The 72,089-nt window shown below is 39.5% G+C and overlaps 1 protein-coding gene, 1 non-coding gene and 1 pseudogene across 3 annotated transcripts; 2 read left to right on the forward strand and 1 right to left on the reverse strand.

The window, feature by feature from the left end:
• Positions 1 to 4,902: 4,902 nt before the first annotated feature.
• LOC132365095 (large ribosomal subunit protein eL19-like) lies at positions 4,903 to 10,520 on the reverse strand (annotated as a pseudogene).
• A 10,985-nt stretch (positions 10,521 to 21,505) lies between these two features.
• Positions 21,506 to 21,637, forward strand: LOC132365613 (small nucleolar RNA SNORA68). Its single transcript, XR_009503141.1, has one exon. It is a non-coding gene; the product is annotated as a small nucleolar RNA SNORA68 (small nucleolar RNA).
• Positions 21,638 to 34,236: 12,599 nt separating this feature from the next.
• CPOX (coproporphyrinogen oxidase) lies at positions 34,237 to 49,491 on the forward strand. Of its 2 annotated transcripts, XM_059921316.1 has the most exons (7): positions 34,237 to 34,849; positions 37,368 to 37,511; positions 38,099 to 38,209; positions 38,845 to 38,986; positions 41,032 to 41,250; positions 44,772 to 44,876; positions 47,047 to 49,491. In XM_059921316.1, the coding sequence occupies exons 1-7, from the start codon at positions 34,327 to 34,329 to the stop codon at positions 47,132 to 47,134; spliced, it is 1,332 nt and encodes a 443-aa protein (XP_059777299.1). In that variant the 5' UTR covers positions 34,237 to 34,326; the 3' UTR covers positions 47,135 to 49,491. The 2 variants fall into 2 exon arrangements, with proteins under 2 accessions (XP_059777299.1, XP_059777300.1); XM_059921317.1 differs by lacking the exon at positions 41,032 to 41,250.
• Positions 49,492 to 72,089: the final 22,598 nt, after the last annotated feature.

Genomic DNA, 72,089 nt, shown 5'->3' on the forward strand with positions numbered 1-72,089 from the left:
AAATTTTATTTATTTATTTATTTATGGCAGCGTTGGGTCTTAGTTGCATCAGGTGGGATCTTCGTTGAGGCATGTGGGATATTTCCTTGTGGCGCAGGGGCTCTTTGTTGTGGCACGTGGTTTTTTTTTTTTTCTCTCTCTCTCTAGTTGAGGTGCGCGAGTTCAGTAGTTGTGGTGCGCGGTCTTAGTTGCCCCGTGGCCTGTGGGGTCTTTGTTCCATGACCAGGGATGGAACCCGTGTCCCCTGCATTGGAAGGCGGATTATTTATCACTGGACCACCAGGGAAGTCCCAACAATACTGTATTGTGCACTTAAAAATTTAAGTGGGTAGATTTCAAATTAAGTATTCTTACCACAATTTAAAAAAATAAAATAAAAGAAGCTTGGTTCAAAAATAAGTAGTTTTAGCAAAACATAAACATAAAAGTTGAAATCAAGCTTTTTAAGCAATTCAACATCACATTTCATGAACACCATAATAGAGAATATTTATCAGACAGTTAATTAATCCTTCCTCAGCTCCACCACTAAGTAGCAGTATGACTTTGGGTAAGTTACTGCTTTGTCTTAGTGTCATCTGTAAAATGGAGATAAAAAAGAACCTATCTCATAGGCTTGTGGTGATGATTAAATATGTAGAACAAGAAACTTCTAATATTAAATGTTTTAAGATTCTGTCTCAATTTCAGTGACATGTTTTCTTATGCTAAGTGCTTCCACTGGGCTTCCCTGGTGGCGCAGTGGTTGAGAATCTGCCTGCCAATGCAGGGGACACGGGTTCGAGCTCTGGTCTGGGAAGATCCCACATGCCGCAGAGCAACTAGGCCCATGAGCCACAACTACTGAGCCTGCGCGTCTAGAGCCTGTGCTCCGCAACAAGAGAGGCCGCAATAGTGAGAGGCCCGCGCACCGCGATGGAGAGTGGCCCCCACTTGCCGCAACTAGAGAAAGCCCTCGCATAGAAACGAAGACCCAACACAGCCAAAAATAAATAAATAAATAAATTTATAAGTGCTTCCATTATATACTGGCTTTCCAAGTTTAAGAAATGGCACTGTTTATTATACAAATAATATAATGGTGAAAAACTCAATGGTGAAAAACTGAAAGCATTTCCTCTAAGATCAGGAACAAGACAAGGATGTCCACTCTCACCACTATTATTCAACATAGTTCTGGAAGTCCTAGCCACGGCAATCAGAGAAGAAAAAGAAATAAAAGGAATACAAATTGGAAAAGAAGAAGTAAAACTGTCACTGTTTGCGGATGACATGATACTATACATAGAGAATCCTAAAACTGCCACCAGAAAACTGCTAGAGCTAATCAATGAATATGGTAAAGTTGCAGGATACAAAATTAATGCACAGAAATCTCTTGCATTCCTATACACTAATGATGAAAAATCTGAAAGAGAAATTAAGGAAACACTCCCATTTACCAATGCAACAAAAAGAATAAAATACCTAGGAATAAACCTACCTAGGGAGACAAAGGACCTGTATGCAGAAAACTATAAGACACTGATGAAAGAAATTAAAGATGATACCAACAGATGGAGAGATATACCATGTTCTTGGATTGGAAGAATCAACATTGTGAAAATGAGTATAATACCCAAAGCAGTCTACAGATTCAATGCAATCCCTATCAAATTACCAATGGCATTTTTTACGGAGCTAGAACAAATCATCTTAAAATTTGTATGGAGACACAAAAGACCCCGAGTAGCCAAAGCAGTCTTGAGGCAAAAAAATGGAGCTGGAGGAATCAGACTCCCTGACTTCAGACTATACTACAAAGCTACAGTAATCAAGACAATATGGTACTGGCACAAAAACAGAAACATAGATCAATGGAACAAGATAGAAAGCCCAGAGATTAACCCACGCACCTATGGTCAACTAATCTATGACAAAGGAGGCAAAGATATACAATGGAGAAAAGACAGTCTCTTCAATAAGTGGTGCTGGGAGAACTGGACAGCTACATGTAAAAGAATGAAATTAGAATACTCCCTAACACCATACACAAAAATAAACTCAAAATGGATTAGAGACCTAAATATAAGACTGGACACTATAAAACTCTTAGAGGAAAACATAGGAAGAACACTCTTTGACATAAATCACAGCAAGATCTTTTTTGATCCACCTCCTAGAGTAATGGAAATAAAAACAAAAATAAACAAGTGGGACCTAATGAAACTTCAAAGCTTTTGCACAGCAAAGGAAACCATAAACAAGACGAAAAGACAACCTTCAGAATGGGAGAAAATATTTGCAAATGAATCAACGGACAAAGGATTAATCTCCAAAATATATAAACAGCTCATTCAGCTCAATATTAAAGAAACAAACACCCCAATCCAAAAATGGGCAGAAGACCTAAATAGACATTTCTCCAAAGAAGACATACAGACGGCCACGAAGCACATGAAAAGATGCTCAACATCACTAATTATTAGAGAAATGCAAATCAAAACTACAATGAGGTATCACCTCACTCCTGTTAGAATGGGCATCATCAGAAAATCTACAAACAACAAATGCTGGAGAGGGTGTGGAGAAAAGGGAACCCTCTTGCACTGTTGGTGGGAATGTAAATTGATACAGCCACTATGGAGAACAATATGGAGGTTCCTTAAAAAACTAAAAATAGAATTACCATATGACCCAGCAATCCCACTACTGGGCATATACCCAGAGAAAACCGTAATTCAAAAAGACACATGCACCCGAATGTTCATTGCAGCACTATTTACAATAGCCAGGTCATGGAAGCAACCTAAATGCCCATCAACAGACGAATGTATAAAGAAGATGTGGTACATATATACAATGGAATATTACTCAGCCATAAAAAGGAACGAAACTGAGTCATTTGTTGAGACGTGGATGGATCTAGAGACTGTCATACAGAGTGAAGTAAGTCAGAAAGAGAAAAACAAATATCGTATATTAATGCATGTATGTGGAACCTAGAAAAATGGTACAGATGAGCCAGTTTGCAGGGCAGAAGTTGAGACACAGATGTAGAGAATGGACATATGGACACCAAGGGGGGAAAACTGCGGTGAGATGGGGATGGTGGTGTGCTGAATTGGGCGATTGGGATTGACATGTATACACTGATGTGTATAAAATTGATGCCTAATAAGAACCTGCAGTATAAAAAAACAAACAAAACAACTAATACTCAACTTTCATTGGGTTATTTGTATGGAAATATGTTAATATAAATGTTTCAGACATTACATGAAATTTCTAAAAATCTTATATTTGTATGTGTATGGAAATATGTATGGAAATATGTTAATATAAATGTTTCAGACATTACATGAAATTTCTAAAAATCCTATATGTTCTGGTATAATGTTATATGTAATAATCCTAGTTATTACTTTAAAATGTATATCTCAGAAATAACTAATTTTCTTGTCAACTGCATTATTATGAACTTTCATCAAATCTTTAACCGTGGTCATTTTCAAGTCTTTTGTCATTTACAGACAGTTCTGGGTGTACTCTGATGATTTTGCAAATATGTTCCTATAAAAGGGTTTCATCTTCAAGAAATTCATGGAAAAGACTCTGACAAGTACAGGTTTCTGGTAACTGACTGTACTGCTGAACTGAATGAATAAGCATTTTCAGAACTCTAATGAAAAACTGATGAACTCATAAAAGTGCTAACAAAAGATCAAGATGAAAAAAAAAATTAATTACATGGGACTGAGTGAACTGATGAGGATGAGTATAATTTTTGTGACTTTCTGTCTGAATTAAAAAAAAAAAATCCCACAAGGACTCAGAGGCAAAGAATATACAACTCAATTTTCACTGCAAAGTAAAGGAGCTGTTACAGTGGAGGATTACTGGACTGAATGTCAATATTATGACATAGTATGAGTGTGTTTCATGTTTGGTAATTGCAATCATTGTTGCTTTTGTTGTGGTCATCCATGTACAATGCTTGGTGTCAGTCTATTTATCTCTTGTAAAAATAAAAAATTAAAAAAAATTAAAAAAAAAAAGAAATGGCATTGTTTATTATACAAATAACAGAATACATAATCTGAGCAGGTGCTGTTTTTAGATACTTTACATACTTAATCCTCTTATTAACTTTATGAACTAAGTAATATTAATCCTACTTTACAGATGACTAAACTGTGTCAATGAGTGAGGTAAATAAAAACTTATTCAAGGCCATGGAGCCGGTCAGTTTTAAAGACAGGACACAATCCTATAGCGCCCCCTTTCTTCCCAGGTGGTACTAGCCACCTGAGGTCCCTGGGTCTGATCCAAGCTTGCATGCTCATTGTTTGCTCCTGAAAGCAATTACCCCAGTAGCTGCTAGGTAGCCCACAGTGGAGGGGGTAGGGCCATCCCAACACTTGTCTGTAGTGTCTTAATTGCCTAAGTACCCTCCTGTTCCCTATGCCTACCTCCAGTTGTGGAAATGCACCTGGGTTGCAGCTGCCTATTCACTGTATATCTTTCAAGTGAGAGTCACCTTTTCTAGACCAAGGGTTCTTGTTTAAGTTTTAGCTTTGCATTTACTTAGAAAACCCTACTATTTTGTAAACTTAAGATTTGTATACAAGCTAGGGGAGGAGAACATTAGGGAGACCTAAGGTTTCACTACTTAATTTCTGCTATATCCACTTGGACTAGCTGAATTTACCAAATCCTGACTCTGTATCTGGGTGTTGAGGAAAGCCTTTTTTTTTTTAATGCACCCACTGTACCTCAGCTTTCACCAAACTCACATTAATGAACCTAACCCTTCTTGTGCTCCAATATCAATCTCTTTACACATAATTATAATGCAAAACAGATTTATTTGTGAGGTGAAAACGAAAGCACACTTCTGTCAAATGGAGAAGATCAAGATTCTTAAGTAGCTGACTTTGGGACCTGCTGGGTGGGAAGATTTGCTGTGTTGCCTTCAGATGTTGTCTCTTTACCTGATGTTTCAGATGCTTCAGCAGCTTTTTCAGGCTGTCCTTCGCTCTGGGCCACCTTTTCTAAGTCCTTCTGATAGTTAAGCTGGTATTCCAGATAGCTTATGTTCCTGGTCTGTTCATCCAGGAACTTTTTCATGAAGCGTGAGAGCTACAGAAATAAAACAAGGAAGAACTCATCAAGGCCCTTGTCTGCCATGGGAGGCAATCTACTATCTTGCTACCCAAATTATAGCTCAGTCCTAGTCCAGCAGTCCTAGGAGCTTGTCAGAAATGCAGAATCCTGAATCCCTTCCAGGCCTACTAGATCAGAATCTATATTTTAAGAAGCGACTAGGCAATTCATATGCATATTGAAGTTCAAAGAGCACTGATCTATGACCTTCAAGACCTCCAGATGAATACAAACATCCACTTTCAATGAGTATGAGTGTTAAGGCAACTCATCAAAAGTACAGATTAATTTAAGTAATAAGCTACTACTGCAATGTTTTTCCACCCTATCTCAATGACATGTAAGTTTCTAGTAGGCTCCCAGACCCCATTCAAGGATTTAAATTTTAGTGTTCTGGCATAAGTCTCAGGCATTTGATCATTTTCAGGGCTCCTCAACGAGTCCAATATGCATCTAGGTTGAAAACTTTTCTACTAGGTCATTTTCTTCACTTCAACTTCCAGAGAAGTTAAAGGGTTGGTGAGAAATAAGTTACCACTGCGATCTAGAGTGCTCACTGTTAACCGAGAATACTTCAGAGAAGTCTGTAGAATAGGTCACCCCTGACATTCACTTTTGTAGGGGCAGTCTAGGACAGTGGTTCTCAAGATGTGTTTATTTATATCCAGAGTGCATTATTCCTGAAAAGCCTTCTTCCCATCTTGTATTGAGTTGCATTTCTCCTTACCAGGACACCTACTCCTCCCACTTCCCAACTACTCCAAGAAATAAGTTCATATATTTCCTTGGGGGGAAATTGACACATTAGATAATCCATTGCCTTGGGCTCTTTCCCAAAAGCAAGCCATAATCCAGAAGTGAAAGATGACACTGCTTTCAGAACCAGTTTACTACTTACATTGGTTTCTTTATTCTTAGAAGCCAAGGTCTTCAGTTCTTGCAGCAGCGTGTTTAACGCTTTCTCCAACTGCAGAGCAGACTCTATAGCTTGTTTGCCAGTTCCCCAGTTATCTATATCGGGCCTCTGTTGGAGAGAAACAGGGGCGTCACTATCCTACCTGAGGCACAGCTTGGTTACATCCTACTTCCTGGGTAGAATTATGACTAGGTTCGCAGAGGTCAATGATTTCCACACTTCCTGGCACAATGGAATCAGTGGAGCACCTTAAATACTGATGTCTGGCTTTCAACTGCAGACATTCTGACTTAATTGGTACAGAGGAGCAGGGTTTTTTAAAGCTCTCCAGGTGACTTTAATGTTCTACAAAGCATGGGTACCACTAGCACAGTTATATGCACTATTCCATTAGCTTTGGGATTTCATTAGCTTTGGATGGTGGTTCAGTTCAGTCACCAGACATTTAGTTTTCTTTATAGACCTGGAGTTAAAAGACACCCCCTCAGATAAGTAGGAATGTTTCTAAATGTAATACCTTCGACTAAGGCTCAGATTGTTTCTTTAGTGTCTGTTCCAGTGAAAAAAAGTTTGTTTTACTACATCGAAGAGACGGCTGTATTAAATACCTGAGCGTACATCTGAATTAAAGATCTAATATAGGATACTAACAGCTCTAGGAAGAGACCAGTAGTTCTTCTCAAACTATACAGAGGATTAGAATCATCTGGAGAGCTTGGTAAGACACAGCTCCTTGGGCCCCACCCTTAGAGAGTCTGATTCAGTTTATCAGAGTGGGGTCAATGAGTCTGCATTTCCAGTGAGCTCCCAGGTGATGCTGGTGCTGCTGGCCCAGAGGTGACACTTTGTAAGTCTCCTTGAGAAAAGCCAAACATACATTTAGAGGCTAAAGTTCACTCAAAATGATATGAAGAGGCTACAAAGAAGACACATGCTTGCCCTCAAATCCCATGTAGGAACATGAGTAAGCTAGCAAGTCAGGTAGCAACTAATAATTTAGTTCTCTAGACCCAGCGAAGGCCCCATGGAGATCATCATAACAAAGTTACATAGTCACCTTAATCACCGGAAGGCAGACTTTACACTTATATTTTCTTAGATATTTTATGAATTGCTTTGCATGCTCCCTCTTCACCTCAGCTTGGTCTTGGAAGAATGTGTGAAAAGAAGGCACTTCTGTATCTTCAATGTAATAACAGGCCTGAGACAGGGATAAGAATAGGGAGAGACTGGAGGTGAGAGAAGTCTATGTTTAAGACTGTAATCTCACACAAACTCACTTTGTTGTCTCTGTGGCTATCCAAAAGAGGCCTTCTTTGTTCAGTGCAGGGTCCTCAGTTTGTCCTTTGACTTCCAGAAGGCCCCAGCTGCCTTCCTGAACCCAGGCTACTTCAAAGAGAAGCCACCCAGATTCTAATATGCTGGTGCCTAGCATTTTGCTATTAGGCCTCTTTAAGGGTCAGATTTATGAACCCTATATGCTAGCACTATAACCAGTAATTATGTCGACAAGTGGCAGAAGTCCAGCATAAATTAAATTAAGTGATGTTGTAAAGTCAATCTATTTCATTAACCCTACCACATCTACATTAGCTCTAAAATAGCAGATGGGTGAAAAATTATTTATAACAGTGTCTGATGCCCATACAAGTTTTGGGAATCCTCTGGAAAAGAACTGTGATTCTCCCAATAATAGCCCACAATTTGCAATCACAGCTCTAAATCATTGCGCCACAGAGAAGCAAAATCCCAGCCACTAAATTGTTGTTACATCTAGTATCAAACAACAAACATGGCCATAACCACAATTAGAAAGGATATGTAAGATATCCAGATCAGAGCTGAAACCTCCCTCACAGTGGCTCAAGGACCCATACTAACCATAGATAAATAAGCATCACTGACATGCAGCTCATAAGATGCTATTTGATTAATAGCAACCCTACACTCTTCAGAAAGAAGGCCCTCTGCCTGGGATGCCATCTCAACTTTAGGAAAAACCAGGCATAAAAAGTGCTACCCCCCAAGGTAAGAGACTTCTTAAATACTAACAAGCATATAGCCAGCCTACTTCTATCCAGCTGAAAACAAGATGAAATTCCATCCAGCTGAGATTAAGAGCTACCAACCTACCAATGAGGACATTGTTTCTACACAAAAGAACCAATCTGACTAGAGAAAAAGGTGGAAAAAAGTTAATCCTCCTAACTATCCCAGCCAGTGTTTAGTATTCTCTCTCATGTTCTATCTGACTATGATTTGAGAGGGCTGATTTACTTCCTGAATAGGGAAGTGTTAACACAGTAGATTAATTACCTTTAATTGTTTCCTTTTTTCAGAAAGTACTTATGGCATATCATGCTAGGTTCTATGGAGAATCTAAGAAAACTGACTAAAATACATTTTTTTGCCTATAAGGGGCATATCCCCCCATCCCATAAGGCCTCAACATACACAGTTGATCTTAAGGCAGGATATGATGGGACTTCTGAGTTGTCAAAGGCATATTTAGATGAGGGGATTAGGGCAGATTTCGTTGGTAAATTAGCATTTGAAATTGGCCTTGGAAGGTGAGTAAGGATGTAGAGAGGTGGAAATGGAAGAAGGGCATTTCACCTGGAGAACAGGTACACACAGGTTGTAGGGACAAAATATGACAGGTTTCTCCAAACTGCAGTAAGACTGTTCCATCAGGGAACCTTTTGGCTCTTTCTTCATTAGTAAGTAATAGATGCTGAATCAATATTGTTAAGTAAAAATATATTTTACACATGCAATGGTATAAGATTTCCCATAGTCTGGTGAATTCTTAGTTTGAGCCTAAGCCATGTCTGGTTGAACTGAAATAGAAGTGAAAAATATTTCCATATTTTTAGAAAATAGAAAAAAGAAAAAAAATTACCTATAAAGCTACCACACTGACTCATCTGTTGTTGATGATGTGTTTCTTTCCTCTTTTTTTCTGTATATTGGTGAGGTCATTTTTAAGTGATTAGATAGTATTTTTTAAAAAAATTTAATTTGTTTTATTGAAGTACGATTGATTTACAATGTTGTGTTAGTTTCTGCAAACTAAATCTCAAATATTAATAGAGAAATATGAGTCGTAGGAAAGTAGGAAGTTGAGGGAAGTCCAAATAGAGTAGCAGGGAATAAGGGTACCTAGATAATTTAAATCAGGGAACGTGTCCAGATCTAGTTGAACTTTATTCTTTGGTTGGAATGACTTCTGTAAGTGACTTACGAAGTACTATTGGTGATGTTTAAAGAATATTGGAGAGAAATGCCAAAATACAACTAAAGACTTTTATATCTTGGCAGAAAAAAATGCAGAAATTTGCACTAGATGAAAATACGTATAGTTACACCAACTGGCATCTGAAAATCAAGGGTGGCCATTTATTGGATTGGGAACAACTTAGCACAAGGCTTGGGTGACGTGTTACAAGGCATTACGCTCCACATTATCTTCTTTTTTATTTATCTTTCTTAAGTCAACAATTTGGATGAATAGAGTTTTATACTGTAATCGAAGTCACAAACGTCACAAATCTGGAAGGAATAATTAGCATGCATCATGACATACTAAGAGCCAACAGAACTCAACAGGTTAAATCAAATTGGTTGAAGCTAATAGGATGAAATGTAACTAAAGATGAACGTAAAATCCTATATTTCAGTTCAGTAAATCAATAGCCCATAAACAGAGAGAGGGAGATCTCATTGAACAGTAGTTCATGTGAAAAAGACTCAGATTTTTAATTGGTTGAATGTTCAACATATCCAAAGAGCTGACAGAAAAATAAATGCAATTCATTTTTTCCACCTCAGGCAGATAAAGGCTTGTTTTATCAAACGATGGATCTATACAATTGCAGAGGCCACTATGTACAGACAAGAGATGGAGAGCTTTAGTTGTTGGTCTCATTCCTCGTGATCTCTTCCTGCTTGGTTTGGAGTTGCTCTCAGAGGGCTTCCTTGATCTTAGACCTCAGTCTGGTCAGCCAGCTGCATCTTGCTGGGCTTGTCTGTTTTCAGCTTGTGGAAGTGTTCCGTGCGAATCCACTTGTTTTTAAACATGTTCCCCTTCACCTTCAGGTGCTGGCTGTGATACATGTGGTGGTCAGTCTTCTTAGATTCATGGTATCTTCTGAGCAGCCAATGCAGAATTCTCATCCAGGTTACCTCCTCAGGCATTTGAACAATGATAGTACATTTTGCATGCCCATGTCCCCATCCCTGCCCTTGAGACAGGCCAAGGTGTTTCTCCAGCATTGAGCCCAGGAATGGACAGTTAAAGGTTTCCAGATGATCAGCCCATCTTAGATCAGCTTCCCAATCCATTGTTGGGAATTGACATTGGTGATTTCGTTGGTCTCATTTGGGTCTGAGCAGACCTCTTTTTGCTGCAGTGAAGGATAGTGGAGGTGAGCCTCTTTTGAAGCCTCATGGCTGCAATTCAGTTTTCAATTAGCCATTTTAGTGACCAGATCACAGGAGGTAACTAGTCCTGTTGTAACTTGGCAGTGACTCTTGTTTGAAGGGTCCATCCAACACACACTTACCTAGCACTTCCCAAAGTAGCTGATCAGTGCTACATAGTAACAAAGGTAAACAAAGACTTGAAGAGCTTTTTGTTTAACATTTTATCATATTTGTATTTAATTCTGGTGCCACATTTTTGAGATATTGATGAACTGTAACATAACTGAATGAAGGGGAGTTTTATTTATTTCAATATTTGTGTTATACAGGGTTAACGCCTGACCCAGCAAGGACCCTCCTGGACCCCATTTCTAGGCTACAACCAGCACTGTTGGACTAGTCACTGCCTGGGTCATAGCAGTTGTTAAATATTTTGAATATAACCCTGAACCTATTGAAATGTTAGGGCTGCAAGATATAGAAACTAATGAGTGTCTGCTCTACTCACAAACTCTTTCAGTTTCTGGGAAGACTCAAATATGTCAGGGCAGGTTCAAGCCGCATGAGCTGGCCATTCTGGCCATGGGTGATTGGACCAGGGATAGACACTGCACCCAAGCTGAGCCAATGAGTTTCTCTCTTCAGAAACTTGACCTGAAAGACACAGCAGTTGGGACTTGTTGGGGCTGAGTCACCATAATGACATCATTGCCCAAAGGGGAAGGTCCATGAATTCCTGGTTCTACCCTATCCAGGGTTTGGATGTTTAACTCTTCCAGTAGTAGCTTTCCAATAAATTCCCATTATTGCGTACATTTGCTAGAGTAGTTGTTTCTTGTAACCAGAACTCTTAACTAATATCCTATATTAGCATGTGGAATGACTACTACTCGTTGTCTTGTTCACAGCCTCCAGCACCAAGCATGGTGCCCAGCATGGATTAGACACTCAAGAAATATTTGCTGCCTCAATAAACAGCTCTCTGTAGGAAGGAGAAGAGCACCTTGAATCTATCTATCTATCTATCTATCATCTATCTATCTGATTTGAATAAATATATAGGGTTGAAAATGGGAACATTTCATCCACATTGCTTGAGTATGTATGGTCTCTGGAGGAAAAACAAGTTTATGTGCCTCTTGCTTTTATGGCATTTTTTCTTTCTTTCTTTCTTTCTTTATTTTTGGCTGTGTTGGGTCTTCGTTTCTGTGCGAGGGCTTTCTCTAGTTGCGGCAAGTGGGGGCCACTCTTCATCGCGGTGCGAGGGCCTCTCACTATCGCGGCCTCTCTTGTTGTGGAGCACAGGCTCCAGACGTGCAGGCTCAGCAATTGTGGCTCACGGTCCTAGCTGCTCCGCGGCATGTGGGATCTTCCCAGACCAGGGCTCGAACCCGTGTCCCCTGCATTGGCAGGCAGATTCTCAACCACTGCGCCACCAGGGAAGCCCCCGTGCCTCTTGCTTTTGCTCGTAATTTTTTCTTCATTAATTTCCTCCCAACTAAAAATAATAATAATAATAATAATTTGTGTTATAAAGTAGTAGTGCTTAGAAATGCTTATATGTTGATGAAATGGATGGATAAAAATCCTTTACAACAACCCTGCAAAGCAGATATTATTCCTTCTTAGGGAGGTGAAAAGCAAGGTCTAAGAGAGGTCAAGTCACCCACCTACAGTCACACAGCTAATTAGTAGCAAAGTCTGAATTTTGAATTCATCTCTGTTTGACTCCGAAAATCCAGGCTTTTTCTAATGTGCCAATCATCTCATTGTATTCAAATAAATACTTTCCTTTTGTGATTTATTTATGTAAGAATATGAAAAGACCTATAAGGATACAAACATTTAAAATACATTTAACTATACTTATGGACTCTTTTATATGGAAAAAAAATGAAAATATACTAAACAAAATATAAAATTTGATAAATAGCAAATAATCCTGTGTACAATATAAGATATTTGAAATTTGTTCTTTGTTTCTTCAGATATGCCTACTTTTCTTCTAACTTGTTCCCTACAGCCTGGAACTTTATTATATATATAATTCTAGTAAGAGTATGTGAAATTATAGCTTTCAAAATAAATATGGTTTTTATGAGTGAATAAAAAAACACTGTATATGAACTTCTAGGGAAAATATAAATCATTTACTTTAATAGGCTCAAGGAAATAACAACAAGCAGGCTTGTGATTGATATGATAATGGATATGCACATAAATATATTTCATAGAAAATAAAATACACAAGGAGTAAGAATACGTTAGTATTTTAGACTGCATAATTTCTCTGAAGACATTATCACAAGCACCAAAACCTTGGGAGTTTGGGATTGACATGTACACACTGCTATATTTAAAACAGATAACCAACAAGGACCTACTGTATAGCACAGGGAACTCTGCTCAATATTCTATAATAACCTAAATGGGAAACGAATTCAAAAAATAATAGATACATGTATATGTATAACTGAATCACTTTGCTGTACACCTGAAATTAACACAACATTGTTAATCAACTATACTCCAATGTAAAATTTTAAAAAATTAAAAAAAAAAAAGTCACTGTAGTAGCCACTTCCATAGCTTCAATTGACAAGTGTTGATTTGTGGTTCATTAAATGCATGTTTCATTGAAAAAGCATGAATACTACTTTTGAATATTCCCCTTGCCCACCCAAAACAACCTGGCCATCATCCAACAGAAGGGAAATTGTGATCCCTCAGAAGAGATTTTATTATACCAATTATATTGTAATCATTTTTTCTTAAAATGAAAGCGGACTATTGCATGAACTTTTCTACATTGGTTTTGAAAACACACACACACATCACCACCACCACCACCAACAGCAGCAGCAACAAAAACTTCTAAGCAGTGACCTGTAGTCTGGACAATACTTGGTCAACATCTTAAAGTACTAGAACTCTGGGACTGCTGGGGAGAAATGCTTGGTATTTAGCATGAAAGCCTTGGCTGTTTCTTAGAGGAATATGTGTTTGGTTTTGATTTCAGCTTAATATGATTCAGTGGCTGGAAACGCGACTGCTAAACTAACAGCCAACACGAACAAGTCTTTCAGCTGGGAGAGGGTCGTGCAGGGATTAGGCTCAGGTGTTGGGAGAAGGGTTAGGAAGGGTGGGTTTCTGTGATCTGTGAAGTTCATTGGCAAGGGCTAAAATGCTGGCTGGCAATGATGGGAATATGATCTTAAACAAATTTTGTGGGGAAGAAAAGTATTTTAAAACATTCTTTAGGCCTTTGGTTTTGAGGCAGGAGATAGATGGGCTCCAGGCTAGGCATTTACAACTAGCCTCCTGTTAACTTTTCCTGAGGAAGGAGGCAGGTGGGCTCTAGGCTAGATATTTACAACCAGCCTCCCTTTTGCACTTCGAGATAGGAAAAAACCAACAGGGACAGGGTAAATAGCCGGACTTTGGACACTTTAAGATAACAGTCACGGTGGGGACAGAGAAGGGCTAAATCCTGTTTGAATAAAGATCAAGAGGTCACATATTTCCTGTCCTTGGGGCAAGGGAGACACTGCACATGTGCAGAAAGGCTCCTTGGGGGCCAAAAAGGAGGGGGCACCACCCCATAATAGGTGATGCCAAGCCCCCGCATAGGCCTCTGGACTGGAATCCAGCTTGGAAAAAAGTTGCGCACGCATGTGGGGGAGGTGCCTAGGGCAGGTCAGGTGTGGAAAAAGAAACCAGATAATTGGCCAAAGTTAAAAAAAAAAAAGACCTGGAAGAACTGCCCTATGTAAGTGATTTAGCCGCCTCTTTACTGCCCTCCTCTTCATTAGGGAGGACGCCCACACCCCGTTCTCTCTGGGTGTGTATTTCTGCCTTGCTTCTGTCTTAACTAAACAGTTTCTCTGTGTGCTCTCCCACTTGTGCTGTGTCTCTAGTAATAAACTTGTACCTGTTTTTACAACGTTTGCCTCCTTGAGAAATGCATTTTCCAATGGGGGTTAAGGGCCAGGGGAATTTTGCTTTTAGCTTCTAGACCCTGGTGTCCTAGCGGCTAGGATTCCTGGTTTTCATCCAGGCTGCCCAGGTTCGATTCCTGGGCAGGGAGCTAAGATCTCGCTTCAAGCCACCGCTCACTGCTCACTCTCCGAGATCAGTTTTTCCCATCCCCCTTTCCTCTAAGAAATCTAGACTAATGGATAACATTTTAAAATTTATTTTTTAAAATAGAAACCTATTCTTAAAATTAAAAAATTAATTTTAATTTCCCTATACTTTTATTATCTTCATTCTTACAACCTGGACATGAATAGGAGACTTTAAATGAATAACATGAGCTGCTCTGTGCCATGTTTAGAATGCAGGCTTTACCAAAGGCAGCAGGGTTTGAATCCTGCTTTGCCTCTTTACTCAATCAAGAGGCACTTTTCTAGGCACTGGGAATGTAGCGGTCAACAAAAGAGACAACAATCCCTGCCATCACACACCATACCTACTAGCCTTAGGACATTAACTATACTGTGACTCAGCTTCCTCCTTTACAGGGATTATAAAGGTATCTACTTCTGGGCATGTCTTAAGCATTAGCTGAGTTGATTTACATAAAATGTTTAGAACAGAGTTTAGCACATAGAAAGCATTTAATAAGTGTTAGCTATTACATTTAAGACCTTTGTTGTTATTGGTGTTAACTTGTTTTATTGTGAAGCATAACACACACACACAATGGATCCCCAGAAGCTCCTGTACCCAAGTCTTTTTTTCAGGTTCTCTTTTCAGGGGAACCCAGACTTTGACACAGCCCTTCACTGATGATGTGTGTTCCACGTGTCTTCTCCCACTCTGTGGCCTTGCATTTCATTCTTTTTTTTTTTTTTTTTTTAAGGCAATTGCAGTTGAAATTCCCACTTAAGAATGTGTCTATTTCTTTTTTTTTTTTTTTTAATTTTTATTTATTTATTTATGGCTGTGTTGGGTCTTCGTTTCCGTGCGAGGGCTTTCTCTAGTTGCGGCAAGCAGGGGCCACTCTTCATTGCGGTGCGCGGGCCTCTCACTATCGCGGCCTCTCTTGTTGCGGAGCACAGGCTCCAGACGCGCAGGCTCAGTAATTGTGGCTCACGGGCCTAGTTGCTCTGCGGCATGTGGGATCTTCCCAGACCAGGGCTCGAACCCGTGTCCCCTGCATTGGCAGGCTGATTCTCAACCACTGCGCCACCAGGGAAGCCCGCATTTCATTCTTCAATAGGATGTTTTGATGAAAAGAAGTTCTTAATCTTAATCTAGATCAATTTCTCAATCTTAAGTGTTTTTTGTGTCCTGGTCATGAAATCCTTCACTACCCCAATATCATGAAGATGTTCTTCTATATTTTCTTCCAAAAATTTAATTTTTCAAACTGTCACATTTATAGCCAGTTATAGCCCATCTGGAATTGATTTTGTGTTTGGTGAGTGGTAAAGGAAAGTTTCTTATTTTTTACATAGGGTATCTAGTTGACTGTGGTAAGCAGAACAATGGCCCCACAAAGATGTCCTTTTCCTGATCCCTGGAACCCCATAACATGCTACCTTCCATGGCAAAAGGGACTTTGCAGGTGTGACTCTGAGATGAGGAGTTTATCCTGGATTAGCTGACTGGACCCAACCTAACCAAATGGATCTGTAAAATAGAATCTTTCCGGGCTGTGGTCAAAGGGATATTTAATTAGGGAAGAATAATCAGAGAGAGGCAACACTGTTGGCTTTGAAGATGGAGGAAGGGGGTCCCAAGCCAACGTAGAGTGAGGAACATGGGTGCCTTTAGGAATCTGGAAATGGCAAGGAAACGAGTTCTCTCCTAGAACCTCCAGAAAAGAACGTGCAGTCCTGCCAATATTCGATTTTATCCTAGTGAGGCCTGTGTTGGGCTGCTGACCTAAAAAACGGTAAGATAATATATTTGTGTTGCTTTAAGCCACTAAGTTTGTGGTTATTTGTTATGTCAGCTACAGAAAATTAATACATTGACCCAGCACTATTTATTGAAAAGGCTATCATTTACCCACTTTTCTAGAGCTCCACTTTTGTCATAATTATGTGTTCATCTATTCATTGTCTGTTTCTGCATTTTCTCTTCTGTTCCAGTGGTCTTTTGGTCCATTTTTGTACCAGTATTGCACTCCTTTAACTTCTATAACTTTTTAATATTTTAAAACAATTTAATAGTTCTGTTAACTAATTCTCAGTAGAGCAAATTTTCCCATAATGTTATTTAACAGCCATTTGGCTTTCCTTACCTCTCTACATTTCAATATAAATTACATAACCACTTGTTAATTTCAACAACAACAATAACAAAAACTCATTGGGATTTTGATCAGTATTGCACTTGCTCCATAGATCAATTCAGGAAACTGACCTCTTTATAATACTGGTATTTAAAACATCTATGGTATATTCTTTCATTTATCTGATCTTCCTTAATTTTTCTTAATAATGCTTGTAATTTTCTGTGTAGAGGCCTTGCATGTCTTTTGTTAGATTTATTCTTGTGTTTAATTTAATTTTATTTTAAATGGCATATTTTAAATATTTTGGGGTTTTTTTTTTGGCTAATGTATACAATTGATTTTTGTATACTCTATATACAATTTTTGTATATGGATTTTTCCTGTATCTTTGCTAGTACACTTATTAATTCTAAAAATTTAACTGTAGATTCTTTTGGAATTTTACATATGCAACCATATGACCTGTGAATAATAACAATTTTAGTTCTTTTCCTGTCCTATAACTTCGATTTCATTTTTTTACATTATTCCATGCTAGAACCTTTAATACAGTGCCGAATAAACGTGGGGAGAGCAGGTATTTGTCTTGTTCTTGATATTAAAGAAAAGCTTTCAATATTTCCCCAAGAAGTATAAGGTTTGTTATATGCTTTTTAGAACTACTTTTGACCAGATTTGGAAGTTCTCATGTATTACTACGTTGTTAGGAGTGGTTTTTTAAATTACACCTTTTATTTTGAGATAATTTGTAGATTAACATGCAGTTGTAAGACATAATACAGAGAGAGTCTGTACCATTTACCCAGGTCCTTCCAATGGTGCCATCTTGCAGAGATACAGTGTGTAATGTTACAATCAAGACCTTGACATTACAATCCAACAATCTTATTCAGACTTCTCTGGTTTTACTTATACTTATGTGTATTTAGTTCTATACAATTTTATCTCATGTGTAAGTTGACCATAGTCAAGATACAGAACGTTTCCTTCACCATAAGGATTCCTCATGTTGCCCTTTTATAAGCACATTTCTTTCCTCTCCCTGCCTACTATTCCTAACTCCTGGTAAGCACTAACCTGTTCCTTATTTCTAAAAAAATTTTTTGAAACATTTTATATAAATCAAATAAATTATGTAGTATGCAATCTTCAGGAATTGATTTTTTTCATTCAGCATAATTCCCTGGAGATTCATCCAAGTTTTTTCACATATAAAGAGTTCATTCCTTTTTACTGCTGAATATTTTTCCATAGTAATGATATATCCCACTTTGTTTAAACATTCACCTACTGAAGGACATCTGGGTTGTTTCAGTTTTTGGCTATTATGAATAAAACTCCTATGAAAATTTATGTATAGATTTTTGTGTGAACATAAGTTTCACTTCTCTGGGATAAATGTCCATGAGTGCAAATTGCTGGGTCATATGGTGTTTTCATGTTTAGTTTTATAAGGGAGCGCTGAATTATTTCCCATTGTGGCTATACCAAAGAGTTTTTTTTTCTTTAATTAATTTTTATTGGAGTACAGTTGCTTTACAATGTTGTGTTAGTTTCTGCTAAAGAGTTTTTTTTAAACCATGAATAAATGTTGAAGTTGGTCAAATATCTTTATCATCACCTGTTTAGTTGATCTTATGACTTTTCCCCTTTATTCTGTTACAGTGATAAATTCTGTGGTAATCTTTGGATTTAAAGGAAACATATTCTCAACTGAGTTTTGTTTGTCTTTCTTTTTCTAGTTCCTTTAGGTGTATGTTTAGGTTGTTTATTTGAGATTTTTCTTATTTCTTAGGTAGGCTTGTATTGCTATCAACTTCCTGCATGGAACTTCTTTTGCTGTTCTTTCTTATTATTCTCTTTTCTGTTATCCAGGTTGAATAATTTCTATTGATTTGTCTTCAAGTTCAATAACCCTTTCTTCTGAAATATTCAATCTGTTGTTAAGCCTATCCATTGAATTTTCATTTCGGATATTGAACTTTTCAGTTCTAGAATTTCCACTTGAATAGTGTCGGTTAATTTCAGCTGGTCTGGATTGACCACATGCTTATTTCCAGAGATACTTACCTTGTCCAACACTATAGAATGCATTAACTAAAAAACAGATGTTCCCTAACCATCTAGATATGAAAGAGGCATGGGAAACAAACACCTCTGCTGTCTAAGGGAATGCAATTCTAAAAATTTTGTAACTAAAGGCAAACTACAGTATTGAATATGGTATCTAATTTATTCTCTACTTTGAGTCCTATCATCGGTTAACCTCTACACTAATGAAAGTTGATCATAGTTATTCCAGAATAAAAAGAAAGAAAGGGGAAAAGAGAAAAAATAAAACATAACAGAGCCCAGAAATTAGAGTGGATTCTAAGTGAAAAGATGGGAAGATACCTAAAGAGAAATTTAACCTCTTTCTGATTTTTATTAATTTGACCTTGGTTTATCAGAGATTCACGCTGAAACTAACAGTTTTAATATAATTACTATGTGCCAGGCACTGTGCTAAATGGCTAATGTATTTTATTTCCATTTATTCATATAAGCACAGTAAGGAATCTTTCTTATTGTCTCTACTTTACAGGTGAGGAACAGAAGTTCAGCAAGGTAAGTTAAAAATGGAAGTTGCTGAGCACAGTAATGAACCAAGTCAGGTAGGTAGACATTTCCTGGACCAGGCAAATTTTGAGTTTGATTTTGAATGCAGAAAAAAAAGCAAGAAAGGTTGGAACTGAGTAGTTTTTCTCCTATGAATCTTCAGGAAATTACCATGTTGTTGTCTGTCTCAACTATTGATCTGCACAAACCGTGTCCAGTGGAAAAAGGACCTCTGGGTTAAACTTGTAAAGACCTATAATGGATATTTGATAATGCCAAGGGTGATGATGACTAATGGCTGATAGGGCTGAAGGTCTCCACCACAATGCAGGACTTTAATTAAAATCTGGCTTTGATTCTCTGTAGACAGATATGCAGCTTTGCTACATTGAACAAATTCTGGGCCAGAGATTTCAAAGTTCCAAAGTTTGCATCTCTTTCTATTGAAATCCTTCTCTAGATCTAAATTAAACCTTCTTAATGCCCGTCACACATTGCAATTTATCTTGTTTTTCTTGACTCATTGATCCAACTCTGAAGAAACCATTAAGAAAATCCTTTCCAAACTCTATGCTCTATCATGCATTTGAACAATAACCTTTGATTTTATTTCTATGCCTCCCCCTGTTGATTTTACACTCTACTCAAATAATTACTAGCTCTCTGGGACTCATATTTGTCCTCCGTAAAATGGAAGAAATTGTTTAATCATGACTTGGCTCCAAATCAGATTTTGCTTCTCTAAGTCCCAGGTGTTCAAAGAATTAATTCACACAATAGGGTGTTGGAGGTGTGACAAACACAGAGAGAGGCATTTCCCAGATAGAAATAGAAGTAGCTCTGCTTTCTGTTCACATATTAATGTTCAGTTAATTGAACATATTAATTGAACTTGACAGGATTTCATTTGAAGGGATCTGATACTAAAACACATTTGAAAACCATTGGATTAGGTCCTTTCTAGCTCTAAGCAGTCTAAGACAATATCCTATGATTCTGCAATCTGAACAACAGAGGAAAGAGCTGTTGTATCTATTTACATTTTGCATGTTTTCAGAGACTTAGAAACAGGTATGTTTCTAAGGAATTTAGTGACTAGCTATATGGGTGATATATAAGGCTTGGCTGAGTGCACAAGTAGGAACTGATCCTGTCAGAGGGGGCTCCAGGGATGGATTCTTTTCTCATAAAATCGTTTATAGCCCCTCCTCAGGAACTAGAGAAAAGACTCATGTAGCTATTTTCCCTAGCACTGTTGACTCTGCTAATTTGATGGTAGCAGAACAGTGTTGGTGAATTTTAGGTAAAGCCAATAAGGAGCGTGTGACTTCAGCCTTCCCCTCCTCCTCCACTCCCTCCCACCCCACTGGCAGCTCCTCCCATTCTGGCTGGGGAAGTGATAGAGCAGAACTGAAGTTTATTTTAAACCTTTTAGGTCAGACACTTCAAAGCTGCCATGGTTACTGGAAATCTACCCCAACCTCTACAGTATCACGAGTCAGGATGCAGAATGTGCCCCTTTTACAGCCTCTGGCGTTGTGAGGCAGTTGGTGATTGCCTCAGAACCTAGGGGGGATGCCTGCCAGGTACTTATACTCTATATTGTGTATAAATCATAGGGTAGGGTTGGGGCAGAGCGCTTCATTACAAACTCCACTCTATTTTGACTTAAGAAGAAAGGATTTATAAGCTTCAAATTATTAATACTGGAATCACTACTCATGTAAATCATTGTAATGCTTTCTGGAGACCATTGCGTAGGATGGAAAAGGAGCACCACTGCGTCTACCTGGGCTCCCCTACCATCTGCCTCAGCATCACCGCTCGCTCTCCATCCCCCACTCCACTTGCAGAGTGATCTGTCTCAAATATAGATCTGATTATGCCATCCTCTGCCTCAATGCCTTAGATGAATTTCCACTGACTTCCGAATAAAATACAAACTCTCTGGAGGAACATACGAAGACCAGCTTCATCCTGCTCCATTCTCCACCCTGTACCTTTGGCTCCTGCCATTCCGTTTTCACTCTAGCAGGGGTTAAAGCCTGAAGTCTTAGCCCAGCTGGGTAGAATGTTGAAAATATTTTTTCTTTTAAAAAGGGTCCTGTGTTTCTCAAGCATGGTTCTCAAGTCTCTTTGAAACAAAATCAATGAGCATCTTTATTAAACACTTCTAAGGCCCTAGCCCCAAGAACTGCTGTTTCATATAGCAGCGGTTTAAACAGAGGTGCTAACAGCAAGTGGATCTCGTTGCCCTTGGGGGCTGCGGTCGTGCCTCTCAAAGTGAATTTGGAGGGTCTACACCCCTGGTAGCCAGTGCCTGCTGGGACCAGATGCTGTGGCCACCGGGTCCCCAAGTGCCCCCCTCCCCCACACGTGATGGGAGGTTTGGGGGATGTACAATTCACCCTGTCCCGTCCTGATCCCTGCAGACCAAGACGTGGGCGCCCGGCCCCGCGCCTGGGCCCACTCGATCCAGGTCATGAAGGTGGAGGAGATCGCAGCCAGCAGGTGTCCCCCACCATCAGTCAAGCAATTCCATGACTCCAAGATCAACTTCTGGCTGCCCCACCAGGTCCTGTGTTGTCAGCACAAGCCATGCTTCACCACCAAGAGGCCCAACACCTTCTTTTATGTGCAGGCCCTCCCAGTCCCCAGGTCTGCCCAAATAAAACTCTTTGGGTAAACCAAAACAACCAACCAAATGAAACAAAGCAAAACAAAACAAAACAAAAACAAAAACAAAAAAAACTTCTAATAATAGAGTGCATATTTATTGCCAGACATTAGGCTGTATGTTCTAGGTTAACTCTTTTAATCATTACAACAATCCTAAGAGGTAGGTGCTATTTCTAACTTCATCTGATGGATGAGGAAACCGAGGCACAGAGAGGTTAAATAATTGTCCAAGTTCATAAGTGGCAAAGCCAGGTTTCAAACGCTGGCAGTCAGGATTCACAAGCCATCCTCTTAACCATGCTCCCTTATAGCCTCTTACTAAAATGCAGATTCACAGGCTCCTTCACAACCTAAGGGTATACATTTCAAATAAGATTCCCAAGGTGATTCTTCTATACACTTGTTTGAAAGCCATTATGGTAAATGTTGCTCAAATAGAAAATAGTAGAAGGTGAGTGCCCTCTAGTGTATATACATGAGTATTACACATTTGTTGGTGGTGATGAATCAGATCTTTTATCAGTTCCTTACAAAAGAGCCACATTTCATGAAGTACAAATTTTAAGAACTGTATCAGGATAAATTATTTCCACGTCAATGACTTAACTGATTAACACTACATTAAATTGATTTTGTCACAAAAGTTATGTAAATATTGCCACTGTCTCTCATCAGACCTCAGCAATTCCTGGGAATTTGATTGAATTATTGGAAGCCTCCATACCAGCACGTCTGGTTACTAGGAATAGAGGCTCATAGCCTTAGTGCACAGTGACTGATAAATGTGGAACATCAAATCCACGTTGTGGAGTGGCAGATTTTACTCATCTTATCTGTGGTGGCTTCATTATATCATTAATTGTCTTCAGTAGGTTCTGCTCAATTTATTCTCTCAGAAGGGGATTATACTTAGAGCCTTCTGTTTTTTTTCTTATCCTCTTTCAGTTAGGGTTGGAAGGGAGGAGAATCAATTAACTATTTAGTGTGATATATATAAATCCCCTGTATTACTGTGTTAGGCTATAGCTTATTCCCAAACAGGAAACCATCCATGGATTTTTTTAGGTTAGAATTAAATGTCTGTAACAAAAAGACCCCAAAATGTAGTGGCTAAAACAAGATTGAAGTTTATTCTCTTTGATATAACTGTCCAGAGGTAGTAGCTCTGACATCTACATGCAACACAGATTCCATTTTGGGCTCAAAATAACTGCTCCACTTCCTGCTCTTACATCTGTATCCCAGCCAATGGAGAAAAGACCAGGGAAGAACATAGCCCTTCTTTTTAAGGACAAACCCAGAAGTGGCATACAACAGTTTTGCTCACATCCCATAGACCAGAATTTGGCCATAAGCTTCAAGAGAGGGTGGGAATGTAGTCTTCAGTGAGGCAGTTATATGCCCCACTAAAACCTGGAGTACCATAATTGAAGGAAGAAGAGGAGAATGGATTTTCAATGGACAAAAAGTTGTCTTTGCCACAAACCACTTTCTATATTTGAACATTTTTATGTGATTCTATAAGCAGCCAGTTATTCACAGAAAATAGGCAAGAAAACAAGTATCAGGTATTTCAAGAATGACATTTAATGAAATGGTAGAATTTTTACAGAGATGCTGCTGATTCAGCTGAGAAGCTGTTTTCTTTGCTTTATTGCCCTTCATGGTAGAGATTTATTAATTATGGACCTAGACAGTCAATTCAAAAGTAAATACAGGCAGTCCTTGAATTGCATGACCTCAATATGCACAAATTTCAGTTAGTTACTATGGTTTAGTTAAATATCACCAGCTCCCCAACAACATAGTTCAAATTTCAGTTACCCCCCCCAACACACACACACACACACACACACACACACACACACACACACGGTAGATAGAGATAAGGATGGATATATAAAGTGCAAGCCGCATAGCACAGGGAGATCAGCTCGGTGCATTGTGACCACCTAGAGGGGTGGGAGGGAGATGCAAGAGGGAGGAGATATGGGGACATATGTATATGTATAGCTGATTCACTTTGTTATAAAGCAGAAACTAACACACCATTGTAAAGCAATTATACTCCAATAAAGATGTTAAAAAAATAAAAAATAAAGTACAAACTTTGTGCTAGCTCTTCAGTCCACAAATCACTACATAAATAACAGGTGCGCATGATATTCACTGACCAATCACATTACTTTTTTTGAAAGACTGTTTGTAGCAACCTAAATGTCCATCGACAGAGGAATGGATAAAGAAGATGTGGTACGTATATACAATGGAATATTACTCAGCTATAAAAAGGAATGAAATAATGCCATTTGCAGCAACATGGATAGACCTAGAGGTTATCATACTAAGTGAATTAAGTCAGACAGAGAAAGACAAATACCAATTATATCACTTATATGTGGAATCTAAAAAAAATGATACAAATGAACTTACTTAAAAAATGGAAACAGACTCACAGACTTTGAAAACAAACTTATGGTTACCAAAGGGGAAAAATGTGGCAGTGGGGAGGATAAATTAGGAGGTTGGAATTAACATATACACACTACATACCGAGAGCAAAGTGTGTAGCTATGTTGCTTCTTTGTCTAACAGTAATAAACTCATGTGACATTTTACAAAAATGAAACTGAAAGAGGTAATTGGACAATAGAGACGAAAGTGTAGTAAAGTGACAAAAAGTGAAATTCTAATTGAATATAAACAGAATTAGAAAAAGCTGACCATGGAAATGTCATCACCACCACTGTTTGAGACAGATATTTAGCCAGAGGAACTGTGTTAGCGTTCTCCAGAGAAACAGAACCAATAGGATATGTTTATATATACATAGTGAGAGACTTATTTTAAGGAATTGGCTTCCATGACTATGGAGGTTGGCAAGTCCAAAATCTGCATAGTGAACCAGTACACTGGAGACCGAGGTGAAAGCTGATATTGCAGTTCAAAATTTGACCAAATATCTGGACACGATGGCCCAACCAAGTTGACACATAAAATTAAGCATCACAGGAACTTAGTGAAGGTTTACTTATTGACATAAATGAAGAAAGTGGTTATGACAAGCCAGCTAAAGATGTCCCAGAGGAAGTCATGCTGGTAAACAAATAAACAAACAAAAAACCTTCACATTAAAGGAACTCTTGGAATATTTCACAACACTAAAGCACAAAGGATAAAATATTGGAAGCTAATCCAAACTTAGAAAGGAGCCTGACAATTCACCAAGGCATAGAAAAAATGCTCGTTCCATATCATAAAGATATACAACAAAAAAAGGCAGCACTGTTGAAACTATTCTTGATAAGTGCAAAGAAATAAAACACTTTACTTCTGAATGTTTCTAATGCTTTAAATTGCATTGTACTAAATAAATACTAGTTTTGATATTTTTTCATTTATAACTTACAGTAACTAAATCTTTAATGTTTTGACAAAACTCTTTTTTTTTTTAACTTTTGGGTTTATTTATTTATTTATTTATTTATGGCTCTGTTGGGTCTTCGTTTCTGTGCTAGGGCTTTCTGTAGCTGCGGCAAGTGGGGGCCATTCTTCATCGCGGCGCGCGGGCCTCTCACTATCTCGGCCTCTCTTGTTGCGGAGCACAGGCTCCAGACGCGCAGGCTCAGCAGTTGTGGTTCACGGGCCCAGTTGCTCCACGGCATGTGGGATCCTCCCAGACCAGGGCTCGAACCCGTGTCCCCTGCATTGGCAGGCAGATTCTCAACCACTGCACCACCAGGGAAGCCCAATCTTTAATGTTTTGACAAAACATTTTTAAAGATCACAAAACAATCAGTTCTTTTCACACTGATTATTAAGGTTGAGTTTTCTGGCTTCTGTGTGCATGGTCATTTTTATGATCCCAAAGTACCATGCAGAATGGGGACTGCCTGTGTGGTATTTCATTTAAAGAGGTTACCTGGTGGCTCAAATGGAATCTCTTTCTAGGAGGGCGGGAGAAGGGTATTAGCTCCTTTGCGTACTCTGAAGTTCCTAATAAGGTGCAGGTGTTTAGAAGATATCGGTTTCACTGTTGTAGTGGACAGCGACTCTGGGTCAGATGAAGAGTGGAGTAATGTCAAGACAGCATTAGAAACAAGGTCTACACTTGGTCTCTGTCTAAACCTAAACTTCAGTTTCCTGATTCATCATGTGAGGGTAATAAGAGTGGTTACGTCTTTTATGGGGTTGTTTTGAACACAGCACCTAGAAAGTGATAAATAAGTGTCTATAGGAAGAATGAATGACCAGGACTCAGTTTGACCAAGAATAGTTACCCCACAAATTCTCATAACCCTTTGGTTACAGCTGAGGCTAGGACGTTAAGGCTGCCTGGGAACTGGTTAGAATGAGGGTGAGGGTAGGACCAACTATTTGGAGCAAGAAAGCCTGGTCCCTTGAAGGTACATATATCAGGACCAAAAGTGTTTTGTTTTGTTTTTTGTTTTTTTAATAAATTTATTTATTTACTTATTTTTCGCTGCTTTGGGTCTTCGTTGCTGCACATGGGCTTTCTCTAGTTGCGGCAAGCGCGGGCTACTCTTGTGCGCGGGCTTCCCATTGCGGTGGCTTCTCTTGTTGCAGAGCACGGGCTCTAGGCACGGAGGCTTCAGTAGTTGTGGTGTGTGGGCTCAGTAGTTGTGGCGCACGGGCTTAGTTGCTCCGCGGCATGTGGGATCTTCCCGGATCAGGGCTCAAACCCGTGTCCCCTGCATTGGCAGGCGGATTCTTTTTTTTTTTTTTTTTTTTTTTTTTTTAATAGCTATTCTATTTATTTATTTATTTATTTTATTTATTTTTAGCTGTGTTGGGTCTTCGTTTCGTGCGAGGGCTTTCTCTAGTTGCGGCAAGCGGGGACCACTCTTCATCGTGGTGCGGGGGCCACTCTTCATCGCGGTGCGCGGGCCTCTCACTATCGCGGCCCCTCCCGTTGCGGGGCACAGGCTCCAGACGCGCAGGCTCAGCAGTTGTGGCTCACGGGCCCAGTTGCTCCGCGGCATGTGGGATCTTCCCAGACCAGGGCTCGAACCCATGTCCCCTGCATTAGCAGGCAGATTCTCAACCACTGCGCCACCAGGGAAGCCCTGGCAGGCGGATTCTTAACCACTGCGCCACCAGGGAAGCCCAGGACCAAAAGTGTTTAATCCTTTCCCCCAATCCTCATTCCCATTCCCCTTGACCTTTGTGCTCTCTGAATGGAGGCTGAATGGTTCAATTTGGGAAAAAGAGCAAAGGAATTAAAACTTGGGTCTGGTCACAGGGTCTCCTAGCGGTGCATGTTCTTGCATTTTTAGTTCTCTCTGTTGCCTCACTCCTCTCAGCAAAAAACAAACAAACAAAAAACAAAAACATACTCAAGTCTTCCAACTCAGACAAAAGATCAATCTTATAACTACCCACCCTGAGCTACTATTTCTCTATATATTCTTTTAAATTACCTGCCACCTCATCTGGTTCTCTGAAGCTTTTGTCTCAAAGGCATCCAGTGACTTCATAATTTCTAGTATCTGGTACTCAGCACTTAAGTTCTCTGATCAGAAAGTGCAGCTTTCTGTCCACTGGCCACACTCTCCTCCTTGATGCCCTCCACCCCATGCCTCTGGGACATAGCACAAAAGGCCCCAAGACTTCTTGTTTCTTTTGTCATTAAGTGTGTCTTGTGCTCTGTCTTTGGACTTTGAACCCTTTATCCTTTTGTTCTAAAAGTTCTTCTGTGAACTTTTCATCATTCCAGCTGTGGGTATCTCACAAATCTACCCTTCCAGTCCTTACCCCTTTCTGGACCTACATTGTGATTTACACAGCCCACCAGCATCTTAAATTCAATGTGTCTGCAATAAGAGAGTATTTTAAATGTGCTTCCCCTCCCTCTGCATTCATTCAACACCATCACTTCTAGAAGCAAGTCCTGGTCCTAGCTAAACAGTTAGACATCAGAGAAAATGTCACTCTAGTTAGATACAGAAAACAAAGGAAAAAATTCTTGACTCCTAAGCTTAGTAAGATGTTGATATGGGTTTAAGTTAAAAGGTTTTAAATGTGTATTTTCCAGGAGAGTATTCTAGTCTACCAAATGAGATGAATTCTCCATGACATGAACGGGAGCAGCTTTGCATCTCTTCTGCAAATACCATTGGTTGCTAGTGTCACAAAATCATCATGGAGGCAGGTACCCAGGAGCAATGTTAAATGTCATTCTTATTTCTGTCTGGTGAGGATTACTCAACAGCAGCCCAAGGCCCATTGTTCCTTGATTGCCTAACAGAAGGGACACCTGCATATATCCCAGCACTTTGTCCCTAACATTTTCCCAAATGATTCCCCCCACACACCTTTCAGTTGAAAGGTGAAAGGTGAAATATCACACCCATGGTATTCTTAAGCCTCCTAGAATGGATGTTGAGAGCATTGTATAGTGAAGGGGTAGGTGGCCAGGAAACTGCTGTATCCAGGCAAATGGACTTCTGGAGAGCTTTGGCTAAACTGGTGGAAACAACTCTTTTAACAACTGTCTGGATCAAAGTGATTACCTCCTGTCCCCCCTATACTTGCGAGTTCTTTCTGAATTTCATATTTTTGTTAATCTTAGATCCACAGGCTCAATACCTGGGATAATCTTCAAAAATTTCTCTCTAAATCGGGCATTATGCTATTGTTTGCTTTCCATATTTCCCTTTTTCTAGAAATGACATCCCACACTCACCACTCATTCTCTCCAACACTAATTATAGGGGGAGGTCCCCTGTGTTCTAACATGATCCCATCTCCTACCCCAGCCATTGTGGATTTGTTCCAGGGTGGGCATCTGAACAAACAAGGAAGAATTAGAGTATTAGAAAGACTTAAGCTGCAAGTAAAAGAAAACCTGACAACCAGTACCTTAATTTGTTTTTTCTCATATAATAACAACTCCAAAGGTAGGCAGCCCAGGGCTAGTGCATCTGCTCAAGGATGTAACCAGGACCCAGGCTCCTTCAATCTTACTGCTGTGCAAACTTTTTCATGGGACTTTCTTAATCTTGGTCGCAAAATGGTTGCTGTAACTCCAGATATCACATACATATTACTATAGGAAAGAATTACAGAGGGGCTAAAGGCAGAACATAAAAGACATAAGGGGCAGGCACCATGGCTTTCTCTATTTAATAAAATTTTTCTGGAATATTTGGGTGGTATCTACACCTCCATGAAAAACTAATTTTAAAATTACTTTAGTTACATAAATCACAGCAAGATCTTTTTTTGACCCACTCCTAGAGTAAGGAAAATAAAAACAAAAATAAACAAATGGGACCAAATTAAACTTAAAAGCTTTTGCACAGCAAAGGAAACCATAAACAAGACGAAAAGACAACCCTCAGAATGGGAGAAAATATTTGCAAATGAAGCAACTGACAAGAGATTAATCTCCAAAATATACAAACAGCTCATGCAGCTCAACATCAAAAAAAACAAACAACCTAACCAAAAAATGGGCAGAACACCTAATAGACATTTCTCCAAAGAAGACATACAGATGGCCAACAAACACATGAAAAGATACTCAACATCACTAATTATTACAGAAAAGCAAATCAAAACTACAATGAGGTATCACTTCACACTGTTCGGAATGACCATCATCAAAAAAATCTACAAACAATAAATGCTGGAGAGGGTGTGGAGAAAAGGGAACCCTCTTGCAGTGTTGATGGGAATGTAAGTTGATACAGCCACTATGGAGAACAGTATGGAGGTTCCTCAAAAAACTAAAAATAGAATTACCATATGACCCAGCAATCCCACTACTGGGCATATACCCAGAGAAAACCATAATTCAAAAAGACACATGCACCCAAATGTTCATTGCAGCACTATTTACAACAGCCAGGACATGGAAGCAACCTAAATGCCCATCGACAGATGAATGGCTAAAGAAGATGTGGTACATATATACAATGGAATATTACTCAGCCATAAGAAGGAACAAAATTGTGCCATTTGCAGAGACGTGGATGGACCTCGAGTCTGTCATACAGAGTGAAATAAGTCAGAAAGAGAAAAATAAATATCATATATTAATACATATATGTAGAATCTAGAAAAATGGTACAGATGAACCTACTTGCAAAGCAGAAATAGAGACACAGACGTAGATAATCAATGTATGGACACCAAGGGGGGACAAGGCAGGGGGTGGGATGAACTGGGAGATTGGGATTGACATATATACACTACTATGTATAAAATAGATAACTAACAAGAACCTACTGTATAGCACAGGGAACTCTACTCAGTGCTCTGTGGTGACTTAAATGGGAAGGAAATCCAAAAAGGAGGGGATATATATACGTGTATAACTGATTCACTTTGCTGTACAGCAGAAACTAACACAACACTGTAAGCAACTCTACTCCAATAAAAAGAATTACTTCAGTTAAAGAAAAAACAAATTAGCAACACCAAATTGAATTAGATATTTAGTCTACATTAGCTTTAAAAAACAATTATTTTAATGATTCGTGTAAATATTTGCCTCCAAAATCCTAAAAGTTTAAAATGCAAATTCTAGGACAAAAATTGAGTAAAAATCTCAAAAATTCCACTTCTTTGCTAATCTCACTACTATCACCCCATGACCACCCCCATTAGAATTTCTGATAAATTGGCAGAAGTTTGCCAAGGCAAACATATCTGTTTGGCAACACAGTTCATAATTATCCTGAGTTTCTGTATCTAGCAGAAAATAACAGAGCTGAGTCACTTGAATAATATTGGGTTAGCCAAAATTTTCGTTCAGGTTTTTCATACCATCTTATGAAAAACCCGAACGAACCTTTTGGCCAACCCAATACATTTCTTAAGTTTGGCTCTCAAAATTTGGGAATTGGTGAAAGCAGTACAATTTAGTAAAGGTACTGGGAATTATGACTGTGTGTGTGTTTTTAGAAGGCAGAAAATCTGCCAGAGGGATGTCAGAGTCTTTTCTAATTCTCTCCAGAAAAGGGCAGACTCATATACCATCAGCAGGCCTAAAGTCAGTTATGTTCAACAGGGCTTTGGGGCAGAGAGGAGGGGTAAAGTTCATAAGGATTCTGGGAAGCATGTGGAGTTTGAAAAATGATACTTAATATACCTATACCTCATGAGTCTGTATAAGTCTAGTCAGAATCTTTTTGGCTGGTAGGGTCACACAGAATACAAAGCAGTGCAGGAAACTGGGTTCAAAAATGATGAGAATATCTACCTTACACCTTATGTCTTACAACTTACTCTAAACATATGATCTGTCCCTGTCAACTTTCTGATGCTTGAAATTGCTTGACAAGGGGATGCCTTTTACTCCACCCTGACAAATAACACTTACATACAAGTATCCTCCTTGGAGACAATTTGAACCCCTAGGAAGTGTGGTTTAAACTCACACTAATCAGGCTGTTAAGGTCTTTCTTAAGTGTACCATAACAAGGTGAAGGTAGGGAAGGCGCTGGAAACCAGAGGAGGAAATGAGAGAGGCCCTGCACATAGAAAGGCTAAGGGTGGGGAGGGGTGGAAACCTGGAAACTAGCACACAATTGGGCTCAAGTCCAGCCTATCTGACCAGGCAAATGTTCAAAACAGCCTGTGCCTGCTTATCTTTTACTAACTTTATGGGTATTCTCAGAATTAGAGCAATAATGAAGGGGGTTCTTAAAGGAAAATGGGCCAGAGAGGTTCCTTTTCATTAATGAGGTTCACTTATCACCACCAGGCTCAGTCAAACCCCATCACAGGCATCTAGAAAAGACAAACAAAGCCTTCCTTGAGTGATAGGTCTTTTTCTGTTTGTTAAAAAATTAAGGTATAATTGACATATAATATTAAATTAGTTTTAGATGTAAATGTAATGATCATATATATGTATCTATTGCAAAATGATCACTGCAATTAACTAGTTAATATCCATCACCACACAGAGTTACAAATTTTTTTTTTCTTGTGATAAGAACTTTTAAGATCTACTCTTTTAGCAACTTTCAAATATACAGTATAGTATTGTTAACTATAGTCATCATGCTGTATCTTACATCCCCAGGACTTATTTTATAACTGCAAGTTTGTACCTTTTAACCCCCTTCATCAATTTTGCCCCCTCTCCCCCTCCCCTCACATCTCACTGTCTCACAACACTCTTTCTTCTTGATTCCTTTGGAGCATCTGGCAGTTTCTCCTGCTCAGTCTGCCCTCTGTTCATTCATTCTATAAACATTCAGAGCCAACCACATGCTAGGCATTGTGGTAGGTGCTGGGGATACACAGACCCTGCTCTCACGAAGCTCACAGTCTGGTGGGGTAGACAGATGTGTTGTCTGTAGGACAAGTGTTAGATAGGGGTGAGCACAGGAGCCTAGAAGAGGAGAAGATGCTATCCAAGTCAGCCTGGGAGTGTCAGGGATGGCATCAGTGGGAGGTGAAGCCAGATTCCAGTTCTGAAAGGCACAAAAGAGTTGCCCAGGTAGAGAGAGGTGAGGCAGGAATGAGATTAGGAGTGACAAAGTGATTGTGGGCAGGTGCATAGGCCCAGGACACAGGATGCAGCAAGGATATCCCGGATAGGGCTGAGGCCCCAAACTGCCCTGTGGATCTTTCTTCTCTGAACCCAGACACTATCTGTCCTTCACCTCCTCCCTTACACCTTGAGGTATTCTTTTCAATGGTCTAGACCAGTCAAGGAGGGTTAATACCCAGCTAATGTTTCTTAACCCCTCGCCCACAGAGCTCCCAGACCCTCCCTCACCCTGTTGAGGGCTAAACCTCCTTAAGGTTCTTCAGCTCTGGTGTCTCCCCTGCCAAAAGACCTGCCAGGCTTCCAGGCTGGGTTTGGTCCCCTCTTGGAGCTCACTCAGCCCCCATGTTCCCTGCAGTGGGCTGCATTATACAGTGATAGCTCTTATCTTTTCTTTCCTTTGCCAACTCAGCCTCCCGGCAAGTTACACTACAGCTAAAATCTTCCCCCAACGTAGTTTATTCACTTCTTAATCCAGGCCTTTAACACTCATTGAATCTGCTAGAGAGTCAAGCATGCCCACCCAGCTAATGATATGCTCTGTGTAAGAGCTGCTGGATGCTGTTGTGGATGATAAAATATACTGCCTTGAAAAACTGGTTTGACCCGCAGCCATGGAATTTCCATCACTGCATCTAGCCACCAAGAAAAAACGTAGAAACCACCACCAGTGGCTTAGGTAATTATCTACTACTAGAAATTAAAATCATCCTGGAGACTTAAGGGACAAATTAGCCCATGACAGTCCTTCTTACACTTTTATGTCCAGACAACATGGAACTGTGGCATGGTTACCGGAACAAAAAAATCTATCAAATTTATATTAGCTTCTTTCCTCATTTCTCTAACGTGTGTGTGTGTGCGCGTGCGCGCGCTGGGGGTCAGGAGAGGAAGGAGTGTGAATGTCTGTCCTGCCTAGCTTACCGGAGTTGCTGCAAGTACTAAACGTGAGAAATACTTGGCAGCACTCTACAGCTGTAGGATCCGTATGTTTAAATCTCTTCTTCCTTGAGCAGCCAGACACACCAGTTCCTAAGTTCTATGCCAGTTTAGTAAAACACTTTGCTTTTCCTATTTCTAAAATAATTAAGTGGGCACTGTAGAAGCAAGGCCTGGGAAGATTTTTATGATAGAACTGTGATATGGAGTTGATCCCAGAAAGTCTTTTCCTAGGATTTTCTTAGGAGTCCTTTAACTAGCGTTTCCGACTCCTTTTAAAAACTAGCCCATAGGCAAGGAGTTTCCCAGGCTCCGCCCCCACCAATCCGACAAGCTCTAGAAGCTCTAGAGGACTAGAACCGGGGACGATGTTCTTCTATACATACAGGAGTCAGGGTTTGCAACGCTGTTTAGAAATATAAGTCGGGGCAGGGGTCTCTGGCCACATTTCCCCCCGGTTAGCCCTCAGCGCGTCCAGCCCTACTTTGTCTTCTCCCTGTGATTGGGTGAACCGCAGACCAGAGGTTGTACGTGACAAGAAGGCCTCTTTTATCTCCGCCTTCGCTTCCATTGCCCTCTCCTACCCAGCACCCCAGTTCTCTACCCATGGGACCCGCCCTTCTGGGGACGGTGGATTCTTTTATCTCCCGGGCGCGCCCCTGCAGGCGGCGATAGAAGCCGGGACTACAGCTCCCGGCATTCTACGCCGGGGAGCCGACCCGGTAGTAGCTCTTTTCCGGCGAAGTTTCCCTCCGCCTGCGCCGCTCGCTGCTCGCTGCTTGGGTCTCCAGGGCGCTCAGGGACCTGTCTGCGGGAGGTGGGCACTGCCCAGGGTGACAGTGCGGGAGCATGGCCATGCACCTGGGCAGGCTGAGCGCGGGCCCCTGCTGGCTCGCGGCGCGGGGCGGCTGCGGGGAGCTGCGCTCTTGGTCTCTGCGCTGCGCGGCCGGACGCTTCTGCCGCCCCCCTGGCACCGCTTGCCCAGAGCAGAGCCGCGGGCTGGGGTACGGCCCTACTGCGGGAGGCGGCCCCCGGCTGAGGACCGGACTGGCCGCGGCGCTGGCGGGGCTGGCGGGGCTGGCCGCCGCCGCCTTCGGGCACGTGGAGCGGGCGGAGATGGTGAGCAAGAGCTCGGGGGCGCCGAGCCCCTCGCCGGGGAGGCCGGAGGAGGAGGACGACGAGCTGGCCCGCCGCTGCAGCTGCTTCATGGCCTCGCCTGTGACCGACCTGCACGAGCTGCGGAGGAGGCCGGGCGACATGAAGACCAAGATGGAGCTGCTGATCCTGGAGACCCAAGCCCAGGTGTGCCAGGCGCTGGCACAGGTGGACGGGGGCGCCCGCTTCTCTGTGGATCGGTGGGAGAGGAAGGAAGGTGAGGAGGTCGGCCCCTAGCGGGAGGTGGAGATGGGGAAGAGAGGTCGGGCTTTAGTTTGCCGGCAGAAAATGACTCAGAATAGGGGATGGGAGTAAGGAAAGGGGTACCTACACAGCGACTGCTAGGTTAAAAGGGACACCTTTAAAACGATTGATACTGACAGGGTCATCAGCCCTCAGCTTGCAGGTGTGGACCCAGATCTGCTGTCACTCTAGTACTGGACATTTAAAAAATCTGCAATTTTATATGGCATTTTTCATACAAGTCTTAAGGTCAGTTTTAGCGAACAGGCTTGGATGTCCAAGGTTGTAACTGAGCATAGATTTTCTCCACATTTCCTCTGCTTCTCTGGGTGCGTTTACCCTTTCTCTTCCTTTGGAGATGGAAAAAGAAAGTCATCTCCTCATTACTAAGGGTCAACCAGTCTCCTCCAGCTGAGGGAGTTATTGTGTCATTGTGTCTTTTTCCCAGGTTGCGCAAGAAATATTTGACCTGGCTTGTCAGTAGTTCTGCCAAATGCACCCATCAGATTTCCTGCCAGGAAAATCTTTATTTCCACTGGTAAAATACTTAAGTATTAAAACCTGGTTCTTACAGCGTCCTACATTCATGACCATGTTATTGCCTATACAGTGAAACCTTACATCTTGGTCATAAACTTAAAGGATTTCTGATTCTTCTTACCTGGGACTACTGCAGCAACTTCTCATCAGCTGATTTGGGGCTGTGATACTGCCACATTTATTTTAAATGAAGTTAAATCTGGTTTTTATAGTGTTTTCCATCTTGTAATTTTTTTAAAAATTAATTTATTTTTGGCTGTGTTGGGTCTTGGTTGCTGTGCGCAGGTTTTCTCTAGTTGTGGTGAGCGGGAGCTACTCTTCGTTGCGGCGCGTGGGCTTCTCATTGGGGTGGCTTGTTGGCAGAGCACAGGCTCTAGGCGCGTGGGCTTCGGTAGTTGTGGCACGTGGGCTCAGTAGTTGTGGCTCACAGGCTCTAGAGCGCAGGCTCAGTAGTTGTGGTGCACGGGCTTAGTTGCTCCGCGGCATGTGGGATCGTCCAGGACCAGGGCTCGAACCCGTGTACCCTGCATTGGCAGGCAGATTCTTAACCACTGCGCCACCAGGGAAGTCCTCAATCTTCTAATTTTTAAAGTGAAGACTGTTGAATCAGGACACAACCTGGACTAGCTGTGTGACCTTCAGTAGTTACTTTTTGTGCCTCTGTTTCCTCATCTATGAAATGAAATTTAAATAACATGAATGTATTATAAGGGTAAAATAAGGTGTATATATATGAAGTACTGCAAATAATGTTTGATGCTTAGAAAGCACTGAGGCAAATTGTTTTTTGTTTTTTTTTTTTAAAGTTTATTTCAGCTTCACAATTTATTATTGATAATGTCACATTAATTTTCATTGTTAACTTTTTTTTTTTTAAGTATTTGTTTATTTATTTATGGTTGTGTTGGGACTTCGTCTCTGTGCGAGGGCTTTCTCTAGTTGCGGCAAGCGGGGGCCACTCTTCATCGCGGTGCGCGGGCCTCTCACTATCGCGGCCTCTCTTGTTGCGGAGCACAGGCTCCAGTCGCGCAGGCTCAGTAATTGTGGCTCACGGGCCCAGCTGCTCCGCGGCGCGTAGGATCTTCCCAGACCAGCGCGCGAACCCTTGTCCCCTGCATTGGCAGGCAGATTCTTAACCACTGCGCCACCAGGGGAGTTCTGAGACAAATTGTTTGGGCCACTTACTAGTTGCGTGGTTTTGGAGAAAGTATTTTGCCTTTCTGGGCCTCAGTGTTCTCATTTGAAATATACAAGGGTCGTACTGGGTCATCTTATGTCCCATCCAGCTCTAAAAATTTTTAGAAATAAAACAAGCCAAACATGAAGCTTCATGAAACAATGAACTCTTGTGGTACCTCTAGTGTCTTAGAAAAACAAACCAGCTACTAGTAGTAAAGCTCATATACCTAAATGTTAATGTGTGTCTCACTCAGTTCAAGCTTCCGAATTCCTTAAGCATTTCAGTATCTGTTTTTTAATTACCTGTAAACAAAATTAAAAGGCAAACAGCACACGGAGAAAAAACAATTGAAACAATATGGAACTCTTAAATTTGGCTATACTGGAACACTCTTTGAATATACTTATTCCTGTTTTTAACCTTAGCTTTCTCTCATGTATCACAACTGACAGCTGCCATTGTGAACAGTCTTATTTGAAGGGAAACTATTCCAGTGATTCATTTTAGATGATGACATAAGGATGTAGAAGAGTATTCAGTCGGGTGGTGTGGGGAGATAAAATATCCGCCCATGATCAGTAGCAGATGTCATAAAGCTAAGCTGGTTATCTAATTTTATTGTACTTAAAAATTATAAATATGCTGATATTATGGAAGATTTGGAAAATAGAGGAGGAAAATAACTCCTAATCCCACCACCTTCATGCAGCAGTTGTTTTTAACTTCGCATATACCCTTACATTCTCTCCTCATTTTACATTTCCATAAACAGGAGGTGGTGGCATCAGCTGTGTACTTCAAGACGGGCATGTTTTTGAAAAGGCCGGGGTGAGCATTTCTGTCGTTCATGGAAATCTTTCTGAGGAAGCAGCAAAACAGATGAGAAGCAGAGGAAAAAAGCTGAAGACGAAAGATGGTAAATCAGACAATCTCAACAGCCTTTAACAGTCCCTGTAAACCTTTTCTCCCCGCAAGTTTTATTTATAAAGTACATATTGCTTCTGTAAAATTCCATCTGGGTGCATATGCCAGCTGAACATGTTCACACTTACTTTTTTTTTTTAACATCTTCATTGGAGTACAATTGCTTTACAATGGTGTGTTAGTTTCTGCTTTATAACAAATTGAATCAGCTATACATACACATATATCCCCATAACTCCTCCCTCTTGCATCTCCCTCCCACCCTCCCCATCCCACCCCTCTAGGTGGTCGCAAAGCACAGAGCTGATCTCCCTGTGCTATGTGGCTGCTTCCCACTAGCTATCGATTTTACATTTGGTAGTGTATATATGTCCATAGTTACGGAGAACCTAGGGGCAGGACAGGAATAAAGACGCAGACGTAGAGAATGGACTTGAGGACACAGTTACTTTTTAAAAATTATATTTTAAGAGACAAATTGAAAAGCAGCCTTTGAAAATTGATTCAGAAACCATGTTGGAGTTAATTTGTCTCAAGCCAGGTGATCGAGTGCAGCTCACTGCGTGTTTTACTTTCCAGGTAAATTGCCGTTTTCTGCTATGGGTGTGAGCTCTGTTATCCACCCCAAGAACCCTCATGCTCCTACTATCCATTTCAACTACAGATACTTTGAAGTAGAAGAAGCCGACGGTAAGGGCTATGGAGGTGTGGAAAGTACTATTGTGCAAAATGTGTATTTTAAAACACGTCAGGGGGCATAACATCTAAAATCAAGAAAAAATAAATACCATCTTAACTAGGTTTTTTGGGAAGCATGTGAAAGCTTATTCCTTGGCAGGTGCAATGGATTATTTATTAGATGTGAAAAGTGAAAGTGGTATTGCCTGGTCTCTGGCATCCCCATTTTCCTCCAACACACAAGGAATGATTTAATGAACCCGAACTTAAAGTGCACACAGGGTTCTTTGCAAATATAAATTTATTACATCCAAAGGAAAACCTCACATGCAATGTTAAGTTGCCATTGAGAACTTGCTTTTGGAAATTATTTTCCACATATGTAGCTTTGCCAGTCACTAGTGCGTTGTCAGTGGGTTTAAGATGGGATGCAATTGATCATGCTTCATTATGTAAATATAGTTCCAGTCTATGTTTGCCATTAGCTGGGCCAACTGTTACCCTGTCAGAGCACCTGTGCAGTGCAAGCGACGCCTTTTGCTGTCTCTGCAGGTGATGGCATTTATAGCAATGTATTTAACTTTTCCTTTTGAGTACTGTTCTGCATCTCAAATTCCACATCAGAATCACATGTCTTGATTTGGTAGGTAACAAGCAGTGGTGGTTTGGTGGTGGATGTGACCTTACCCCAACATACTTGAACCAAGAGGATGCAGTGCATTTTCACAGGACTCTAAAGGAGGCTTGTGACCAGCATGGTCCAGATCTCTACCCCAAATTTAAAAAATGGTAGGTAAAGTTATTGAACTTGTCATAACCCCTAAGTATTTAACATTCCTTCTGCAGATCCTGAAGGCACTACTGTGTCACTAAGTATCTTTTTCAGCTTATGAAGGTTGAACTGTTTCCTTCCTCCCTCCCTTCCTTCCTTTCACCAGAAGTGAGATACGAGTTTTAAGTGGTTTTAATACATTATTTTCTTAGGAATATTTGAATGTCTGTGATAAAAATTGGGTAGCAATATCATTTTTGATACCAGATGATCTAGGATATAAACTTGAAGGTGATATATGCCTGAGAATCAGAGGCTTTTTAATCCTAAAGTGGGATATTAAATTCTCATCCCACACGAGGATTATCATCTCGTTGCCATGGAAATGTGTTAAGGCATGGGAAGGGTTGGAGAACTGTTAGGAGAGGTGCAAATGTACTGGAGATTTTGGACAAGGAGAAAGTGGGATTGGAAACTGTGTGAAAGGAACTCTAATGGTAAAGAAAAAAGTTGTGAGGAGACCCAGGATATTTGGTAGATGTGGAATGGAGTCTGTGCATAAGTTGTTTGGAATAATAAGGTACTCAACACTGCTTAGAGCTAATTGCCATTCTAGAAAAAGGAGGAACAGAAAGGGTTTTTGGGTTTTTTTTTTTGCTTTGCTTTTAGTGCTAATATTTGTGGAATCTTGATGTTATTTATCTAAGAATATGGAGTTCAGCTTTAAAATCCTCAGAAAATATAAGACATTTAAATAACCTCTCTTTGATTTGACATTACCACTAAACACTGGACAGCTATGGACACACAGATGTAGGATGAAGGGTTGTTTTTCTCTTACAAATCAGCTTCCTTTCAGGAGGAGGATTGGTGGGGTAGACATTCTCTCTCTCTCTTTTTTTTTTTTTTTTCCCTTTTATCGCTGTTACTGAAGAACTTTATCCGAGTAGTATTAATAAAATATCTAGGATGTGGGCTAGCTAAAAAGTTTTTAGTATACATATTTAGTAAATCTCTTCATTTCATAATATCATGAAAAGAGATTTGGAAATAACATGATTTAGTTAAAGCTGGCTTTACAGCCTTGCTCAGGATATACTTTAACTCTGTTCATAAAATGTACCTATGAAGAAAAGCCAAGAAGTCAACAGTCAAGGTGAATTATACCAGCACATCAGTTCTAGGGATTTGCATCTGCTGCCTTTTTTTTTCTTCTTAACTTTAAGCTATTAAGTCTATTTTTAAGATAACCTTTTCAATAGCTTTTAGTTTTTGTTTGTACAGGTTTTCTATTTAGGAACCCTCATTATACAGAGATAATGAAAACTATTTCCAGGATGTAAACTATACTGCAAATTTAGCAATTAGGAAAGACTTAGGAAATCTGCTCTAGTAGGCACAGGTGGGCAAAGACTCAAGAACAAATTGATAGTTTCATGTGCTGGTTCACAAGGGCAACCTTTAATGTTCCGAAGACTCATTCTCTGAACATTTCCTTCCACCAACCCTCCCCTGAGCTATGCATGCTATAGAGTCATCACATTTTATTGCCGAAAGAGACCTTAGAGATAATTTACTCTACCTTCCTTTGGTGAATAAGAACTGATTCAGACAGCTTAGGGGTTAGCACTCCATCAAGGACCTGGTTTGTGTCATTGTTGGTAGAGGATTCCTGCCTGCTGCGAAAGTAGCAGTGCTTCTGAGGGCAGCAGCGTCACTTGTTTTAAGAAATACAGTGCTTTAAAAAAAAGAAGGAAATACAGTATTAATAGTGGACTCTGTTTCTTTTCAGTAAAGGTCTTAGAGTGCCACATCTTCAGATAGACATGTACTAGCTTGCCTATTGCTTTGTAGGTAAAAGTGTAAGCATTTTCTTCGTTGTTGATAACTGCAGGAAATCTGTCTAAAACTCTAGTTTCATTTTCAGACATGGACAAAAAGTAAGGGCACCGTGCTGGCATTAGTCAGGGATGGTGCGCTAAGCTGAAATGCTCACACTGATTTTCACGTCTCTCTGTTTTTTCCTCTTTGGTCCCTGATTTGGCCTTGCTGTATTTTCCAGGTGTGACGATTACTTTTTTATAGCCCATCGTGGGGAGCGGAGGGGCATCGGGGGTATCTTTTTTGATGACCTTGACTCTCCATCCAAGGAGGAGGTCTTTCGCTTTGTGCAGAGCTGTACCCAGGCTGTCATTCCTTCTTATATCCCCCTTGTGAAAAAGCACTGTGATGACTCCTTCACCCCCCGGGAGAAGTTGTGGCAGCAGCTCCGGAGAGGACGGTGAGTGAGTGACAGGAGAATGAACCGTCTCATTGCATAACTCTGGGCGGTAGGAGGTTGGGAAGTGGAGCAGCCATAATAAGAGTGGATGATATGTTGTCTTGGGCAGATACTTTGTCAGAGTTTTGTTAATACTCACCCTAATTTCTTTTCATAACTAGATAAATATCAAGTGAATTAAAAACCATTGTATAAAATAGTATTATAAAAAGACCAAAGTTTGTTTAATTTGTGTATATATTAGAGAACCATATTAGGCGTATAGTAAGAACTTGTTGAATTTATTTCAGCTGATTTCTTACAGTTTCTTCTAGCAATACCTTCCAGCCTTACGCCAAGATAGGAGAATCATTTAATGTTTTTGCTGCTTTGTAAATTTGGAATCACACATTTTTTTCATTTATCTTTAGGTTTTCATGGAAGTTGTTACGATGAAAATAATCACTTCAGAAATTATTTACACTTAGTGATAATATTTATTAATTATGGAGATGTTAATATGTGCTGGCTAATATGTTAGGCAGTGTGCATCTAAATTTCTTCACAAACCTGTGAGATTGGTGTAATTATCATCATTTTACAGATGACAAAACTTAGTCTCAGCAAAGTCAGTCCCTTGCCCAAGTTTACACAGCTAGTAAATAAAAGATCCCAGGTGTGGAATCAGGTCATCGTGCCTTCAAAACTTGCAGACTTTCTTAGATGTGAATGAAGTTAAGTACGTCTTATTTCTGACCGTGATGCTCAACTTAGCCACCCTGCTTTGTGCACTCAGCTTGGTGAGCTCAGTTGGGTGACCAGTGTGAGGTCATCTTCAGCGGGGGTGTGATTGTGAATCAGCTCCAAATTATCCAATTTTCCCTCTCACAGCGGTTTCTCGTTACCATCTTAATTGCATGTGTACTACTGGTCCATGGCTATAAAATGGATTTCCTCATTTATGTTAATTTTGTCTCAGGCATATGAAACTTTGGGTACTTGAGGTAAAGCTAAAAGGTCAACTTAGATAATGTTCAAAGTCTCAAGGTAAATGTTTGCTGTTTATTCTTTCTTAGGACTACCTCTGCTTGCTTGCTCCCTGTTTATAAACTTGGGAAAATGAGAATTGATTAAGTGTTCTTGTTAGACAGTTCTTTAACAGTGCATCTGTTTTGGGACTTTTTTTTTTTTTTTTTGGTCCCATGATTTCCCAGATACACCTTTACTACTCCTTCCCTTCACTTGAGTGTATTAGGTGCCTCCTATGGCTAGGGACCATGCTGGGAAAAGCTCACAGTTTAGTGGGGAAGACCATCCTAAGAGGATAATTTAAAACTCTGTGGAAACAACAACAACAAACTCCAATAAAAAACAAGCAAGAAACTAAAAGAAGAAAAAAAAAACTCTGTGGAAAGTGCAATGTTCTAGTTTTGCATAAGATTTCTTATGCAAAGGCAGCAGGTTTCGTGAATACTAATGAGGTGAAGCCTTTAAAACTTCTTGGACATAGGAATGATGTTTTATTTTGCTTGTTCTGTTTTTTATTATTAATTGACAACATATTTTGAAAGTTCCATTTGTGTGTATCATTTCATGTCTGTGTTTTTTGAATTAGGCGGAAGTGTGGGGTATTAGGTTAATTTTCTGTGGTGTGGTGGATGACTGTACTTTCAAAGAGAGGCTCCTTCTACCACCCATGTCTCTGGGCCTTAAAATGGCAGTAATCTCTGGGGCTTAAGATAACCCCAGCTCTTTGCTGCGGTCATGAGCCCTGTCTTCACTTTCTTACACGGCATTCATAACCCATTATCTGTATTACTCTTCCCCACTTCCTTGCATCCCCTTCTGTATGACTTTCCCCTGCAGTGGTTAGGCTGCTTCTCTTTTGACTTTGCAGCCTCTTGCTTGGCTATCTCATTTAGTCTCTTGTCCTCAGTTACTACTATTCTCTCCCCAGACCTTGAACCTCCAGTCTTAGACTTTCTTTTATGTTTTGCTGTATTTTGGGAAAGGGAAGCAGGATACAGTGTAGGTATCAGTTAAATTGAAGGGAGTGGTTAAGGTTCTTAGTTTATAGGAACCTCGGAGAGGATAAATGTATGGAAAGGATCAGAAAGATCAGATCTAAGCAAAACCTGGTGAGAGTCAGGCTGATACACAGAAAGGAGCATTGTTCACTCAAAACAGAAGAGCAGCACAGGGATCCTATAGAGGCTCATTTGGGAGCTCCTTACAGGGGTCTTTGAACAAGACATCTGTACAAATAGAGAATCACAGCCATCCCTTAAATATCATGTTTCAGGAGGGTAATATCAGGGGTGAAAAAGGGAGCTGAGAGACTGGAGTTCTTTTCCATGGTCTTAGGAAGAAGTTAAGAAGATTCACTTAAATTATCTTTTGAAACAGACATAAGAAGGTATTAAATAGTTATTTGTGCACAGAACTCAATCAGTCATAAATAAATGGTGAGGACTAGAAAGGGATCCATGAATGTAATTTATTTAAATTTTCTCAGAGCCTTTGGCAAGTTTCCACAGTGAAGGTTGCTTTCTAAAAATTGAAGGACTGCGGGAATCTAGAGAATATTTTTCTCTAGTTGTGATTAAATACAGTAACCAATGCATAAACGGTAATATCTGAGGGAAGTTTAGACCAAGAGAGTAGTTTTTGAGTGAGTTGAGAAATGATATGAAGGGGGACTATTGAAATTTTAAGATTTATGGATAATTCTCAATTCTTTTGGGTAGTAGAAATTATCTTTTGAAATTGGAGAGAAGAGATCCTTTTACAAAGGATCTCTTGATGTTAAAGGCAATCACAGATTTTTAAGCTAGACAGAGTTTAGATATGACTCTATGGCAGTTCATGGAAAACTAATATCCTGAACCAGGTTTTAGTTGATGCTAAGGACTGAGCACTGCAACTCAATCACTACCTTCTATTATGACTTTGTCATTAATTTGCAGGAAGACTGAATTATATGACTGTTTATTAATGCTGTTAACTAGTTTAAGAAAAGGAAATATCTAGAATATATTAGTAATTATTAATAGATTTCTGTTATCTGTTCTTGGCTTTTCAATTACAAGAGCTTTACACTGTCTTAGTTCGTGTGAGTTATTAGCAGTGAAATGAAGTCTTTGACTGTGAAGCATCTCAGACTCTAGGCGAGGGCCAGAAAGAGCTGTTTTATCCTGATAAAGGGTGCCATTTGCTTTTCTTAATTGTTTTTGTGCCTTCAAGTTCTAAGCTTTGTGTTCATTCTGTTTATTTATTGGAAAACATAACCTTATTGTTTTGTAACTGCTCTATGTTGGGGCTGAATCTATATCCTATTGTTTGTTGGATAGAATAGCCTTTTCTTTATGCCTTTCCAGATGGAGAAAACTCAACTGACGAGACTGGTGTTTTCTATGCCAGTTCCAGCTGATGGGGTGGGAGGTGGTGGGAAGATGCCCCCCCTTTAAGTATTTGTTATGGACTAATCTTAAGAAAGGGATTACTCAGCCAATCCTTAATCTTATTTGATGTCTTTATGTCAGGTATGTAGAATTTAACCTGCTGTATGATCGGGGTACAAAGTTTGGCCTCTTCACTCCAGGATCCAGGATAGAAAGCATCTTGATGTCTTTACCTCTCACCGCCCGGTAAGAATAACTCATAAGAATAATAATTATTCCCTACCCTCCACAAAACATGAACATTGACACCACAAATGTCTTTCCTAAAGACTCATTGGTTTTGACTTTGCTGCCTGTTTAAGAAAATCACAGGCAAATCACAGGAGAATCAAATTGGTTTTTTTAAGGGGTGACAGGATAAATGATATAGCTTTATATGTGAGAGCAGGGAAAGGATAGAGGGAGTGAGAAGATAGGGTGGATGATGGTGTCTAGGGAGCTAGATTGACTGTTCCTACTTGGTGATTTTCTAGGAGGAGCTATGAGCAAAGCACATTTATATGAACATAACAACTCTTTAATTTTATTGGAAATGATTGCACTTGTGGGGAAAGGTCTTATTCTCCACTATGAAGTATTAAGCTTGTATGAAAGTATGCAGGATTATTTCAGATGCTTTACGTGCTGCCATGGTGTGCTTCCATAAAGGTTAATTGAATCTCTGTGGGGAATTTAAAAATCTATTTATGTTGGTGCTATTAGGTTAATAAAGATCTACAGTTGACTTTTTTGGCTTTGAGGAAGTGAGAATGGTGTGGATCCAGACTGAAATAGAAAAGATGAGAAAAAATACGACCATTGCTTGTTTTAGAAGAGCTAGAATCTTCTTTTCTCCATGAGTTTAAATATCCAAATAAGAATGGACTGGCTGGCATTGAAGGTCTGCCTTGCATCATTCTGCTGTGCAGATCTAGCCTTGTGAGATCAGTACCCTCTACCATTGTCACTACGTTCAGAATGGCATTGGCTCTGTCCTTGTTTAGCTGTTGTTCATGGGATCTCATGTCCTGGCTGGATTCTCATGCACATCACTGTTAGGTGTTCTTGCCACCCTAGAGGCAAGATGTGATAAAAAGTAGACATGGGCTTCCCTGGTGGTGCAGCGGTTGGGAGTCTGCCTGCCAATGCAGGGGACAGGGGTTCGAGCCCTGGTCTGGGAGGATCCCACATGCCGCGGAGCAACTAGGCCCGTGAGCCACAACTAGTGAGCCTGCGGGTCTGGAGCTTGTGCTCCGCAACAGGAGAGGCTGCGACAGTGAGAGGCCCGTGCACCGCGATGAAGAGTGGCCCCCGCTTGCCACAACTAGAGAAAGCCCTCGCACAGAAACGAAGACCCAACACAGCCAAAAATAAATATAAATAAATAAAGAAATTGACACTTTACTTTAAAAAAAAAAAAAGATTGTGAAAAATCTAACAATGAAATATAGTAACTGTCAAAAAAAAAAAAAAAAAAAGGATAAATTTAAAAAAAAAAGAAAAAGTAGACATGAGATCTTAAGGCCTCGGGTAGTCTACCTGATCTCTGCTGGCCTCTAATTATAATGCACATTCCAAACTGCAGGTAAGGGCAGATTATAAATCAATCCCTCGCTCAACTGAATAACATTAATGCAATAGGTTATTTTTAGTTTCTTAAAGTCTGCACTAAGGGTCTGCAAACTTAAGGCTTCAGGACAAATCTAGGTCCACTTGTGGTTATGTACAGCCCTTAAGCTAAGAATGGAATTTACATGTTTAAAGGATTATTAAAAACAAATAAAAAAGGAATAGGCAAGAGACTGCAAAAGGTATGTGGCCCCCAGAGCCTAAGGTGTTTATTATGTGGCCCTTTACAGGAAAAGTTTGCCAGCCTCTGATCTAAACCAGTGTTTGCCAGATTTCATACTACAGTTTAACCATTTTGACCATATTTGTATATTTATATATAATCTGAGGTATTATTTACTTAAATTTTATACTCTTATTTTTTTCAGAGAGAAAATTAAAGGCAAACCAACATTTTTGTCATAAATAGAAAGTAACACATTAAAATAAATGCCGAAGTACTAAGCTAAAAAAAGTTTGCCCATGGATCACCTGAGATTCTATACTTTATGAAACCCTGGTTTATAGTAAAAGTATGTTTTGGCTCTGGAATATTAATATTAGCTAGAGTATGCTCAGGAATTATTAAGAAACTTTATTTCTTTAGCAGCAAATATTTTTTGAAAGCGTAGTGAAGACAAAGAGGTATAAGTCTTTTTATTACTCTTAGAATTTTATTTTTCATTTATTTTAGATAAAGAGGTATGTGTGTTGTTTATTTATTTTTTATTGTTGTTACGTTTTTTGCTTCTGTTTTGAACCTGCATAGATGGGAGTACATGCATTCACCCTCAGAGAACTCCAAAGAAGCTGAAATTGTGGACGTTTTGCGCCATCCGAGGGACTGGGTGCATTGATGCAGGCAGAGCAGTCTTCCTAGGGTCTGGGGGACACACAATGGGCCCCCTGCTCCGCTGGCTGGCACCACCGCCACTGTGTGGCACTTAGTTACCTGTGTCTCAGAGCTCCAGTCTTCTCCGCCCTGGAGTCTGCCTCCTTTCCTGCTGAAATGTGTTTTAAGCACCACAAGCTTCCGCTGGATGCTGTCGGTGATGGGTGGTGAGGTGGCAGCTTGTCAGAGTCAACTGGTTGATGTAAAACTCATTTATACTTTTAGAATCATTTGATATGACTAGTTTACAAACAGTGACAATTTCCAAGAATTGGTTTAGGGGGTCTAAATATTATAATTTGTATCAGGAAACTTCTCATGTTATTTTTGTTTCATATATTTTTTAAAGATTTAGTTTCAGCCACAAAAGTCTGTTGTGGGATAAATTTTATGTTCATTAATTCAATGAGATTGAGACTAGTAATTTTAGAAAGCAACTGGAAATGAAAGTAAAAATTTTACTTTGTCATTACTGAAGTTTCTTTGATCATAATCTTTATATATCTTTCTCTAGAGATCATAATATTGTAAAATATTGACTTTTGTAATGATAGATATTTAGGAATACTTGAAATTTTCTTAATCTCTGCATGTGTTACAATTCAGTGACTACCTATAGTTAACTCTAAAGTGACATCACTGTTATTTAAACAAGGGATATCTAAGTTGTAGTTTTGATTTTTGTAGAACTATAATTTGTTGATGCTGAGATTCTTTGCACTTTTGAATGTGAAAGCTTATACCCTTGGATTCTGATACTTAAAAATTTCTATTCCAGACATTTCTGTATGGAGGTTTAGACTAAGAACAATCCTGGGGATGTTGTGAATTTAGGAAATGAGAGACATTTTCCTTCTCTAATGAAAGCAGACATAACTAGTGTAAGAAGCTTGTAGGCATTTTATAAATATATTTCCTTGAATATGGACTAATTGAAATCGTCCTCTTTTTAAATTAGAGATTCTGCAACTCTTACCTTTGCTCTTAAGAGAAAATCACAACAGAGTTCTCAAGACTTCTTTGTTCATATAATAATGTGAATATTTTATTCATAATATATTGAAGTTTGTAAGGAATGTTATCTTCCTATATATTATTAAGCATTATCTTGGAATATGTTGAATGTATGATCATGTGTGACTCTGTAGAGCTGGAAAATGTATGAATTCTTCAACTCTTACAACAGGCGTGCTGATAAATTTTAGTATGAAATATGACTAAGAAATGTTTGTATTTTTCATTTTTTCCAGGGTAATTGATATAGGGAAGATAAATATTTCTTAGTACTAAAACCATAGTTCCTCATTCCTAGGTATTTTACCCAAGAAAAATATAAGTTTTGCAGTTGAATTTTCATAGCAGCTTTATTCTCAATAGCCAAAATCTAGAAATAACACAACTGCCCATCAGCAGGTGAATGGATAAACAAGTTATAATATATCCATATGTTAAAATACTACTCAGCAATGAAAAGGAACATCTATTGATAAAGGCAAGAACATGGGTGAATATCAGAAAGTCATTATGCCAAGTGAAAGAAGCCAGACACAGAAGAGCACTCACTGTATGACTACATTACATGAAAACCTAGGAAAGTCAAACTCTAACAAGAGAAAGATCAGTGATTGCTAGGGGCTGGGGTTGGGGAATTGATTGTGAAAGGGAACAAAAGAATGTTTTGAGGTGATGGAAATGTTCTGTGTATTGATTGTGGCCGTGGTTACCAGACTGTATACATTTATCAGAGCTCATTGAGCTCGACACTTAAAATCATGAAATTTTATTGTATATATGATTTATACTTCAACAAAGTTGATTAAATGAAAGAAAAAACATTATTAGGCATATAGGAACAAATGTTCAATAAACTTCAGTTTGCCTTTTACAATAAAAAGTCCCCATCATTTAGATCTGCCAGCCTATTTAGTTGTGTTTAGGGCTCTTGGAGTCTGGGCATTGGACTAAGAGAAGTTTCAAAAATTTTCTGTGCCTATCAGTTTTTCGTACTCTTCAGTAATCACGTATTTTTCTTACAGATGAGACTATATCTGGGGAAAAACGTAACAGAATTGCATAACTATTGGAAAGTCATTCTGCTGTTATTCAAAATGAATTTGTTTCAGATTTGTACTGATGTCTGAGTCTTGGACACCTAACTGCTCCTGGCTTAGACATGTATGTTGGTGGTCATAAGGGGTGGCAATTTGGGGGATGGATATAAATGCTTTGGAGCAAATTTCTAACCACTACTTTATCACTATACTCTGCTTACCCACCTATTCAACCGAGTAATTCATGAAATAAAACCTTTTCTGCGTTAAAGAGCATCAGATTAATAGGGCAGGTAATCTGTTTATTTATGATTTATCCACCCGTGATTCATTTGCTGTTACAATTCATCAAGGCTGGAATTGTCTGCAGGTGTTTTACTCACACGTCTGTGCCTAGGCTAGGACGGCTTGAGAGCTAGGCTCAGCTTGGACTGTGGACCTGGTACCTACGTGTGGCTCAGAACACACATTCTACCCAACAAACAGAGGCAGTGCCTTCCGATCTAGCCCCAGAGGTTATGTAGTGTCACGTCCTTCACATTCCGTTGGTTACAAGTGAGTCGCTAAGAACAGCTCCCGATTCACTGGGGAGGGAATTAGACCCCAGCTCTCAATGGGAGGAGTGTCAAGGATTTGTGATCATCTTCAAAACCACCACATAGCCTTTCACACCCAAAACCACAAAATAGATTTGGCATTCCCTCCCTTATTGCCCTAATCAAATCCTGTTGAGTCCACCTTTGAAATGTTTCTTATTTCCTGCCTCTGTCCCCTGCCATGACTCTACTTTGGTCCCACATTCCCTCTCACCTGAATGTTTGCCATACCCTACCTGCCTCTGGTCACTCTGACCTCCATTCTCTCCCTTCAGAATTACTTCACCGAATAGGAAGCAACCTAAGTGTCCATCGACAGATGAATGGATAAAGAAGATGTAGCACATATATACAATGGAATATTACTCAGCCATAAAGAGAAACGAAGTTGAGTTATTTGTAGTGCGGTGGATGGACCTAGAGTCTGTCATACAGAGTGAAGTAAGTCTGAAAGAGAAAAACAAATACCATGTGGGAACACATATATATGGAATCTAAAAAAAAAAAAAAAAGGTTCTGATGAACCTAGGGGCAGGACAGGAATAAAGACGCAGATGTAGATAATGGACTTGAGGACACGGGGAGGGAGAAGGGTAAGCTGGGACGAAGTGAGAGAGTGTCATGGACATATATACACTACCAAACGTAAAATAGATAGCTAGTGGGAAGCAGCCACATAGCACAGGGAGATCAGCTCGGTGCTTTGTGACCACCTAGAGTGGTGGGAGAGGGAGGGGGGGTGGGAGAGGGAGGGTGGGAGGGAGATGCAAGAGGGAGAGGATATGGGGATATATGTATATGTATAGCTGATTCACTTAGTTATAAAGCAGAAACACACCATTGTAAAGCAATTATACGCCAATGAAGATGTTAAAAAAAAAAATTACTTCACTAAATCCCATTCTTAACTGCCCTCCTCAAATATTTTAAGCATCCTCCCTTCTCCTACAGAAGAGTTTCTGAACTCAATCTGACATTGAAAGCAATCCACCATTAGACGCAGACCTCTCTTTTCAGCCTTGTCTTCTCCTCCATGCCTCCCCTGCGCCTCAGCCTCAGACTGCGTGTCACCACTCTGCATTTTTCTGAACATTCCCCAAGTCTCTTCCATCTGACCTGTGCTCAGGCTGCTGCTATCTCTGCTTGGAATCTCTTTTTGTCCCCTTCAGCACATTTTACCTTTAGTATTGCTGTCATCACAGTCTGTATTCATATAGTCACTCAGAGTACACTGTACTTCAAAATATTTAAGGTGGGTCTTTCCTCATTTATAAAGTCTGCTACCTTATGAATGACCTGTTAACCTTTGTCTTCCAACATTGTTTTGCAATAGTATATTGTGGTATCAAGCTTAATATTGTTTTACTTTACAACCGTCTCATTCCTAGTCTGTGAAGATAGAAGTTCCTGGTAAACATCTTTTAAGAGCCCATTTAGAAATTGTTTTCAAGGATGTTTGTATTATCCTTGCCACAAATATTAACTATGTATTTGAAATCCCACATTTAAAGAAAGTTGGTCCTTCTTTCCAAAGAAACACACATGTAAATTCCAATTTCATAATAAACCTACATTAGCACATTCAAGTTAGTGAAGCTTGGACATCTGCAATATGGCTTGACTAAGTATCATTACATTGTAACCTGAAACTGAGTCATGGGTCATGCAATGTAAAACCTCTGAGACTTGTTTCTACAGGTGGTTTTATGCCAGATACACACCAGCATATACCAGCAGAGCAAGGTAATTGCATTCCCATCTTCCAATCTCTGCACTTGGTTTTGATTCCAGAAGTTAAACTCATCAGTATTTTAAAGTATCCTTCACCTGTTAATTCCTGTTCACATTTCAAAACATGTTTGAATATTAAAACTGGGCATAATCTAATCCACCATGGTTTCAATGAGTTGACACAAGTTCAGTTACTTAGGAAAGCAAATTGGCTTTGTGGTCATTTAGAGTTGCCACATGCACTCTGTCATGGATTTATTTTCTTAAGAGATGGTTAGGAAGGTACAAAACTAAAGTTTCACAATTAAGTTGTACTAGTTGAATGTCTCTATTATTTACCAGCAAGTGAATAATGCATTTTTTAAGTAAAAGTCTTCATAAAGATTTATCTATGCTTAGGTCTAGTCAAACTTGCTTCTAGTTTCTGATTTGATGAGGCAGCCTGAGGCTTTTAGAATACTCCATGCCTGCTGCTTGACATCGTTCTAACCATGAGTGTAATATGCAAAATTTCAACCCAATTTATCAATTTCTTGTAGTTCAAGTTGTTTAACTATGAAAAATAGCTAGTAGATATTCTCAAAGGACATTTAAAATGATAATTGTCAACTGAAAAAAAATACACAACCTAAAAGTTGAGAATTATGTTTTTTTCGGTGACCTTACTGAGCACTATAGCCCAGGATGGCAGCCTCTCAGATAGCTCTGAGGAACAGTTCCAAAGAGGAAAGGGAGCCGCCAGGATATAGAGGAGTTTTTGCTGGAAAGAAAAGCAAAACTGTAGTCGAACATCAAAAGATTACTGCTAATCACAAAAAATCCCAGACATCTCAAGGTAATGATTTTACTGCCTTTCTATGTATGAGAAGATGCAAGAGTCTGGGCTCATTGAAATTATTCCTTTGACATGCATCTTAACTATCTAAGGCCGGTATCCTGTTTTTCTCCATCCTGAATTCCCCTCGGGGTGTACTGTTAGGGGCAGCTGCAGTGGCTGATAGCTTTATGGCCAAAACATCCTTTGTTTACAGAAATGGCAAGTGACATTGTCCACAATATCAATACAAATTAACTTACTAACTTCTGCTGAGAGTAATTTTTAATTCTTTAATGTGTACTGGATCTTATGATGTGCTATTCAACAAGAGAGTGGTACTTAAAAATAATGTACACATATCAATGAAAGAAAGAATAAGCACCTCCTTTTCATCTTTACCTCCCTCCCTGTTTTAGTAATGTGAGGGAGATATGGTATCTCTCTTGTAACGGCAAAAGATGGTCTGCTCACCTCTACCTAGCTGTCCCTGCTGTGCTCTCTCAGACAGAATTCCTGACTCTCAGAACCCGTGAGCATAATAGAATAGTTGCCGTTTTATGTCACTACATTTGAGGTGGCTTGTTAAACCGCAATGTGTAACTAGAACAGGTTGGATGCCATCAAAAAAATGAGGAGAGTGAATTTGATCAGCCTGGCATGCCTGCAAGGTACCTCTACCAGTATTTGGAGATGTGAGTCTAAAGCTCAGGAGAAAGAAATGTAGTCTAGAAACATATATTTACCAGTTGTTTGTGTGAAGGCGATAATTGAAAAAGTAGGTGAGCCATCCGAGGTAGTACATGCAGTGTAATAAGAAAGGAGAGTCAAAGACTGAACTGGAGGCAGAGAAGTGAGCAGGGAAAAAGGTGTCAAGAAAGGGTCCTGAGAGCAGCTCACTGAGCAAATGGAATAGGGAAGAAGGGAATCAAAAGGGACAAGTTGGGTGTGATTGTAATAAGGGTTAAAACATTACCATGTTTCTACATAGAATATATTAAAATAATAAATGCTCCAAGTAACATGTTTGATAAATTAGGAATGAAGTTCAGATTTTTAGAAATCCTAATCTATAAATTACCAAGGTCTTCTCAGGTACTAAAATTACTTCCATTGACATATCAGATAGTGTCTCCAGTTTCTCAAGTTCTGTTTAAATATGAAATTCCTTAAAGAACCAGTAGGTGGAGCCCATTTGCTCAAGAAAATCTAATCCCGAGTGTTGGGTTTTGTTTTTGCTGGTGGGTGGGGAGGAGAAATTGAAGAGGAAGGGGAGAGGGGTGATGAGAGAGGCACAGAACAGGACAGCAACGAGGAGAGGGAGGAAGGAAAGGAGAGAAGATGAGAGAGAACGAAGATCTCTCCTTCATTGAACTATAGTATTGTTGGAGAGATTATCTAAAGGAGTTATCACATATTTAACCAAGCACAGTTAAGTCTACTGTGATATTTCTATCTTGTCAAATGGCTCCACTATGTTTCATTTCTCTCTTTAGTACAAAGAGATTCTGAAATTGGCAATGTCTATAATCCCAATAATTTTCAATGTGTAAAGAAGGGTCTTCATCTTGAGTTCCTAGGGAATTCCTGAATTGTGAGGTGCCTGAAATCATGAGAAAATGTGTGCATTTTTCTTAGAGTTCGTAATGTTAGTTTGACTCTCAAAAGTATACATGCTCCTGAAAAGATTGAGGACTACTCATCTAAATCGAGAGGGTGTCTATACCCGCCTCCCCCCCCACCCCGGTGGGAGGCAATGTGATAATTCAGTGAGGAAAGGTAAGAAAACGTTTTTATCCTTTCAGAAGTTCTATTTTTGTGTGTAATGTAATTATTTGTCCATATTCGTACATTAATGCATATATTTAATTCACAAAAGATATTTGGGGGAGTGTAAAATTAGTGACATATCAAAAAATTTCAAAATTTGCTTGTAAAAATAGTGTACATTTTTATACTTTTAAGGACTAAAAATGAAGTTGGAGAAATCAGAAAGCAGAATATCTTGATAAATCAAAGGAAGAAAACAATAACAATAAAGTTTGTCTTCTTACCCCTGCTGGAGTCACCAGGGAGGAAATGTAAATGTACTAATTTCTTAGCAGTTTTAGAGAGAACTAATGGATACTGTCTAAAGAAATGGAGAACAGAGATGTTAAATAAAGATGTAATAATAGAGGTGTTCATTGGAATAAAAATATAAACCAGAATTATCCACAAAACTCACAAACATAATATGGGGTGAAAAAAAGCAGCCTGTAGAATAATACATACAGTTTGATTCCATTTGTATAAAATTCAAAAGATGCAAAGCTATCCCATAGACTGTGTTTAGGTGATAAGACTCTAATGAAAAACCAAGGGCAAATACAATTCTGGTGAGTGGGGAAAAGGACTGAGGCAAAGCTTCCAGAGAGCTTCAAAGTTAGCAGTGTCCTAGTTCTTGAGCTGGACTCTGGTACACAAGAGGCCATTTCAGTATTTGAATATATCAAGGAGATATTTCTTAATATCCTCATATTTCCTAAATATTAATAGTAAATAATTATACCCTTTAAGCTAGGGCAGAAAAACTCTTTTACTTGGATACCAACATGTACCTACTTCAGTGGGTTTTCCTTTTGGCATCCTGATACGTGTGTCTTTAAAAATCAAGTATTTTTCCCTAATATTTAAATTAATGCCTATACTTTGTGGAAATTTTGAAAAATAACAGTATCAAAAAGGAAATAATCATCACATTTTGTGCCACTGTTTAGAAATAACCATTACCATAACCACTCAATATTTTGGTGTATTTCTTTCTAGCTACTTCATGTAAATTTGAGTTTAGTTAAATTGTGTATACAATTTTGTATCCTGATTTCCCCCCCTTATCTTTATATCTTAAACACTTCCCTCTCTTATTTAAAATCTTCAAAGACAGAGGACAGGCTGGCAGTGAATTAGGGGTTTTCTTGAAAAGTGACCTACTGACTGAGGGCTCTAAACTATTGTCCGCCCTTTTCCCTCAAGGGATTTGGCCTTCAGCTGGGCAGGAAATTCAAGAGCTCTTTTCTAGAAAACAATTTTGTAGAATAGTTCTAGACAAAACAAAACAAAACACAAAAAGCCCCCCAAACTCCACCACGAGGAGGGAGCTTTGGCGTTCTCACCACACACAGCTCTTTCCTTACGCACTCTCCACCCACCTCCCACCACCTCCCATATCTAGAGCTTTCAGTCCAATTTTTAGTGCCTCTTTAAGGGCAGAGATAATCAGATATTGGAGGAAAACCTCCAAATATATAAGAGAGAGAGAAAGCAGAGATAACAGACAGACCGACCTCTAGTTAATATTCTCAGAAAAGAGATTAAACTTATCATTTAGTAATATAGAGGTAAACAGAAGATAAAGCTAAAGGATTTAAAACTGGTTGCTTTTGGAGATCAGGACTGGGGGTAGATGACCATGGGACAGAGAACTGCTATTTTTCAGTATAAGCCTTTACTACTATTTGATTTTTTTAACTGCTGACATTTATTAGATTAATAAAAGAGTTAAAAAGTAAAGGCCATGCATTTTTTTAAGATCTCAAAACATTGTTTTCATTATGCATACTTTTCCATAATATAGATGTTTCTTATCAGAAGAACTTTCCATTCTCTTACATAGATTTTTTTTTTTTTTAATCATGAGTTGCCATTACCCTATCAGTGTTTTAAAGACCTCTTCCTGTTTTTAACCTCAGGTTAAGATTTTTTAAATGCATGGTATCTTCTAACTAGTTTAAGAGACCAGATGTGCTCAGAGGAAAGAATTATTTATCAGGTTGTAATCTTCAAGATCCATAGAACTTTCACCGTGGAACTAAAGTGTCTTTTCTGTCTATGCTAATAAGTAAAGCTATTGCTCATAAAATAAACTGTCACAGATTTCACACACATCAAGGTATACAGGGAAGGCATTTCAGAGGGTGGGTGCTGGACAATGTCCCAGATATGTGACCTCTTTAAAGTTTCTGCTTGGGAGATTAGAAGTTATATTGAAATCAATGACCATCTAACGACCACTGTTTCTGGGGTTATGTTTTCTAAATATAGTGGCCCTCTGGCTTAACCACAAAAGCATCTCATGAGTTATAGAGGAACTTGAGCAGAGTTGTGTTTGTAAAGAAAGAAACCTAAAAAAATAAACGTTCCTGTTTTTATAGCTCTACTTTGTTTTCTTCAAGTTTATTTTAATGACAACTTGAAGGGCTTGCTACCAGTGGCTGAAAACCTCAACATGGTTTCCTTGGCAATCACTAGAATATGAAATGGAAATGAAAGTTACCCAATGAAAAGCTCACAACTCCTCACTGCTCCCCCTCGATCCCCTCCAGATTAGAAGAAATTCAGTGGAAGGAATGCGCCAGCCTGGGACTTGGGGAAAATATCTGGCTTCCTTCCTGGACTATTATACAATCTATGTGCTGCCACTACAGTGTCGTTAATTCATGGTTGGATTGGTGTGATACAATTCAGGAGAGCAGGGAAATCAGATTGAAGGAGATTTTCTGTTTAAGAAAAATGAGTTACTAGATGAAGAATGCTTCTTCCTGAAGTCTATGGGCTTTCTCTCAGTGTCGTTACGTGGTTTGGTTTCACCCTGGCCAGGTTCTTGTGTGTCCAGGTGGGTGGATTCCTCTCATTCCTACTCTCCTTTTGTGGTGTGACATTCTGAGTTCACTGTTATTTGTTCCTCATGATTTTTTAGTGTATTGCTGTAATCATAGTTAGAGTCAGAAATGCCCTAAAATCCTCTTATTGACGTAGCATGAAATTTTATCTGCATTTTTTTAATTTAGAAAAATATTTGAGTTAGAAGCATACACATTTTGAAAAGTATATGTACAAAGACAACATAGCATCATGTTTTCATTACTTATATGTCATATCCTTGAACCCTTTAATTTTCTCACACCAGAAAATATTTTTAAATATATAATTTTCATAAAAATTTAGGTAGGCATACTAACAAATAACTCATTTCCTCTTTCATAACTCATCTTTTTTTTTTTTTAATATAGAGTTTATGGTTCTTGCTTATATCTCTGTGGTTTGATGTTTTATCCTCTGGATTAATTTCAATACTTTCTGTTCTCTTACTAGAATACTTTCCTTTTTCCTCAACATTTTCTTCTTAGGTTTGGATAATTCATATGTTTCTTCCTTATATGTAGAAATCTAAATCTAGTCATAAATAATTCCTTCAAATTATGAGGATCTATTTATTTATTCTTCTGACTTATCCTAAAAAAGAATTAAGGTGATTTATAACACATAATATATAATAGGATGTATTCAATTAAAAGTAAGAAAAGGGCTTCCCTGGTGGTGCAGTGGTTGAGGGTCTGCCTGCCAATGCAGGGGACACAGGTTCAAGCCCTGGTCTGGGAGGATCCCACATGCCGCGGAGCAACTGGGCCCGTGAGCCACAATTACTGAGCCTGCGCGTCTGGAGCCTGTGCTCCGCAACAGGAGAGGCTGCGATGACGAGAGGCCCGTGCACCGCGATGAAGAGTGGCCCCCACTTGCTACAACTAGAGAAAGCCCTCGCACAGAAACGAAGACCCAACACAGCCATAAATAAAATAAATAAATAAAATTTAAAAAAAAAAAAAGTAAGAAAAGTTAGCAAGAAGAAATTAATGTTGGAAAATTCAGAAGCCAAGAGTGAGATCAGTACCCAAATACTTGCCAGATGGTCACAGTTTGGCTTGGTGTTCAATCCCTGGTTTTTGTTCACCAGCTTCAAGTCCCGTCCTTGTAGGCTGAGGATTACAGCCCCCCTGTATTAGGGTTCTCCAGAGAAACTGAACCTATAGGAGATACATATCTCTCTATCTCAAAAGATTTATTTTAATGAATTGGCTCATGTGATTATGGAGGCTAGCAAATCTTATTCTAAGCAGTTCAAGTTCTAAGGCCATCAGCCTGCAGACCTAGGGAAGAGCCAGTGCTGTTCAAGTCAAATGAAGGCCATCTGCTGGCAGAATCTCCTCTTGCTCGGGAAGGTCAGTCTTTTGTTCTATTCAGGCCTTCAGCTGATTAGAAGTGGCCCACCCACATTATGGAGGGAAATCTGCTTTACTCAAAATCTTCTCATTTAAATGTTAGTCTCATTGAAAAACACCCTTACGAAAACATCCAGAATAATGTTTGACTACACATCTGGGCACCATGGCCCAGCCAAGTTGACACATAAAAGAAACCATAACACCGCTGAAGCCTGCTCCTTCCTTGCTTTTACCAACCACTTGCCCTTTTTGGAGGTACATTCCCCCTTCCATTTTCCCTAATCCATGAAGTTTCTCTTAATCCTTTTTTCTCACTCCTTACACGTGCCAGACTCAATTCCATAAGGGCCATCGGGCCACGAGTTCCTATTTCCAGTATCGGGTGAAACTCCTGTCTTTTCTGGTAGCCAACAATTGCTTATGAATAGGCTTCTAGGTTATCCTGGGCTTCTGGCTAACCTCTGCTCCAACAGCCCTGCCCCCCAGGTCTTTGTAAAAATTCCTTACATTGTTGCAAGCCTGTTATGAGCCAGCACTTCTGCTAAAGGGTTTTACAGTAGGAAGTAGCTCTGCTGACCTAGGCCACATTTTCTGGGGCCAATGAAGCCAGTACACAGGCCATAGCCTTAACAATTTACTTTAATCCCTAATGAGGATAAACAATAGGACAGTTCCTGGGAAAATTTTCCAAGACCTAGCCATCCTGTGTGTCTCTGCTTTACTGCCTCTCTTGCTCCCCTGAAGAATAAAGCCCAGACCATAGTCGGGTTGTGGGAATTAGTTACTGACCCTGGCAGGCTTTGGAAGCTTGTGAGGAAAAATAACTCTCTAGCTTTCAACAGGGAAAGCAAAAATAAAAATGAAATAAAATAAGACAAATAAATGGCAACACTAAAAAATTTATAAGCAGAGACTCAAATATAAGTCTGTACTGTCCCCCCCTTTTCTTTTTTTAACCAGCCAATGGAGGACCCTTAAATGTATAACAATCATTTCTGAAACCTTTGCTAATATTCCCATACCACCTGAGCCCAGATCTCAGACCAGTCACAGCTGCGGGATCTAGGGACAGTCACACAGACTCTAGTCTTAAGTTACCACATCTGTAAAATAGAATGAGTAACGTGTTCCTCTCAAAATTACTGTGAGAGGTAACTGAGATGATGCATGGAAAAGAGTTCTGTAAACCGTTAAGTGCATCCAGACATTATGTATTTAGTAAATCAGTTAAAGCCATACTGAAGACATTAAAACAAGTGATCAGATATTTCATAAAAAGAAAATGAGGTAAATAATTTTTATCATTTTACAAGTAGGAAAAGGAGTAGATGAGATTAGTCAGGAAGAAGAGTTTAGTCATTTGCAGGTTACACTTACTCCCCTCCCGGTGGAAAATATAAATATACGTGTATGTTTATGTTATATAGATAGATGCCTCTGTCAATTGCTTTTCACTTTCTCTGGTCAACATCAAAAATAATAATTATTTTTAAAGCTAAGAAATTTGAGTAATCTGATGGAGGAATTTAGCTGGAAAAGTGAAAAACAATTCAGTGATAGGTATTTTTACATATATCAAAATATTAAGCACATATTTTTATACGTATGTATGTTTTATTTGGGAAGGAAATAACAAGTGACTTCTCTGTGTATTTTAATTCTTTTATGTATTATTGTTTTCCACCTATTGTTTAACTTTTTGATTCTCTTCTTTGTTTTTTTTTTCCTTTGTGGTCAAGTGTATATCATAGACCACCTTAGATTAGCTGAGAACATTTTACTCGTGACAGCATTTCAAAGTATGCCACATCAAAGGTGGGCAAAAGAATTCGTTTCTTGGCCTTGCTCCTCTCCTCGCCTTGAAAGTCTGTCCCAGTGGCCCCTACCACTCCCACCTGTAACCATCTCAGCCTGTTTTGAACCCAGGCATATTTAGTATCTGTAACTCTCATCTGATTCTCACATACCACTCAGTAACATTATATATCTCTTTGCAAATTTAGATTTACACTTAAATGTTCCATTTCCCCTCACACCAGCTAATATTAATAGTTAACACTAATTGAGGATTTACTATGTGCCAGGCACTGTTCTAAAATTACATGAGTTAATGTATTCAATATTTGAAAGGATCCTATGAGAGAGGTGCTATTATTTCCATTGCATATGTGAGAAAAATTGAAGGGTGGATGGATGAAGTATTTGCTCAACACCCCAGAGCCACGCGTCCAGCCACCAGTGGTCTGGCTCTGAGGCTGCAACTGAACCACTGAGTTACAGAAGCGCACAGGTGCCAAGACCTTGCCTCGCACCATGGTACCGCCAGCACCTCACCATGAATTGCATCCAGTAAGGGATGGTAAATGTCTTGTGGTTGTTGCTCTGAGAAAAAATCCTATTGTTATAGAAAAAATAAAGGAGCAAGGGCTAGGGAACTTATGTTCTACTAATGCTATTTTAATTGTTTTCTCCTTATCTTTCTTTTCCCATACTAAATTAAAATTTTTAGATCAAGCTGACTTGTACTGAGTTCAGAATCAAGGAATGTTAATGATATCGAGGCTTTTCTGGCACTGATTTTTTTCTTAGTATCAGTCTGTGGTTTGGTGACATAACTATAGAAACATGGATAGAAACTCCCTATTATGCAATAAACCACTTCCTTTGTCTGTTTATTCATTTATCTGCAGTGTCTTAGCTAAACTCTTCTCCACTTGTAGGGTCCTATAATTGCAGCTCTCTCACTACGTGGAGCATAAACATTGCAGAGTGCTGAAGAGCATGGACTTGGTTCCCAGATTTTGAGGTTAGGATCTTATGTAAATCCTATGTACATAATATGTACCTCACTAGGGTGGTAGAAAGGATTACCTATGTGTTCATCTATGTAAAGCACTTTAAACAGTGCCACACACATAATAAGCACTTTTTAGGTGTTTACTATCATTTTTAAAACCCCACAATCTCAGGAAATATACTTAATCCAGCCTTGTGCAATTAGGAGCTTCAGTTCAGTTCAACCCAAAGCATAACAAAGTGAAACCTCTATTCTCATAGGAACATCAGAACTTAGATTTGAAATGGAACCTAACGATATGCTGCTCACATTTCTCTATATTATACCTAACAGGTGGTAATTGTGATTCTGCTTGAACATTCCCAGTGATGGGGAGCTTACTACCTCTCAGGAAAGTACACATCATGATTGAATAGTTTGATTATGAATAAGTTTATATTTTATACTGAACAGAAATCTCCCCTTCTGTAAATGCCACTCATTGGTTCCAGTGAGGTTAGCAAGCAGTTGTCTTCCATTTCCTAGGGCAGAAGTGCTTCATGAATTCTTAAAATGTTTGATTCCATTTTTTTTTTTTTAAAGTACATTTCTGAATTATTTGCCAAACTGAAACTCGAAAAAAGGGTGTGTAATATCCTTGGGAAGTTTGCTTACCTTCTCCAATTCTCAGCTTTTTAACCTGTAAAATGAGTCTAACTCGTAAGTGAATAATAAGCACTTAATAAATGTTAGATGCACCTTTATAATTATTATCATTGTATTATTGGCATTTGATATAAGCTATTAGGAGTCTTCCGTAAAACTCTGTGACTCTATTTTGCTCATGTTGCTGTAGACAATTCTCAGCTATTTTCTTCCTCAACCTGAGGAAGAAACCCCCAGTTCTGAGCTTCAAACCCCAAACTTGGCCTTATAATAAACTGAGCATGGGCTTTCCTGGGTCTCCAACCTATTCAAGGTAATCCATCAGGAGTGATCACTCAACTTCCAGCAGCTATAGTCCCTGAAGATCTTCCAGGACAGGTGTTCACATGCTCCAGCTTTCCTGGTAGCGGATGCTTTGGAAATCCACTGGAGCCAAGTTTCACTAACGTCAAGGTGTTGAGAGGCTTTCCGTGGATGTGTGACCCCATGTAACTGCTGCCTACTGCAAACCTTATCATTCCTGCACATCTCAGCTGCCAGATGCTCCAGAGGACCCCGTGGCCTCAGAATAGGGAGAAATCCACCACAGCAGATTTCTATTTGGGGGATAATTCCCGTCTCATGTTAATCCAGCTTTGCAGAGGATGGAGACCTGGAGACTAGGGAGATTGGCAGCACTCAGTCCTCAACTCAGAAAACTATCTTATATTTCCCCTGCTTTTCTACTCAGCTCCTCCGAGCAGGAACTTGAGTCCAGAAGAAGTCTGCCTGAGCTTGGCTAAAATGATATCCCCCTTTGGCTGTCTGTCCTGTAATATCTGTGGAGCATATTGTTAACTAGTTTTTTTTTTTTTTTAAAGATTGATTGATTGATTGATTACTATGTTGGGTCTTCGTTTCTGTGCTAGGGCTTTCTCTAGTTGCGGCAAGTGGGGGCCACTCTTCATCGCGGTGCGCGGATCTCTCACTATCGTGGCCTCTCTTGTTGCGGAGCACAGGCTCCAGACGCGCAGGCTCAGTAGTTGTGGCTCACGGGCCTAGTTGCTCCGCGGCATGTGGGATCTTCCCAGACCAGGGCTCGAACCAGTGTCCCTGCATTAGCAGGCAGACTCTCAACCACTGCGCCACCAGGGAAGCCCTGTTAACTAGTTTTAAAAATTATAAATGTGATATATGTGCATAGTAACATTTTTTCAAACATTTCTGTAAGTTCAGAGCATACAATAAAAAGCTATATATCCCTAACCACTATCACCCCCAATTCCACGGCCCACTGATAGATCTCCTTATAAATTGTTGCAGAAATTTCATGCGCTTATGTGTGTAATTGTGCATACATGCCTATTTTTATAAGAATATTGAGGGAATCTTATTATAAACAGATATGTTTCACACACTTTATATTTTGAGCACTTTGCCGTAGCAGCATAGATAGTTTCCTTCTTTTCGATGGTTCTATAACATTTTAAGTTAAAAAATTTTAAATTTTACTTTATTAATGAATATTGAGATTCCTTTTCTTTCCTTGTTAGTCCAAACTGTGGTAACTAGCCTCAGAAGATGGCCTCCAGTGATCCTTAGCTCCTGATACTCATGCCCTTGTGTATTCACTTCCCTCACTGAATTGGGCTGACCTGTGTAACACGGATATTGCGGAAAAGGTGATGTGTGACTTCCAGGACTAGGTCATACAAAGCATTGTGGCTTCTGCTTGCTCTTTCTTGGATTGCTCACTCTGATGGAAGCCAGTTGTCATGTCATGTGGGCTCTCCAACAGTCCTACTGAGAGGTCCGTGGGGTGAAGGACTGAGGCCTCCTGCAACCTGTTGGCCAAGAGAGTGAGTCACACTGGAACTGGATCTTCCAGCCACAGTCAGACCTTCAGATGACTGTACCCACATCTGACTACAACCTTGTAAGATACCCACCCAGCTAAGCTGCTCTCCAACTCCTGACACACAGACACTGCATGAGATAATCATGTTTGGTATGGGGACTTCCCTGGTGGTGCAGTGGTTAAGAATCCACCTGCCAATTCAGGGGACACGGGTTCAAGCCCTAGTCTGGGAAGATCCCACATGGCGCGGAGCAACTAAGCCCGTGCACCACAACTACTGAGCCTGTGCTCTAGAGCCTGTGAGCCACAACTACTGAAGTCCACATGCCTAGAGCCTGTGCTCCGCAACAAGAGAAGCCACCGCAATGAGAAGCCCGTGCACTGCAACAAAGGGTAGCCTCCGCTTGCAGCAACTAGAGAAAGCCCGCGTACAGCAATGAAGACCCAACACAGCCAAAAATAAATAATTTTATTAAAAAAAAAGCAATGTTTGGTATGTGTTAAGCTTTTAAGTTTGGGAGTAATTTCTTATGCTGCAATAGATAACTTTTACCTAAACAATGCCATAATAATCATCCATGTCTACTCACTTTTGTGAGTCTATGAAAATCTATAAAACAAATTCCTATAAGTAGAATCACTAGATTGAAACAAATGTGAATTTTATTTTTTTTAATTTTTAAAAAATATTTATTTATTTGGTTGTGCTGGGTCTTAGATGTGGCAGGTGGGCTCCTTAGTTGCAGCACGTGGGCTCCTTTGTTGTGGCATGCGAACTCTTAGTTGCGGCATGCACATGGGATCTAGTTCCCTGACCAGGGATCAAACCCGGGCCCTCTACACAGAGGGAGCATGGAGTCTTTTTTTTTTTTGGCTGTATTGGATCTTCATTGCTGCGTGTGGGCTTTCTCTAGTTGCGGCGAGTGGGGGCTACTCTTCGTTGCAGTGCTTGGGCTTCTCATTGTGGTGGCTTCTCTTGTTGCGCAGCACGGGCTTTAGGCACGCGGGCTCAGTAGCTGTGGTGCACGGGCTTAGTTGCTCATGGCATGTGGGATCTTCCTGGATCAGGGATTGAACCCATGTCCCCTGCATTGGCAGGCAGATTCTTAACCACTGGGGAGCACGGAGTCTTAACCACTGTGCCACCGGGAAAGTCCCGAAACAAATGTGAATTTTAAGTTTTACTTAATAATATCAAATTTAAGTTAACAAAGTCTCACAGTGAATGAATAGGCTTCCCCATATCTGCCCTCATCATCACAGCCCACGCTAAATTTTGGCCATTTTATAGGTTTAAAAAAAGTTTTTTTTAGATTTGGATTTCTTAGGTATGAGGTTGAGCATTTTTTCTTGTATTTATTGGACAGTTATATCTATATTTCTGTTAGCTGTCAATTGATGTCTTTCACTCAGCTTTATATTGAATTGCTCATCTTTTCCCTATTAACTTGTTAGAACTCTTTGTATAATAAGAAAATTAGCCCTGTCTTACCTGTGTATGTATTTTCACCCATTTTGACATTATTTATAGAGTTTTTTCTGAGTAGAATATTTTTACTTTTTGTGGTAAACTGTATCTTTTAAAAAATATTTTAGATTTTTATATAAAGTTTTCTATACCATCTCTAAAATTATTAAAATGCTCATCTGTACCATTTTTCTAGAGTCCACATATATGCGATAATATATATTTGTTTTTCTCTTTCTGACTTACTTCACTCTGTATGACAGACTCTAAGTCTATCCACATCTCTACAAATGGTACAGATGAACTTATCTGCAAGGCAGGAATAGAAAGGCAGACGTAGAGAACTGACATGTGGACACAGAGGGGGAAGGGGAGGGTGGGATGAACTGGGAGATTAGGTGTTACATAAACACACTACCACGTGTAAAATAGATAGCTAGTGGGAACCTGCTGTATAGCACAGGGAGCTCAGCTCGGTGCTCTGTGATGACCTAGATGGGTGGGATGGTGGGGGAGGGAGGTTTAAGAGGGAGGGGATATATGTATACATATAGCTGATTCACTTCATTGTACAGCAGAAACTAACACAACATTGTAAAGCAATTATACTACAATTAAAAAGAAAAACGCTCATATTATCTTCTGGTTCATATCTTACATGTTTTTTTTTCCCCCTACCAGAAGTGGTGACTGGAAAATTGAATCTCAAAAAATAGAAACAAAAGCCCTGATTTGTAGTATTTGCCAATTTCTGAAGTGTAAACACTCCCACCATGCCCAATTACAAGCTATCAATGTAACTTCACTGAACACAGAGTTAGTTAGAAAAAGTTGTTCACAATTGCTTCTTGCCAGCTGGCATATGCCAGGTCCAGCACATCCCTGCACCAGAAAAGTATTTTGATGTAAGAAATGAGGGAGATCCACCTTTTTTCCCTCCATATGGCTTTTTTTCCCAAGTGACAAATTCATTTTTTTCTATACTGAAGTGCTCAATTTGATCATATTCATATCTCCTATATGTATTTGGGTCTATTTCTGTACTCTGTAGTCTCTTTCATTGATTATCTGTTCCACCACACAAACAGTTTAATTACTAGAGTTTTATAATATCTTTTCATACCTCACAAGGCGAGTCCTTTTAAATAATCTTCTTTTCCAGAGTTTTCCCTGGCTTCATATATTGCTCTTACAGATGTGCCCTTGGTTTAGAAAGGTTTATGGCTTTGCACTGGTCATTTAAAAAATTTAAGCCTATAAATATGCACAACTAAAACTACACCATAATAATGCTTACATGTTCATGTTTCTGGCAAGACTCAGGAACTCTTTTTGGTGAATTCTTTCCTCATGCACCAATACAATACGATACAGTACAATTGGATAAAAGCAATTGAACACATAACTTGGTCATATTTTGATAATATTTTGACATAGATGGTGTTAATACGGACTGTACATTTTAGGTGTGTGTTAGCCTTTTATGTTTATACTGCAGAATGCAAGCAAGTTGTTAGTGCTCTTCAAAACTTCTGATTCAGTTTAATGGAAGTAGTCCTAAACTGCAGTGTGAGTTCCTTTAAAGAACCATTTGCAAATATTTGTTATTATGAATTGGATTTTAATCTCAATGCAATTAAAGTAAATCGAAATTTAAAAAATAGACTGGATGCTGCCAGCTGAGGTAGATACTGGGATGCACATAAGACTATAACTTTCATTAAAATAGCTAAACGTTCATGATAACATATATTTATATTGATTACATTCTTACTACATTATGTATAAAAATGTAAGCTTTTATTTCAGTAAAGGTTTTCACTGTTAAAAATGTTTCAAATCCACTGAGCTGAGTCTTCAGCAAGATGCGAGGATGAGTGGGGCAGAGAAAGCTGTGTCTAACTTACTTATAAAGTTGTTTTAGTTTCTCTTTAGGTCTTCAATTTCTCCACCCACATCACCCCGTATACCTTAGGACTAAATGCTCTCATCTTCTGCGTTTTTTGATTGTTTGTTTGTTTGTTTATTTTAATTTTCTTTCCCCACCCCCCATCAAAAACTAATTTCACAGTATAAAGATCAGTGGTTGCCAGGGGTTAGTTAGGGTGAAGGGAGGGGGCAATAGGCAGGGAAGAGAGGATTTTTAGTGCAGTGAAACTACATTGGATGATACCATAATGGTGGATATATGTCATTATACGTTAGTCCAAATCTATAAAATATACAACACCAAGAGAACTCTAATGTAAACTGTGGCTTTGGGTGATAACGATGTTTTAATAATGTACATTCATCAGTTGTAACAAATGTGGCACCCTGGTGGGTGATGTTGATAACAGGGGTTGGGGGGTGGGCGGAGGCTCTGCATGGGTGGAGGCAGGGGGTACATGTGGGATCTCTGTACCTTCCATTCAATCTTGCTGTGAACCTGAAACCACCCTAAAAAATAAGTCTATAAAAAAACAAGCAACTGATCTCAGACCCTTTGTCATACTAAAGTGCAAATGATGGATGGAAGATTAAAGTGCTATCTCTCTTAAGTACATTTGTCTCTCAATGGGGAAAGAAGCTGTAAAGCTGATGGGCTAAAGCTTCAGTTCTGGCTTGCAGGTGGATGTTGGAGTTTACAACATCACAGCCTTCTCCTGAATCCTAAAGAGAGGAGGGGAGCAGAGTTGAAAGGCAAAAGGAAAAACTGAAAGAGCAGAAGAGCTGAGGGCACAAGATTTACGTTCCGATCTTGGCCCTGTCATTTTCAGGATGAGTGATCTTGAGAACTCCCCATGACGCGTTTTTCTCACCTGAGTGACAAGCTAAATAATAAGAGCGTCCTATTAGTGCTTTAATGAAGATGAATTCAGTTAATATAGGAGAACATGCTTCTTCATTAATTGAAGTAATAAAAAATGTTGGTTATTAGTCACAAAGAAGGCAGATGTGCTTTTGAAACATTTAGACTCCAGATTGACAAGGGGATCAGTCTGCCTGTTTTACTCTCCTTTTCCATTAACTCTGTGTCTGAACTTTCTCATCTCTAAAACTAGGATAAAAAAGATGTTTGTAAAGTGTTTAGAGAAGTGCCTGTCTGTCCCCACTTCCATCTCAGTAAGTATCCAACAAAGGTTTTTGTTGTTTCTATTTCCTTCCCAAATCCACGCAAAAAGACATTACTGTCTGTCTCTGAAGTTCAGCTCAGTCAGAAGTCAAGCCCCACTGGCCCAGAAAAGAAGAATCTCTGACTTTTCCCATAACTTCTTTTAGGGTATTTATTACTTTCTGTCTCCCTCTGCTCACTGTCTGCATTGCTCACTCCTCAACATTTTGGGTGGGTTTGTGGCTTTTGCCCCCATCATTCTATTAAAATTTCACCTGTTCTAGAGGAAGTAAACTATAAAGGGTTCTTTGGACAGCTAAAAGTGAAGTGCTGCATTTTAGAAAGGGAGAGGATTTTTAAAACACAGAACAACAATCAATTCTATTTTAACTTGAAATATACAGTTAAGAGCATCAGACAGAGGTGAGAAGTAGAATAATTCTGACTGTTACTGCTGATATATTTCTGAAAAGGATATTTATTCTTCTTTTCTTCATGTTTGTATTTTCAGTTACCACCTGTCTTCTTGGATAGAAATAACTTCCTTTCTACGAAGCTGCTGGGTTTCTCTGGGAGTGGGGAGGTTCTGAACCTTGCGTGTGATTGCTTCCCTCAGTTCAGTAAAGAGATCAGTCACCAAGTCACCCCTTGCCCTCCAGTGATACCTGCCACCTCTCGTTTTCACAAGATATGATAAAGCAAATGAGTCAGCCCCAAGGACCCTTCAAAAATGGCACGCGATGCTCAGGCTAACCTTAACTTCAGCTGGAGCTAAAGAAGTTTCAAAAAAAAAACCCTTCAGAAACCGTTCTTCCAGAAATACAGGCATGCATCTGGTTTCTATCTCTCTCTCTCTGTTTGCCTTGTATTTGGCTTTCAGGATTTCATTTAACTTTTTAAAAACACAAAGGTATGATTTTTAGTTTGAATAAAAAAGCAGTGATATAGTAGCCTGTGATCTTCCTCTTGAAGGTAAGATTCTGCATAATTATGTGTAAAGAGAAGGTATTTTGATAGTAGAAGAGGGTGGGTATGTTTATTCTCTTAATTTTCAGTCACTAGTCAACAAGTATAATGCTAGAAAGATCTTTTTGCTTATGCTGCATTGTTGGTTTCCTTTTCTTGAGATAAATTTTGTTTCAATGACTGTTTTCCTAACTGGTGCCATGTTTTCTTCTCTGTTGTTTTTCTAACTGCATTTTTAAAAATCATGACAATTTTTTGTTTTAAGTACTAGGAATGATATGTACATTAAAATAATTGTTAAATAATAGGAGAAAAACAAAATATGCCACTGAGAGATTCTAAATGAAACCCAAATCTAAACTCCTTTTTTGAACAGCTTTGTACTTAATCACTTTCATGTAAAGGAGGTGTTAATTTATGTGGTGAAAGGGATAAGGATTTTAGTTCCTTTGAACTTTTATTATTGTTCCTATATGTATGTTCCAGAAAGAAAGCAAATCAATAGCATTTTGAAATTATTTAGTCACTTGTCATCGTATCCCACAAGCATTCCTTCCTTTTTTTTTTTTTTTTTTAAATTTATTTATTTATGGCTGTGTTGGGTCTTCGTTTCTGTGCGAGGACTTTCTCTAGTTGTGGCAAGCGGGGGCCACTCTTCATCGCGGTGCGCGGGCCTCTCACTATCGCGGCCTCTCTTGTTGCGGAGCACAGGCTCCAGACGCGCAGGCTCAGTAATTGTGGCTCACGGGCCTAGTTGCTCCGCGGCATGTGGGATCTTCCCGGACCAGGGCTCGAACCCGTGTCCCCTGCATCGGCAGGCAGACTCTCAACCACTGCGCCACCAGGGAAGGCCGCATTCCTTCTTGTTTGCAAGCGTTCAGTGTATTGTCATCAGACTGGGTAGAGTGAAGCTGTGGGGATGAGAACTTCGGGCAGCAGGAGAGTGGATAAAGTTGGTGTAAAAGGAAACTTTGATATTAGAGAAACTGGTTTAGCCCAGTACAGAGGATAGAAAAAGTCAACTCAGTATTTTTCCAAAGCATCCACCTTAAAAAAAAAAAAAAAAAGGATTTTAATCAGGTGAACAGGTGGAACTTCAGGTGGAGTGTTTATTTTTGTCTATTTATACATTCTTTATAATCACTCAGATCAAAGGGTTTGTATTAGGTGTATTACGCTTATGTATTTGAGCAAATCAATATCCACAATAAAAATGTTATTAGATTACAGGAAATGCCAAACTGGGTCAGATCTATGATCCATGCATCCTAATTCCACCTGTTTCAGACTGATCCAGGGTTAATATATGCAATGATCTGCTAATTGCCCTCCAGACAACTTCCTAAGTTTAGGAAGAGCCTATAAACAATGCCAATAACAGTGCCTGGCAAATGTTTGGCTTAGGAGTGATTAATATTTGCTGAACAAATGAATGAGCCATGAAGTCAACCAACATGTAATTATCTACGTTCCCTTGAAGCTAATCTTAGTTTATGTTACCAACTGTACGTGACAGGTTCTTTGTTTTAATTGTCTTATATTATCTTAAAAATTACCTATCTTGAACATCAAGAAAGTTTTTTTCCCCTCCCCCCAACTTTGGTATTCCAGGGTTTGATTTGTTTGGTTTTAAAGCGTAAGACACAGAAGGAATGCTATACCCTCAAGCTGATGTTCTACCTGCCTCAGCTGACCCTGTTTCACTCAGGAGTGGAAGAATGCTGGCTTTGGTTATAAACAACATTCCCATAAGAAAACACACTGATTACTGGAGTATTTACAGCATGACCTACCTGAAGGATAAATGTTAATTAGTTGTGTCTACTCCTTAACACCAGGGATGTTACAAGATTAAGAGGCTCAGATAAGAAAGAGAAGCATGAATTATAAGTAAACTGGCAGAAGGGTAATTTCAGGGAGTAAGCTATTATTATGTTGTAATGGTTTATTGCAGTAGACCCTAGCAAGGCTTTTAGAGCACATATTCATACCATTTTTTTTAAACATCTTTATTGGAGTATAATTGCTTTACAATGGTGTGTTAGTTTCTGCTTTATAACAAAGTGAATCAGCCATACATATACGTACACACATACCATTTTGAAAAACCTCAGGGGACTAAAAGAAGAAAGAAACAGAAGCTCATTCTTTTGGCCAACAGAGAATTTGTTGACAGAGACACACGCTACCATATTTTGCAATTTCCAGGAACTAGAAACGGTGGATTAGTCACATCTGTTGTGAGTATACTGGAGTGAAGAGTGGAAGCACTTCTCCATATATTGGCTACCCCAGGTTAGATGCTGAATAATTTGACTTATTCTTTTGGGTAGAAACACAATTAAGAGAATAAATCCAACTGGGGTTTTTAAATAAAGAAACATACCAGATAAAGCAGGACACAGTGTAAGATTCTCAGACTGAAGTAGCTCTATGGTAAGACTGTAGAAGTTTGACCCTAATGGCCTTCTGAAACAATGCTGGGCATTCAAGAGAGAGCTCTAGAGTGACTTCCCCCATTTTAAATCTAGGCGTTTGGTCATGGGTTAAGTATATCCACAGAGTGTATCCGAAGAAAAACCAGTCTTTCATGCATTTAATTACAAAGAACAACAAGTAGCAAACTTTTAGAACTTTTTTTGGCCAACCTTTTAATCTCTGGTAGAGGAGCACATTCTGGAGGTAAGGAATCAGGTTCGATTTGTATACTTACACCTATTCCACACCAAAAACTTTGCATTGTTTTGAGAGTGCATTGGTAAATAAAAATTTTCTACCCCTGCTTCTCCTCAGTAGGGATACACTTTCAGCAGATTGGAGATATTAAGAGAATTACTTTAGGAAGTGCTTCAACCAGCAAGGATTGAGATGTTTTCAAAA

Source organism: Balaenoptera ricei, chromosome 4 (assembly GCF_028023285.1).
Source record: "Balaenoptera ricei isolate mBalRic1 chromosome 4, mBalRic1.hap2, whole genome shotgun sequence".
Taxonomy (NCBI): Eukaryota; Metazoa; Chordata; class Mammalia; order Artiodactyla; family Balaenopteridae; genus Balaenoptera; species Balaenoptera ricei.

Coding starts and splice junctions, on each gene's coding strand:
- CPOX (XM_059921316.1), top strand. CDS start 34,327: ATGGCCATGCACCTGGGCAGGCTGAGCGCGGGCCCCTGCTGGCTCGCG. Junction 38,987..41,031: donor TACCCCAAATTTAAAAAATG/GTAGGTAAAGTT, acceptor TGTATTTTCCAG/GTGTGACGATTACTTTTTTA. Junction 41,251..44,771: donor CAGCAGCTCCGGAGAGGACG/GTGAGTGAGTGA, acceptor TCTTTATGTCAG/GTATGTAGAATTTAACCTGC.